The 72089-nt window shown below is 43.4% G+C and overlaps 1 protein-coding gene across 1 annotated transcript; it reads left to right on the top strand.

Moving 5' to 3' along the window:
- The first annotated feature begins 22630 nt into the window (after positions 1–22630).
- Positions 22631–67815, top strand: MPHOSPH8 (M-phase phosphoprotein 8). Its single transcript, XM_075592308.1, has 14 exons — positions 22631–22923; positions 34526–34681; positions 38286–39134; positions 42676–42772; positions 43195–43455; positions 46592–46720; positions 46800–46888; positions 47346–47486; positions 54878–54964; positions 56218–56372; positions 57376–57530; positions 59898–60025; positions 63622–63705; positions 65907–67815. The coding sequence occupies exons 1-14, from the start codon at positions 22711–22713 to the stop codon at positions 65946–65948; spliced, it is 2586 nt and encodes an 861-aa protein (XP_075448423.1). The 5' UTR covers positions 22631–22710; the 3' UTR covers positions 65949–67815.
- The last annotated feature ends 4274 nt before the right edge of the window (positions 67816–72089 follow it).

Here is a 72089-nt window from a genome sequence, read left to right as displayed (position 1 = left end):
GATATGGTTATCCTACAAGCAAGGAGCATCGCCTAGAAAACAGCAGCGAATTTGCCCTCAGAGTGATTACTTACCCGGTTTCCAAGGAGCTGCAGAAGGCTGCCATGTTCTCGGTTGGAAAATGATGTCACTTAAATGGTTAGTGGGGCAAAGTGGTTAATACAAATAATGTAATGGTGTTAAAGAAGTGTCCTGCTGGTGAATGTGGTCTAGTTTTAATGGTATGTAGACCTCAAACCCCCCCCCCCTGGTCGCAGATCGGACCCCTTTGGGTGTACTAAGGTCTGGCTACGTGTCCCTGCCACCACCCCAAGCTGCGGGTGCTCAGGGTGGGGCTAACTCTTCCCTACCCCCAGGCAGGGTGAGAGGCACTGGTCCACCTATTGCTAACTAGGCCCTACTCCTCAGGCACCTAGATAGCTCACACACTGTCTCTTAGCACTGCTCCCAGGACAGACAGAACTCAACTAAAAACTGTCACTGACAGGAACAGGCAGAACTAACTTTAGACAGCCCTGCCCCTCATGATGTCAGCAGACCCCTCCCCTGTGTCTCTTGCCTTACACACAGAGTCAGGTGGCCTACCTTCACCACTCAAAGCAGGGCTTGATGTGGGGGAAGCCCATGATAACTACTGGCAGCCTGCCCTTAGCAGGGCTTATACCAGTAGGAGGATAGCCCTATTTTCTTACCAGGGCTACATCATCCTGCAGGTGAACAATCTGGAAAACAAACACAATTATTAGTGCCCATACATCAGAATGTCCCACACAGATGGCGAATTAAAGACATGGTAACTCCCAACATGGAGAACCTAACTAGTAGTAATGGCGCGGATCAGGCTTTCTAACTTCCCGCTCATTGTGATCTGTAACTTTTACATAATAGGGATGTACTGACCCATACTCCGGCCGATACACCCTGCTATGCATGTAGATACTCCTCCCAACACTCCATGCCCGTATAACATCACAGACTTTGTCCTCATTATGATAGGCTGCCCTACCGAACTTAGTTCGAAGGTATTCCATAACAGCCTCCCGGAGCCAGGTATCTCTCTGCTCCTTTATTTCTAGCATAATGGGCTCGGGTACATAGGGGAACTCATAGCCATGGGACTGCCTATACCTGGCCACTATGGCCCTGTCTGCTCTGCTGAGCTTGGTCAGCTTTCGGTCACCTGTCCTGCTTGGCAGTACCCAAAACTGAGGCTCCTCTGGGGCAACATCATCATACAGTACAGCGGGACCCTTGGGAATGATCAACTTTTGCTCAATGTCCCGGTACTGTTATCCAGTTCGTCAGCAACCTCCTGGGGAGAAAAGGTGCCAATAGCCCACCAATGGTCAACTATATGGTTTTTAATGAGTAAGAATCGGGTACGGTCCATACCTGCATGGTACCCTGTAAACAGCGGTGCCCACCATCTGTCTTGGTGCTCATACCCTGATACCACTCTCATATCAGTATCTGACTGCCTGTGAGGACACACCTGACGTTGCCGCCTCAGTAGAGTGCGAGCCTTTGCGTCTACCTCTTGTCACACCGGTGTAAATCGTGGGGTTCATCCTATGCACTACCGTACTTCCAAAACCCGCTTCTGCAGTAGTATGGGACCCTCGGGCCCTACCTCTAGGTGCAGGAGAAAACTGAACAGGGATAGGCACACGAATAACATTTGCATATGGTATCTCCCCATCAGACCCTTCATCACTGAGGTCCCAATCCCTCCAATCCGTAGAATATTTGGGGTTCTTGCTCAGCTTATCCCCGCTAGGACCTGGTAACCTGACACGTGACGGGGCAGGGGCAGTGGCCGGGGCAATGGCGCTAGGGGCAGTGACTGGGGAATCGGCAATGTCCGGTACAGTGTCTATGAGTTGGGCAATGCCACGACCAGTGGGCATCTTACGACTTGCCCTCTCCGGCGCGCTTCGTGCTCCTCTTGTAATGCCTTGGGCCTTCAGTGCCACAAGCGCGGCTGCCATGGCCGCTCCTCTCTTTGAAATCAAAACTTCCGGGCCTCTGCGCCAGTCGGACCCGGAAGTGACGTCATCGCTGGTGGCCGCGGAATCTCCATCCGCTCCGTGGTCTCGCACCGGAAGTGCGTCGAGGACCAGAAGGGGCGGTGGTGGACCATCCGACTCGCGGACGGGCAGGTAGGCCGCAAGCCTTTCTCTCTCGCCCTCTGCAGGTGTCGTCTTCGCCTGGTGGGAGTAAGGGGGTGAAGGTGTCTCCTTAACGCTCCGCTGCTGGCTGGTGACCATTGGTTCCTCCGGAGACGTCTAAGATCCCATCTCCGCCGCACTGGGAGTCGCAACCGTCGGGGGACTTCTACGTGGCTCAGGCCATACCAGCGCTCGCCGTCGGGGGGTTTCCGGACTCGTTTGCTCCCTTTCTCCGGTAAGTGGACCGCCATCTTTGTTACAGCTTGGGTGGTTCGCCGGTAGGCGCATCGCCACCGATGATAGGCCATCTCCTTCCTCCGAAGACGCCTTGACCGGTTCCTCCACTTGGGAGTCACCTGGATCTCTTGCGGCACCGCCAGTGGGTAGTGGTACGAAACGGGCCCACTCCGGTACCTCCACTGCGGTCGCACTCCTCTCGGGTACATCTTTGATTGGCTGGGCCTCGGTTCCCACCTCTGCGGTGATATAGGGAACCAGGACAGTCTTCTCCTCCGTCTCCGCCACCTCCGTTAGGGTTCCCGGAGAGGCACTTCGCGGTGTCTTCAACATAGGCCATGGCTTGACAGGCCATAGATAGAACGTGCCACATTGAGGGCATCGTGCTGTCGTGCTCGGGGCCGGGCCGGGTGTCTTGCAGTGTACGCACAGGCACCGGAGATACTCTCGGCCGTCAACCTCCACAACCAGGAAGCCTCCTGGAAACTGAAATGGGGTCATGTTCAAATCAGCCATCTTTTGCTCGGGGTTTAAACAGTTCAGTTCTGCAGCTCCTTTCTCCTCAATAGTCAGGCAGAAATGAAGTTCCTCGCTCTCACTTCCTGTCCCTCCTTTCACTGGAGAGGACAACTCTGATTGGCTCTGGTCGTGCCCCCTCCCTCTGGTGGAAACAAGAGGAGGGGCACTCTCTTGCTCTGCGTGACGTGGTTTCTTCTGTCGGCCAGTCACTGCACAGGTGGGTGGGCTTTCGGCTTTCGCACCGCTCTTTTGGCTGGGGATCTGGGTTTGGCGCCAAACCCCTGCACATCTCTCGACACATTTCTCTTGCAGCCTGCTTGCACATGGCACACGTGCGATCAAGGCTTGGCGGGAGTCGCCATTTTGGATCGGCTGCTAACTGCCGTGAATGACGCTGCTATCGCCATTTTTAACTCCTTCATGCCCCACAGAGAACATGTATCTGCGGCTGCCATATTTAGTGACCCCACTGAGCCCACACTAGCGCTACTCTCAGTGTCTACTGCGTAACACGTTCCTAGACACTGACTGCTCTCTGACTGCTCTCTGACTGCTCTCTGCCTGCTTTTACCCACGAATATGATGTATGGCATACCCCAGGCTAGGCAGAACTCCTTCTTGTGCACCGCACTCGCTGACGGTTCCTACAAGTACTCTGTGGTGTGCTTTCTAGGTGCTGGCTAGGGTACTGGGCATCTCCTCAGTACTGGCCGTCTCCTACTGTTGGCCACTCATAGTGCGGGCCCTGGGCCATGGTCCCTGGACTAGTTAACAGCTAACCCCCCCAGTTGCCTCACACTATCTGCCTCAAGGGACTAGAACAGCAATAGCCATGCACCCAATTTACAACACCCTCTTAGGGCACCCAGGGCGTACTGTGCGAGAGCCCATGCTCCCCTGACTACCCCTGATGTGCATTTGCGCCCTACTTTCCGCAGTACTTGCATGGACGGTGCACTTAACGCTTCCAGCTCTGCGTCGCTGAAAACCTGTCCTGTTTATCTCAGCAATGCCTCCAACTGTAGCCCTCAGACCCCCCCCTCCCCCCCGGTCGCAGATCGGACCCCCTAGGGTGTACTAAAGTCTGGCTACATGTGTCTAGGTGGTGCATACCTGTGGGCAACAGGAGGTCCTGAGTCTCCCGCGATGGTGTGGGGGAGAACAGGACCAGGTTTCTAGGGTAATTGCCTTCATCTGATCTCAGTGGTGCAATGCCTCCATCTCTGTTAAGTCCCAGGGATATGGGGTGTAACCCTTACAGAGAACTCCCACACCGGGATGAGAGATTCCAGTCTCAGTCAGGTTTTTGTAAAAGTAGCAGCAGCTTTCTTTATTATCAGCAGCAAACAGCAGCAGCAGCAATCACAGCAACACGCTGGTATCAGGTACAGCGTCTTCTCTCCCCAGACTGCACACCCTCAGGATGGTCTGTGGGTGCTCACTGTGTCCCTGCCACCACCCCAAGCCGCGGGCGCTCAGGGTGGGGCTAGCTCTTCCCTCACCCCCTAGGCAGGGTGAGAGGCACTGGTCCACCTATTGCTAACTAGGCCCTACTCCTCGGGCACCTAGATAGCTCACACACTGTCTGCTTAGCACTGCTCCCAGGACAGACAGAACTCAACTAAAAACTGTCACTGACAGAAACAGGCAGAACTAACTTTAGACAGGCAGAACTAACTTTAGACAGCCCTGCCCCTCCCCTGTGTCGATTGCCTTAGACACAGAGTCAGGTGGCCTACCTTCACCACTCAAAGCAGGGCTTGATGTGGGGGAAGCCCATGATAACTACTGGCAGCCTGCCCTTAGCAGGGCTTATACCAGTAGGAGTATAGACATATAACCCTATTTTCTTACCAGGGCTACAGGTACAAAAGAGTTACAAAGCTACAATTACGCATCATTTCTTAACCCTTTCAGTGCCACGGGTGTTTGACAGCTGCCTGGCTAAACACAATTTTTTTTTTTACATTTACGTATGATTCCTGTGCGCTACTTTCTATATACCTATATGAGAACTGTATATTGTATTTTTTTTTTTAACATAAGTTGAGCTTTTCAGCAGGGCCTTTTTTTTTTATGTATTGCAGAACATATCACAACACTATGATGTCATAAATAAATAAACATATTTTATTCTTATTGGCCCAGGTATTTCTGTTGCCAGGTGCCCCCTGGGCTACTAAACTTCTCTGCCTAACACATAAGTCCTGGTACCAGCGCAGGCTGTGTTAGGGTTAATCCTTGCCCTTGCTGCAGTAAACAACTCCCTAGTAGTGATAGGGGGGTGGGCCCAAGGCCTAGGTACAGGTACAAGGCACAGGTAACATAGGAAAAGGAATGCCAGATGTTATATAGTCAGAAATAACAGGAGCAAGGTATAGAGCAAATAGTATTGAAGGAAGTAAGTGTTCAGCAACAATTAAAAGTTACCCATGGCATCCACCTGGAAGGGTTCCAAATTTATATGCCCATTGCCAACAAAATATAGGGTATAGAATGAAAATGATGAATCAAGATGGTCACCAGAAGTAGAAAATGTTGTCATAGTTTATACTGATCGGAATAATTGGTTAAAATGGAAAATAAAAGGGATGGTATTTGTTAATACAGTAAATGTATGGAAGTATTATCCGACAATACTATTATGATAGATTTGAATATACAAAATTATGTGGCAATTTTTAAGGTACAGAATTCCACTCAGGAATGTACAGTAAGATCAGGAGAAGGATCTCAGCTTCAAGTAGAATTAAAGGTAAATATTGAGATACAGTGTAGCTTTTTTTGGTGATAACACTGTTATTATAGACTAAGACAAAAATAGACAGCACTCACAAAAGCATACATGAAATTTTAATTGGTGCAGCGTGGAACAAGGAGGAACCCCTATTTCCTCCACAACAATAGGTACAAAAAAATGTTCCCTGCACTTACAAAAGACAAAAGAAAATGGGTATAGGACAAAATAGTTTAATGAAAAACAGAACATATACCACCAAGGGGTATGGAACAATATAGCAAAAATATTTAAGGGAAAAAAAAGGAGAAACCAGGGAGAAAGGGGAGTAAAAACCACAATTGGGAAGGAAGAATGAGAGGGAGAGGCGGATGCAAACAAAGGTAATGCAGGGGAAAAGGGCAACGTTTGGGGTTGGGACCCCTTCTTCAGGCCCATTCCCAAAGGGCAGTAAGTGTCCTATTGTCATGTTCTAAGTCTGCAATACCCATACTTGTCCACCAGGATTACTGCTGCTCTGCTAGCTCTCTCACGGAACATTCCAGACCCTGAAACCTGACACCTCTGCACCTCTCTACCTCTCAGCCTGCCTATATAACTTCCCCTTCCTGTCTGTCAGTGCCTGTTTATACTGGTTCCTCCAGCTTGTGCTAGGTACCTGTATTTGCTACTCCTACTGCTATTGATCTGTTCCTGTTTCCTCGTTGCTGACCTCTGCTTGTGACCCCGACTACGCTATCTGCCGCCTGCCTCTGACCTTTGCTTGAAAGATTTTGGGGGAAGAAACAAACATTCCGGGATTTCCTAAGCCAATGCAGATTTCTATTTCAGTTACAGCCCAAAATCTATGATACTGAGGTGGACTGACTCTAAAATAAATCGGCTTGGAAACAGCAATGACGACAGCAATACATTACATAAAACAACATGGCACATAAATATAACATAAACATGGAGTGAGACAGGGGGAATGAACAGTTAATGCGTGTGTGGATACTATGTGGTCCCTATTGGTATATAGGGATGGAATTACATAGAGTATTTGTATGTGTAAGAGACAGCTGTGTGGGCATACATAAAAGGCAGTATGTATAGACATGGCCTTTAGCACTCATGAGAAGAGAGTTCTCTTGTGTCAGTAGTGACTCATAAAACTTCAGTCTTGGTTTAGGCCACCGCTAAGTGTCCTGAACAGTTGTATAAATTTGTATTCATGCAACCGTCTCTCTCTCTCTCTCTCGATCCCGATCTCTCTCTCTCGATCGCTCTCTCTCTCGATCGCTCTCTCTCTCGATCGCTCTCTCTCTCGCTCTCTCTCGATCGCTCTCTCTCTCTCTCGATCGCTCTCTCTCTCGATCGCTCTCTCTCTCGATCGCTCTCTCTGTCGATCGCTCTCTCTCTCGATCTGTCTCTCTCTCGATCGCTCTCTCTCGATCTATCTATATATATATATATTGTGAGAGGAAATGGTGAAGTTGTGGATGGGAGATACATACGCCCTGCATTTGCAATTTATACCTATACCTACTAAGGGTTAAATGTCCAGGGAAGGTTTTGCAAACGAAGCCAGGTGCAGATCACCTGGCCTTAATTAACAGAGTATAAGAAAGAGCAGGCTAGATCAGTTCTTCCCTCTCTCCTTAGGGCCGTTCTATACAGCATGCGGCCGCGCGTGCCTATGCGAACGTGCGTGCATGTGCCGCATGCATTTTTTATGTATACTATAGAAGCTGTGAAGGTACTGTGTGTGTGTGTGTGTGTGTGTGTGTGTGTGTGTGTGTGTGTGTGTGTGTGTGTGTGTGTGTGTGTGTGTGTGTGTGTGTGTGTGTGTGTGTGTGTGTGTGTGTGTGTGTGTGTGATTTATTATTTCTTAAAAAAAACTGTTAAAAATAAAATATTTATTACATTTGTGCAGACACATAAATACACACACACACACACACACACACACATATACATACATACACATGCATACATATTTACACACACACACACACACATATACATACATACACATGCATACATAAATACACACACACACATATACATACATACACATGCATACATAAATACACACACACACATATACATACATACACATGCATACATAAATACACACACACACACATATACATACATACACATGCATACATAAATACACACACACACACATATACTGTACATACACATGCATACATATTTAAACACACACACACATATACATACATTCAGCGCCGGTAGCGGCGTGAAAAGATGCTTTTCCCGTCTTCGCCGCTGTCTGTTGGCTCCCCTCCCTGCCGTGCGCGCGCGCGGCCCTTCTGAAATTCTGCGCGCGCGCACGGCGTAGCGCACGCCTGGCACTATAGAAAGTGCCTTATTCCAGCTAAGGGCTGTTATATACAGGATGCGGCCGTGAGGCCGCGCGTTCCTATGCGAACACGCGTGCACGTGCCGCATGCTTTTCCTGTATATAGTGCCGGGAGCTGCAGGTAATGTATATATGTGTGTATGTGTGTGTATATGTTGTGTGAGTGTGAGTGTGAGTAAGATTTTTTTAAATTAAAAAAAAAGTTTACTAATTTTTTTTTTTACTTCTGCAGTTATTTACCCCCCCCCCCCCCCCACACACACATCCATACAAACACACATCCACGCATACATACATACACACATACACACCAATACATACATTTGAGCGCAGGCAGTGGCGCGAAAAGATGAATTTCTTCATCTTTGCCGCTGTCTGTCGGCTCCGCTCTCCCTGCCACGCGCGGCACTTCTATAGAAAGGCTGACTGACGTCAGGCAACTAAAAATCCGCACGCGAGCACGGCGTAGCGCGCGCCGCCACTATAAAACGGGCCTAAGAGAGTTGGATGCTACAGACAGGCACTGGTTTATGATATCTGTTGTATTATTTGGTAAGTGGGAAAGCCACCCAAAGATAGCCAGAGAATTGCTGTCTAGTTAATGCTCAGATAGAGCTAGGATTTATTTTGATTATTTTGTTTGTCTTGATTTTGTCTGCTGGAGTGACAAAGAAAACAAAGCCTTTAAACCAGAGCTGGGTGGTCCTGTGACTGTGCTTTACCCTAAAAGACAGTGGGTTTTAAAGTTCCCAGACAAGAACCCTTTAAACAAAAAGGGTATTTTGTCACATTTGGAGGCTATCACTGCACAACAAGAAACTAATGCTGCCCAACAGCAGGCTACCACTGTACAGCAAGAGACAAACAGGATACACGCTGAGGCACTCGGAGTGGCCAGTGAGGAACAGCAAGGTGCCATCCGTGAGCTGCGACAGGAGATCCAGGCTGTGTCTGAGAGGCTGAGCAGGGATCCTGATGGGAAATACCAAGGATCAAGGCAATTCGGGCCAGTCATTGCCTTCAAAAGATGACTGCAACAGATGATGTTGAGGAGTACCTTCTGGCGTTTGAGCGCACAGCAGAACGAGAGGGATGGCCAGCTGCTGAGTGGGCAAGCATACTGGCACCGTTCCTGAGCGGAGAACCTCAAAAGGCCTACTATGACCTAGAATCAGCGCAAGCCAGCGACTACAACAAGCTGAAGGACGAAATTCTGGCACGCCTGGGAGTGACCGCGGCAGTACGGGCTCAAAGGTTCCACTTATGGTCGTATTCTCCTGACAAGGCTGCAAGATTCCAAATGTTTGACCTCATACACCTTGCTCGAATGTAGCTTCAACCTGAGGTTAACTCGGCCAGCAACATTGTGGAGCTTTTAGTTATGGACCGCTTTCTGCTGGGTCTTCCTGCTACCCTGCGTTGGTGGGTCAGTCAACGCGGCCCCCATACAGTGGACAAGCTGATTCCTCTCTGCTCCAGCTGAACAAACCCGCAATTCCAAGGCCCAGGATCCTGCAAGACCTGGTAAGACTGTTCAGGGTTTAAGGGAAACTGGAGAGCAACAGGGATATTCCCAAGATCCCAGGGACACTACTCTAAGAACCAGGGGCACGTTCAGACATAACAGATCCGGAAAAGGAACTTATTGGGGGTCGGATTATGTTATAAAATGTTTTAAATGTAATGAGGTTGGTCATACAGCCAAGGACTGCCCACTTAAAGATGAACTCATGGAATGCAATGTGGGTGAAAAGATGGGACCATACTCCTTTTGTGGATGTATTGGATCTACTAATAATGATGGTGGTAATAGTTTTCATTTGTGCTATGTGAAGGTGAATGGGAAAGTGTCTAGAGCACTGCTTGATTCCGGAAGTATGGTCACTTTAACAGGGACTTATCCCTGTTCAGATCTTGCCTCTAATCCAGCAGTGTGCTGGTTAATTGCATATCAGCAATTGACCAACTCCACCTGGCTGATTAGAGCTCTCTCAGAAATAGCCTGTTCTGAGATAGGAAGAAGGATTCCTTAGTCTCACAATTGGGGCTGACCCAGGAATGGCAGATGTCTTGAGCTGCAAATAGACTGCATGCTGACAGCAAGATAAAGGGGAGCAGACCTCTGTACCTGGACAGACATTGCCTTAGCACACAAGGGTGCTGACCCAGGAGAGCAGAGGCATCCCCTACAGCTACAAGAAACAGATAAGACTGTCTTATGGGACTGTTGTATATCTGTATAAATGTATATATATTTGGGGCTGGTAATTAGCTTAGCTAACCACCCAGTTAGAGAGGGCTGGACTACATGTGTAGATATTCTCCAAAGTGAAGTAGGTTTTCTTTTGCTGTGTTAAAGGGACAGTCGCAATAAAGCCTAATTTAAGTTTCACTTTAAACCGTCTCCATTGCGTACCTCTGAACACGTCTCTTACAATCACCTTAGTAGCAAAGCCTGTAATACCGAACGTGAAAATAGATAATATACAGAAGATGGAAATTATTTGCATCCATGGTGATAAAAGGGAATATCCCACAGCTGAGGTAAATATTGGAATCCAGTGTGGTACCCTAAATTACCGGGTGGTAGTAGTACCCAGATTAGCCAATGATGTGGTACTCGGTAGAGATTTCCCCAACTTTCTAGAGTTGTGGTCATTAACAGAGAAGGCAGCCAAAGGCTCATCAGAAAACGGTCAAACTAGTGAGGAACATGTATTCCCGTTTTCTGAGGTTGATTTGGAGAGTGACCAGGGTTGTAATGGAGAAGAGAAACATCAAAATGACTGCCCTTTGCCTGTGTTAGTAGGGGACAACCCCATTGATAGCAGGGAAGAGCCTAGTATTAGCACAGAGAAGGAGGATGATTTGCTGGACTTGGGAGGTCAGTCCTATTAATTTTAAGAGTGCCCAATGGGAAGATCCTATGCTAGTCACTGCTAGAGATAATGTCCAGGTTGTGAGTGGGGTTGCTACGCAGCCAGAAAATGTGTTACCTAATCCCTACTTTGAAGTGATAAATTACCTAATTTATAGAGTAGGAAAAAAGGACTCAGCCATCACTAAGCAGTTGCTGGTTCCCCAGGCTTTCCATAACACTGTACTAAACCTTGTGTAACGCGCAGCTCCCCACAAACCAGACACGACCGCAGCCTGAGGTAGGGAATTGTATAAATGCCAACCCACAACCGCGAGGGTGCACCTAGAGTGTAGATTGGTCTTGCAAGCCGGGTCAGGAGTATAGAAGGTAGAGTAGTCGTTTATGCTTGCTGGGTCTGGATTGGAGAATAGCGGATCGTTGGGGTACTTTGCCAAGGTCAGGATTGGAGAGTGGAGAGTAGTCGTTGCGAGTGTAGCCGAGGTCAGGATTAGAGAGTCCAGGATGGTCGTACGTAAGCCAGGTCAGGAGAGGAGAGATACGGAGTCCCATAACGTAGCAGGGGTCAGGCAGCAGCAGGAAAAAGGCAGGATGCAGCAAGGCACAAGGCAGAATGTAGCAAGGCACAAGGCAGAATGCAGCAAGGCACAGTGTCCCACAAGGTTATGCTCAGCAATGAGTGAATGAGCAAGGCAGGTATATAAAGAACCACCCTCCAATGGGAAGTAAGGGCGGAACCAAACGGAAAGCGCAGATAGGCTGCAGGATCGAGCAGGTGTGCCCTATTGTACAGCCTGATTAGACCTGGGGGTGGCGATACGTCCCATGCGCGTCACCGACATCAGAGGGTGGCGCCTCGGTCGTACGCCACTCGCGCACCACACATGAACATCGCGCAAAAAGTTTGGCTTAAGAAAATATACAAATGTAGCCCCCTTTCCCTATGCCTAAGGGAAACTACGCGGCTTGGTAGGGAACGCTTGAGCGTATCGGGTGTAATGGTCTATTACTACCAGGACGTTCCCAATACCCTTCGAGTCTGCCTCGATGCAGAGGAAATCCATGCAGACTTGGTCCATGGGACCAGAGCTCTTTAAGTGGCCAGACAGGGGCTTTAGTGAGACTTTTCTTCAGCCCCATGAAGGCTTTCTTGCAGGAGAAGTCCATTTGTCCCCGAACGGTGTTCGCAGGGTTGTGGCTTTTTGCTGAGGTTCTTCTGGGTAGATCTTCAGCAGATTGTTGAGGACTTTGGCCTTGCTTGAGTACCCCTCTACGAATCTTTGGTAGTATCTGCAAAACCCCAGAAAGGATCGTAGCTCCATCACATTATCTTGTCTGGGCCAGTTCACTACGGCTTCGACCTTAGCGGAGTCAGTAGCCACTCCTTCTGCAGACACTATGTGGCCCAAATAGGTGACCGAAGTGCGGAAGTGTGGCAGAAGCGACATTTGTCCATGGACAACTTCAGGCCCTCTTTTCCCAGTCAATCCAGAACCTTCAGAAGGCGTTCCTCGTGCTCTTCTCACGTTCTTCCGAACACAATGATATCGTCCAGATAGACCAGACATTCCCGGGGATTCATATCACCAATGGTCTTTTCCATTAACCTCTGGAACGTTGCAGTGCACCACAAATGCCTTGGGGCATCCGGGTGAACTGGTAAAACCCAGGGGGGGGGGCAGTCAAATGCTGTCTTCTCCTGGTCTTCGGGGCTCGTGGGTACCTGGTAGTATCCAGACCTCAGGTCCAGCACACTGAACCACTCACTGCCTGGTAAGGCACTGAGGATCTCTTCAATCCTTGGCAAGGTATACTGGTCCGGGACCGTGCGGTGATTCAGAGTGCGTTAGTCCACGCATAGACGCACGGATTCATTCTTCTTCCGCACTACCACAATAGGAGAAGCATATGGGCTACAGGACTCCCTTATGATACCCACCGTCTCCATCTCCTTCAGGACGTCACTCACATCCTCCACATCTCTGGGAGCTATGCGTCTGGAACACCCCCGAAATAGTGGCGTCGTTCAATCGGATCATGTGTTGAGCACTCTTGCTACAGCCCACATCCATCTCACTGGTGGAGAACACCTCCTGCATTCTGCCAGCTTATCACTTAGCCTTTTCTTCCACTCCGCTGGCAAGGACGATTCCCAGAAGTCGAACGGCAATCCAGTAGGGGTTTCTTGCACGGCAGCCGCGTTTTCATGAGTCTGGGATTCTATTGGAGTAACCGGGTATATCCGATCCAATGCTTGACCGACGTCAAACCGTATAGGATAAGGCAAGATGCTCTGGATGGTCACCTTGAGCCGCAGGGTGAGTGAGTGAGTTAGTGACTGGGTGGGTGACTGGGTGAGTGGGTGAGTGAGTGACTGGGTGGGTGAGTGAGTGAGTTAGTGACTGGGTGGGTGGGTGAGTTAGTGACTGGGTGGGTGGGTGAGTGACTGGGTGAGTAACTGGGTGGGTGAGTGAGTTAGTGACTGGGTAAGTGAGTTAGTGACTGGGTGGGTGAGTGACTGGGTGGGTGGGTGAGTGACTGGGTGGGTGGGTGAGTTAGTGACTGGGTGGGTGAGTGACTGGGTGGGGGAGTGGCTAGGTGGGTGAGTGACTGGGTGGGTGAGTGAACGACTGGGTGAGGGAGTGATTGACTGGGTGGGTGAGTGACTTGGGTGGCTGGGTGGGGCATCCCCCACACCTCAGGCGGCATGAAGATAGCGGGTGGGCATCCCCCCCATCTCACACGGAGAGGAACCTTTGGGAGGCGGCAGGGTGTGTGGGAGGCACGTGTGGGGGGGGGGCACCGGCCGCCCCAGTGGACAGTCAGCCCCGCTGCGGCCACCACTGCTCTGCTCCCCCCGCCAGCATGTTAAGGGCGCGGCGACGGTGAAGTGCGCGCCGAGGTAATGGTGTTCGGCGTCGACCATGAGGAAGGCGGTAGGAGGGTGCAGTGGCGGCTAACAGGAGGGTAAGTGTGCTAATGTTTCAGGTGGGCCTGAGGGAGGGAAGGAGGCGGGAAAGGGTGGTGCGGCTGTGGCGCCCCTGAGGTCTGTGAGGTGAAGGGAGCAGTGGCGGCGCCCAGTGAGTGGGAATGTTGCAGGCTGTGAGGAGGGAGGGAAGAAGGCGGGAGAGGGTGGTGCGGCTGCGGCGTCGCCCCTGAGGGTTGTGAGGTGATGGGAGCAGCGGGAGCAGCAGCAGCTCAACCCCCCTCCCGGCCAAGCACAGGTAAGGTAGCGGGGAGGTGATGAAGTGGGGGTGGAGCCGCCGGGAGGTGAGCTTTGGGTGATGGCGGGGGGATCCAACGGGCCAGGCCGCGGGGTGAAGATGAGAAGAGGAGAGTGGCCGGGTGGTTGTGCGTGTGTCCCACCCCCCCAGCTAAGCAAGCAAGCCAGCCAATGAGAGGCGTGCGGGGACGGGGCCGGGCCACGGAGCAATCTGATTGGCCAGAGGCTGAGTGACGGGCCAAAGGTCCAATGTGATTGCCCCTAGACACAGGGACATACAATGCTTTCAAAAAAATATATATAGATATATATATATATATATATATATATATACAGTGTTCGACAATCCTATACATTTGCACGCCCGGGGCGAGTGGATTTAACCTCTGGGCGAGCACTTATTGGCCCAAGCAGCACACGTGTTTGTTTTTTTTTAATTTTCCCTGCTCGTGCTGGCTGGAAAAAAAAAAAACCTCCCCCTACCTGACTGCTGTTTGGCGCACGCTCCCAGGCTTTGTGGGCGCGCGGGCAGGCTCTATATGAGCCCGCCCCCAATGAGTGGCCATTCTTTTTCCAGATCGTTGGACATGGTAAGTATTCTCTGCCTCCGTCCTGCTGCCTCCCCATGCACTCACCCCCGTGGCCCCTCTGCCTCCGTCCTGCTGCCTCCCGAACTCAAACCCGCGGCCCCTCTGCCTCCATCCTGCAGCCTCCCGAACTCACACCCGCGGCCCCCTCTGCCTCCATCCTGCTGCCTCCCGAACTCACACCCGCGGCCCCCTCTGCCTCCATCCTGCAGCCTCTCGAACTCACACCCGCGGCCCCCTCTGCCTCCATCCTGCTGCCTCCAGCTGTTCTGGTGCTCCCCTGTCCCCTCAGGTCCCCGCTTCCCCCTGTGTCAGACTGCGGGGCGGGAGATGGGAGCGGGGATGTCCCCCAAGGTCCCCGCTTCCCCCCCGGTCCCGCGAGCGGGAGATGGGCGCGGGGGAGGGGGGGGGGTGGTGATGGTGCTGGTCGCGGCCTTTCCTCCCCCCCCCCCTCCCCGTGTGTGTAGAGAGAGAGAGAGTGTGTGTGTGTGTGTGTATGGGAGAATGTGTGGCTGTATATATGAGAGGGTGTGTGGGTGTGTGTGTGTATGTGTGTATGGGAGTATGTGTGTGACACCAGAGGTACCCCCCCAATCAGTCACCCCTGCCCCAGTCAGTCAGTCACCCCTGCCCCAGTCAGTCAGTCACGCCTGCCCCAGTCAGTCAGTCAGTCACCCCTGCCCCAGTCAGTCAGTCACCCCTGTCCCAATCAATCAGTCACCCCTGCCCCAGTCAGTCAGTCACTCCTGCCCCAGTCAGTCAGTCACCCCTGCCCCAGTCAGTCACCCCTGCCCCAGTCAGTCACCCCCCTCTCTGTCTCTCTCCCCCCTCTCTGTTTCTCTCCCCCACTCTCTGTCTCTCTCCCCCCTCTCTGTCTCCTCTCTCTCCCCCCTCTCTGTCTCCTCTCTCTCCCCCCTCTCTGTCTCCTCTCTCTCACCCCCTCTCTGTCTCTTTCCCCCCCTCTGTCTCTCTCCCCCTCTCTGTCTCTTCCCCCCTTCTCTCTGTCTCTCCCCCCTCTCTCCCTCTCTCTCCCTCTCTCCCGCCCTGTCTCTCCCCCTCTGTCTCTATCCCCCCTCTGTCTCTCCCCTGTCTCTCCCCCCTCTCTGTCTCTCCCCCCTCTCTGTTTCTCCCCCCCTCTCTGTCTTCCCCCCCCCCTCTCTGTCTCTCCCCTCCTCTCTGTCTCTCCCCCACACTCTCCCCTCTCTGTATCTGGATATCTTATTTACCCTATATATCTTAACTGCCCTATACTACAATGAAATAACCTATACTGCTTTCTTCCAGATCTGACTCAAGCTTCACACGGAAGACATCGGAACCCCCCCTAACCCAGAAGACAGGTAGGGAACACATCCCCTCCAATGTATAACATTGCGGGAATGAGGGTACCTGGACATTGAGGGACAGCGGATCAGGTAAGATCCCAGGCGGGATTGCTGCTTTAGATATTGTGAAGCGGGGACGTCCAGACACTGGTTAAAGGGTTCAGGAAACTAGTCATTCACACCTGGCTTTTATTTCTAGATCCGACATTTACACACACACACACACACACACACACACACACACACACACACACACACACACACACACACACACACACACACACACACACACACACACACACACACACACACACACACACACACACACACACACACACATAACAAGGACTAATTGTAGTATAATGTAATACAATTAATACATTTATGTCAAAAACGAATGTTGTTCTGACTAGGAATTTATTACATGTATTTTATTTATATATTTTATTTTAATAGCGGGGTTGGGGGCGGGACTAGGGTTGGGGGCGGGACTAGGGCAGGGTTGGGGGCGGGACTAGGTGGCGAGTAGATTTTTGGGTGATTTGTCGAACACTGTATATATATATACATACATACACACACACACGCACACGCACACACACGTCCGGAAATAATTGGACACTTACACAATTTTCATAATTTTGACTCTGTACGCCACCACAATGGATTTTAAATGAAACAACTAAGATGAAATAGAAGTGCAGACTTTCAGCTTTAATTCAAGGGGTTGAACAAAAATATTGTATGAAACGTTTAGGAATTGCAACCATTGTCATATACAGTCCCCTTATTTCAGGGGCTCAAATTTAATTGGACAAATTAACACAATCATAAATAAAATGTTAATTTTTAATACTTTGTCGAGAATCCTTTGCAGGCAATGACTGATTGAAATCTGAAACGCATGGACATCACCAAACGCTGGGTTTCCTCCTTTGTTATGCTTTGCCAGGCCTTTACTGCAGCTGTCTTCAGTTATTTGTCCATGGGTCTTTCTGCCTTAAGTTTTGTCTTCAGCAAGTGACATCCATGCTTGATCGGGTTGAGATCAGGTGATTGACTCGGCCACTGCAGAATATTCCACTGCTTTGCCTTAAAAAACTCATGGGTTGCTTTCGCAGTATGTTTTGGGTCATTGTCCATCTGTAAAGTGAAGCGCCGTCCAATCAACTTCGCTGAATCTGAGCAGACAATATATCCCTATACACTTCAGAATTCATCCGGCTGCTTCTGTCTTCTGTCACATCATCAATAAACACTAGTGACCCAGTGCCATTGGAAGCCATGCATGCCCATGCCATCACACTGCCTCCACCGTGTTTTACATATGATATGGTATGCTTCAGATCATAAGCTTTTACAAGCCTTCTCCATACTTTTTTCTTCCCATCATTCTGGTACAGGTTGATCTTAGTTTCATCTGTCCAAAGAATGCTGTTCCAGAACTGGGCTGGCTTTTTTTAGATATTGTTTGGCAAAGTCTAATCTGGCCTTTCTATTCTTGAGGTTAATAAATGGTTTGCACCTTGTTGTGAACCCTCAGTATTTGCTCTTGTGAAGTTTTCTCCTTATGGTAGACTTGGATAAGGATATGCCTACCTCCTGGAGAGTGTTCTTCACTTGGCTGGATGTTGTGAAGGGGTTTTTCTTTACCATGCAAAGGATCCTACGATCATCCACATCACTGTTGTCTTCCGTGGATAACCTGGCTTTTTTGTGTTGCAGAGATCACCAGTGCGTTCTTTTTTTTCTCAGAATGTACCAAACTGTTGATTTGGCCACTCCTAATGCTCCTGCTATCTCTCTGATGGAGCCTAAGGATGCCCTGTTTCACTTGCATTGAGCGCTCCTTTGACCGCATGTTGTGGGCTCACAGCAACAGCTTCCAAATGCGAATTCCACACCTGGAATCAACTCCAGACCTTTTACCTGTTTAATTGATGATGAAATAATGAAGGAATATCCCACACCTGTCCATGAAACAGCTTTTGCGTCAATTGTCCAATTACTTTTGGTCCCTTGAAAAAGAGGGGGCTACATATTAAAGAGATGTCATTCCTAAACCCTTCCTCAAATTTGGATGTGAAAACCCTCAAATTAAAGCTGATAGACTGCACTTTAAGCCCATATTCATTATTTAGCTGTAACTTGAATTTATTTTGGTACACAGCTGAAATAACAAAACTTGTATCAGTGTCCAATTATTTCCGGACCTAACTGTATATATATAATTTTTTTTACATTTATGTAGAATAACTACTGCAAAGTACAATAAACTATTGGACAGTATCACCAGGCAGAAGAGTGGTGATTTGTCTACCTTTGCTCTCATTGGTAAAAAAAAAAAAAAATGTAATGCTTCGGCCACCGCCACGTGAAAAGACAAATTTCTTGTCTTTTGAAAATTTGGTGCGAGACTTTATTGGGGGGGCGCGGGCTGTGCAGCGGTTACAGAGGCCCCGCGCTAAGAGCGCGAGGCCTCTGTAAATTTACTTACCGGCTTCTTGTCCACGTGTCTCCATGGCAACACGGCATCAAATGACACCCGTTACCATGTAGACATGACGTCACATGACCCCGCAGCGTCATTTGATGGATCATTAGAGGCGAGGGGGGCACAACCGAAGAGGCAGCAGAGAAAGACAATTCCAGGATTGAAGCGGAGCACGGCTGTGACAAAAAGGGGGCTAACACCAGCAAAAATACAGTTAAAAACTATACTTTAATAAACATGGCATACAGAGAACAAAAAATTACACTCTGACGCGTTTCAGGCGGAATGCCCTTTATCAAAGAGTGTTTGATAGCACTCTTTGATAAAGGGCATTCCGCCTGAAACGCGTCAGAGTGTCATTTTTTGTTCTCTGTATGCCATGTTTATTAAAGTATAGTTTTTAACTCTATTTTTGCTGGTGTTAGCCCCCTTTTTGGCACAGCCATGCTCCGCTTCAATCCTGGAATTGTCTTTCTTTGCCACTTACCAGCGTGATGCGCGCACAAGATAAGCTGCCTTTATGTGAGTACTATTATGTCTACTCTTATTGATTGTGGAGAGCTGACCGCTATCAGTGCTGTTCTAGAGGATAGTGTCCAGTGGAGTATTTTTTCTGGTTGTTTATCTACTTATACAGTTAATTGTCTCCACTATTTGGACGGTTATTGCTTTAACCCCTGATATGACACATATATGCACTAGGTCTACTAGTCTCACGAGGCTGGATTATAGCTTATCAATACTCAATCATTACTCTTATTCAGGACTATATGTGCATTATATGTTTCCTTTACCTACTGAGCACCGTTACATGGAACTTGCTTCTATCTCTTGTACCCGAGGAGGCAGCAGGTAAGGGGGGCGCAGGGAGTTTCCGCACCGCTGCCTTAAGTCAATGATTGCAGCCATAGACGCGAGAGAGGGGGGCCCGTGGTGCGCGAGGAATCAGTTAATTTTGATTCCACTACATGAGGGCGAACCAGCTCCGTGACGTTATGGCCATGCCCCCCAACACGCCTCCCCGTCCACAGATTGCTAGAGCTAAAAAGCGGTCAACGTCATCGCACGGCCACGAGTGCGCAGTCACCATGGACCCAGCGTAGTGGTAAGTGGGGAGAACTTTACAGGGACAGAAAGAAGGCATTATGGTAAGTGCGTCTGCTAGGGGGCCAAGGTCAGTCCATAAGACATATAGTATCAGCCAGCGGAGCTACATGTCAGAAATAATTTGGAGAACAGATCTGACTGAGCTCTGGAAGAGAACATTGGTCTCAAAAGATATATTAAATATGTTGCCCTGGACCCCTCTGGTGGTCCTCCTGCTTGCCCCCCCAGTGACCTCCGCTGCCACGGGGGATGTTGCGGGGGGATGCCGGTGGCGACAGGCTCGTCGGCGGCTCCTGGCAAGGGGCGCTGCCATCTTGGAGGTTCACGCATGTGCAGATGAGTAGCGGCGGCCATTACAGACTCGCGCATGCGCAGTATGCTAGGCGCACGCGGGGGCTGATAGGGATAGGCTCCGCGGGGACTACAATTCCCAAGATGCTTAGGGAGATTGCACCACATGCAGCCAGACAGCCAATAGGGCTTTAGGATTCCCCTGTAGGGATTAGTTACATTTCGCGCGCTGGCACAGGTGAGTCAGTCGGAGCGGGGACATGGATAGGGAAGGGTGTATAGGTGAAGGGCGTCTGTGGCCGTTGCACTAGGCCAGATTCCCCTAGGCCCCAGCTAGTTCCCAACTCACTTGGGAAGCTTGTGGCTGCTACAGGGAAAGGCCCTTAGGTAGGGACCCTGCCCCTTTAGCTGTTTGATGTCAGGGACACTGCTGAAATGCTGCGCAGCCCTGATTATTGTGGTCTGGGACCAGACCACCCTCCAAGATACAGAGACAATCTTCATGGTGGGACAATCCAGCAGGATACCCCCCCACGTGGAGGCGGACTCATCGCTGAGGACATCGCTGGATCGGCGGATCCCCTCTATCTTCCAATCGGCGCACCCGGGTGCTGGAGCACCCGGCAGGTACCTATACACCAAGTGCACCAACAAGTACACCTCACCTAGTGGGCAGCGCTGTCACACACATTGGGGTTGGGTGTGGGACTCTTGGGACACGGTGGATCCTATCCACACTGAGGGAGGATCAGGGTGCAGCGAACAACACCCTCAGTTACCTGGAGCATGGTGAGCGAGAGGAGTGAGTTACCCATTTCTTTTGTGCCCGTGTCTGCATAAAGTGAGGACAGGCGATATGGACTTTTCCCACTACTCATTGCCAAATGGTTTCCTGGATGTACCCACTGATGGGATCACCAGCTTGCTGTGGTTGGGCCCTGATTGTGCATCCCCGGAAAAAGACCTTGTTTGGGGGGCTATTTTCTTTGTGAATGGAGCAAGCCATCTTGTGTCTAGCCCTCTATAGTCTACGATTGGGGAGTACCACGCCCCAGTAGGTGACTGCCATGGGCAAGTTGGGAGCACTTCCACTAGTGGCGCAGAAACGGGACTGCTTCATGCCAATAGCCACCGGTGAATGCGGGGTGCGCCGATGTCGTTCCCCTGTGGAGGTTTCCCTACCCTCATCATCTTCTACCGGCAACCGTAGCCGACCACCTGTGGTGATGCGCCAACCGACGGACCACCATCGTGCTGCTGAGGACAAAGAGCCAACTACCTTCAAAGTGGAGCGGCAGAGTCCAGAGAGATTTCCCCACATGCAGCCAGACAGCCAATAGGGCTTTAGGGTTCCCCTGTAGGGGTTAGTTACATATCGCGCGCTGGCACCAGTGAGTCAGTCGGAGCGGGGACACGGGGATGGTGCAGGGCGTCTGTGGCCCCTGCACTAGGCCAGATTTTCCCTAGGCCCCAAATCACTTAGGAAGCTTGTGGCTACTACAGGGACAGGCCCTTCGGTAGGGACCCTGCCCAATTAGCTGTTTGATAAGTCAGGGAAACAGCTGCAACGCTGCGCAGCCGATTATTGTGGTCTGGGACCAGACCACCCTACAAGATACAGAGACTATCTTCACGGTGGGACACTCTAGCGGGATACCCCCCCACTTGGAGGCGGACTCGTCGCGGAGGACATCGCTGGATTGGCGGATCCCCTCTTTCTTACAATCGGCGCGCCCGGGTGCTGGAGCACCCGGCAGGTACTTACACACCAAGTGCACCAACAAGTACACCTCACCTAGTGGACAGCGCTGTCTCACACATTGGGGTTGGGTGTGGGACTCTTGGGACACAGTGTGGGCTACACGGTGGTGGGTTACGGCTGTGCCAGGCTAAGGTGATCTTTAGAGTGTTAAGAGTTATCCCTGTGCCACTAAATATTATTGTTTTATACACAGCGCGTTTAATTTTATTGGGTCCTGTGAGGGGCTCCTTCCACTACACTGGGATCCCTCACAGGTGGAGGCGCTGCACCGAGAGTATTGTATTATATCACCCCGTGGTGGAGGCTTGGGCCCGTGAGCCAACAGGTAAAGGCAGCACCAGCAGCATCTTTACAGTATACCCCCAATCTCATTTTTTTTTGGGGGGGGGGGGGGCCATACATTGGCTACATATATTATATAACATATTAAATATATCAAATATGTCACCTGCTATAGAAATACTCATTCATTTCGTACATAGCATTGGCAGAAACAGGATAATAATGTTACAGCTGTTTCCAAAAAAGACATGTGCCATTTATTTGGATATGTAATGTTCTACTGAAATTACAATATTGCCGCTCCCATTAGTAAGTGGCAGCTTCATAACATTGAATGGTGCAGCAATAAAGTGTATAGAACCTCCCCTACAAACATGGCGGCGAGTGTTTCCCACTTGCGCATGCGCACATCTCGCCAATCGGTCACGCATTGCCTGAATTTACCTTGTTGCATTAAAAAAAAATACACGTTTTATGTCCCGCCTAGCACGCACTGATTGGATTGTCGCCTCTTGCCAGTGATACTATCTACCCAATCACAATGCCGCATATTTTATCTCTCGCGCACGATTGGCTGCTTCGGCAAGCTGATTGGTGAAGAGTTTATTTCCGCCCTTACTCCCTTACTCCTGTGCTCGATGATTGGCCCAGAGCTCAGTCGCTCCGACCCGTGTCGGGAGGTGTGTGGCGCAGGAGGATTTTCCCGTTGTCGTCTCTCCAGCTCTAGCCATCATGGCGGAGGTTGCGGGTGGTGGCGATGCCAGCGCGAGTGGCCACGGAGGAGGGGAGTCGGTCTCGGGGGCGGTCTCTGGACCGACGGCTGCGGCTGAAGACCTGGGTGACGGTGCCGCAAAGACGGAGACCGGGGAGACCGGGGAGAGTGAGCAGGATGAAACGGAGGACGTGTTCGAGGTGGAGAGGATCATTGACTCAAAGACTGAAGGGGTAAGTAAGGTACTCGTGTGCACACACACTCATACTCGTGTGCACACACACTCATACTCGTGTGCACACACACTCGTGTGCACACACACTCGGCTACTCAACACACTCGCCTACTCAACACACTCGCCTACTCAACACACTCGCCTACTCAACACACTCGCCTACTCAACACACTCGCCTACTCAACACACTCGCCTACTCAACACACTCGCCTACTCAACACACTCACACTCAACACACTCACACTCAACACACTCACACTCAACACACACTCATATATATATATATATATATATATATATATATATACACACACACACACATTCATACACGTGCACACTCATACGCACACACATGCACGCGCACACTCATACACGCGCGCGCTCAGACGCACGCACGCATACGCACGCACACATGCATATGCACGCATACGCGCATACACGCGCACACACACTCGTGCTTTCTCTCCGCACATATTTCTCCACCCCTCCCAACCCACGCGCGCACGTGTGTGTGTGTGTGTGTGTGTGTGTGTGTGCGTGTATACATACACACACGCTCGTGTGCATGTGTGCATACATACACACACGCTCGTGTGAATGCACAGTAAGATTAGATGAGCATGGCTGTCGTCATCCGGGGTTCAGTGAAGGGCTTTGAGAGTAATGTAGCCTTAATGATATATGGTGGCTGATTAGCACTAGTTTTATGCATCCACAACGACAACCATCATATTTAGGATTTTTATTTATTTTTTAAATATAAGTTTTGAGGGAAGTACAAATATGATGTACACGTTTGCAGCATGCGGGTGATAACCCAGGCAGGGTAGAGATGCTATAGCCCTGAATAAACAAACGGTCTTTATCACAACTTCGAGGCTTTCCCACACAGCTTGCAAAAATAGTTATTTTCTTTATTAGACAATCAATGTATTTTGCTTCTGTAGAAAGGTTGTCGCCTTTAAAATAAAATGTTCACGTACTTGCTTTCTGCATAAAACAATCCCAGTTTCTTTTGGTCTCTTTCATTACCTTTTAAGCTTAGAATGATGTATGCCCCTAATCTCTTTGGCCAATTATCGCAGCTTTCATTTTTATTTTATTTGTAAAATGTTTTACCAGGAAGTAATACATTGAGAGTTACCTCTCGTTTTCAAGTATGTCCTGGGCATAGTTAAGATGACAAATAATACATGGTAACAAATAGTTACATAAGTGAACAGGGTTATACATTATATACAAGACATTGCATGCGCAGTAAAAGATAATATATATTATAGGCGTATGTAACAGTTACAGACCAGATTAAAATGTGAGACAGCTTTAGTTTTGAAAGCACTTAGACTGGTGGCGGCTGTGAGAGTCTCCGATAGATTGTTCAAGTTTTGGGGTGCACGGTAAGAGGAGGAGCCGCTAGATACTTTGCTGAACCTTGGGATCATGAATAGTCTTTTGGAGTCTGATCTCAGATAAGTGCTGCATGTGGTAATGAAACTAAACAAAAAAGGGGAAAGTCTGGGTCAACGATTTCTGTATATTGAACAGTTTACATTCAAGAGATTTGTTAAATACATTCCTAAGTATTTGGCTATTATGGAAACATTAAACGAGGACAAATATTTCAAACTTGTACTTGTCTGGTTTATAGAAAGTGTTAATCACCAGTGTTAAACCTCTTGCTGTTGGTCGTGGGAGGGGAGGGTGGGCAGAAGGGTGAACTTATGCTTCTGCCATTAGTTCACTTTCTTCCTAGGAGCCCCTTCAAGGCTTGTTTAGTATTGTTAAATCTTGGCTTATTGTGATTTCCCTAGAAAGTGCAGAATAAATGTAATTGTTTTGAGCTACATTTGGAGCATGGTTCTGAAACGTGTGTTTACGCAACAATTAGAGAGGCAAATATTTCTCCAGAATTTTCATTGTCGTGAGGAGACGTGGAGATTGACCAGTGTCTTCTTAGGCTGCGGCCATAGTGCGCGCGGCGCAAACAAAATACAGTAACTATCAGGCCGGCCATAGTGCGTGATGGCGTGGCAGGAATTTGAAGACAAACATTTTAGATTTTTTGCGTAATGGCTGAATCACGTGAACGTATGTGCCAATCTGCGTGAACCAGCTTGGTGACGTCACTGCGGCGCCTCCTTGCGCTTCGTAGCTTGCGTGTCTGCACTATGTCCAATGCCTTATACTGTGTGACACAGCTGTGAATAATTTGTAAACTGGGTGGCTTCTATAAGATTATAAGGCTACGGCCCTGCTGCCTGCGCTGCACGCGCACCTGCGAGGCTGGCGACACGTGCAGCCGAGTCCCACGGTCTGCAGGGGGCGTGACGGGGGCGCGGCTGTGACTAGACCCGGCTGGTTCGCCCTCATAGGCTGAACTGCCAGGGGGTGTTGCCTAGCGCTCCGTCGCGAGTCCTGCTCTCAATTTCCATTGTGGGGCGGTTCTTGTCCCTGCAGTGTCCGCCACAGCGGGCGCTGCAGTAGCTAGCGGGGACCTGGCCTAAATGCCATGTTAAAATGCCCACAAAGCAAAAGGTACCACTGCATGTAGTTCCCCAGAACCTTTGGCTGCAGTGGAAGCACTGTATGCTAAGGCCTCGCGCGCACTTTCGTTGTGTTCTGTGGGAGTTTTCAAACAGAAAACGACCTCCGGCGGCGAAATGCAGCGTTGTCGTGGCTCAAATCTAGCTTTCAACCGAAGTTGAAATTTCAAGCAACAGTCGCATCGAGTGTACTTCGCCAGCCAATCACAAACACACTTTTTTTTTTGTTACGCCCCCAATCGCGTCATTCTGTCTGCTGGGGATGTTCACACATTGCTCAGCAGAAGAGGCTCGCGGACACGCATCCGTTTAGCAGCCTGTTTGAGGCCTTAGAGATAATGAGAAAAACGGGGTTGCAGACCTGTCTGAGACATGTGACAGTGTTCACAAATGGTATTTTTATTTGCGGCACATAACATATTATTTTCACCAGTTTTCCTTAAATTGCAACATAAAAAAACTAAACGGTCTAGCATAAGCCTGTTCAACTCCAGTCCTCGAGGGCTGCAAACAGGCCAGGTTTTCAGGATATCTCTACTTCAGCACAGCTGGCTCAATTAGTGGCTCAGTCATACTGATTGAGCCAGCTGTGCTGAAGTAGGGATATCCTGAAAACCTGGCCTGTTTGCGGCCCTCGAGGTCTGGAGTTGGACAGGCCTGGTCTAGCATGAAGTCTTTGGCACACTTTTGTGTGTGTGTGTAAAAAAAAAAAAAAATCCTGGCCCGTTACAGGCTGCTGCTTGTCATGTGATCTCCTTTCTCTGCAGGGGCTTGTAGGAGTTGTAGTACAGCACTTTACAGATGGATGAACTAAAAGTTCCAGAATCCCTTGTGTAAAATGCCATGACATCACCCAGGGATCAGCCAATCGGTTGGTCTGCAGTAACCCCACAACTTCTCCTCTCCCTCCCCCCCCCCCCCCCCCACAGCTGCAGCAAGTTACGATCTTATCTGCTTTATTACAATTGACGCTGAATATAGTTATATAGTAGATGAGGTTGAAAAAATACATATCCATCAAGTTTAGCCTATATAAATTTAGTAAAATAACAAAGGAGGGAGTGGGTGGTATTGGACCAATAAGTAGTTGATGAACCTCTATGGGTTCGTCAGCAGTTATAAATACATTGTAAGACTGAAATACAGCAGCTATGGTAAGTTTGCAGTTCTCCCCAACAATAGGGTAGCGCAGGGAATCCCAGAAATGATTAGAAAATAAAGAAACACACAATTGAGTAATGTCTCTGTGGAATGAGTAATATTGAAGTGGGTAGGTATCTTACTTAAACGTTCCCAATTTTAAACAGACAACATTCCCAATCTGTGGCAGTCTTGAAAACAGTTTTCACAGTCGCAGGCAATCTCAGGAGAGCCAGAAATAGATACATGATAGTGCAGAATATCTGACACAGGTTTTTATGTATCAGTTAAAACTTAAGTGTGCACTCGCATATTGAATGCGCTTTAAAACATTTTGCTATAAAATATCTGAGTTTTCGTGCTGGGATCACACAGCTCCATCTCGCAACAGCGTCTCACGTGACCGAGACTTCTACATTGCTCATGAGTGATCTCTTCATATTACCAAGTCCTCAAGCTAAAATTTGGTTCTGAATTGACAAATGTCGATGTTCCATAATTATTCCAATATCCTTTCAAAGTTTCCCTTTAAATCTGTTTAATTCATCGCCTAGTTACCAGGAAGAGCAAGTTCTTGGCTGTATTCAGCCTCAGACATTTTAAATCCGCACTGTCACTAATATTTACTCCACGTCTATGGTGCCATATTGCGTGCTGCAGATTGCAGATGTTTGTGCTGCTGAGCCTTTTCAAATGTGTTTTATGAATACAATTCTTCAATTCATATTGAATTTTTTTTTGCTCCAGTTTAAATTGCTTGAATTCTGTAATAATTAATTACAGAACCTCCTGATATAACATTGCAGGGGAAAAGAGAACATAATACTTGTTTTTTTTTTATGCAGCAATATTTCCTTTGGTCGTAGCTGCTTTTGTGAATCTTTAAAAAATAATCAATTTAAAAAGGTGTTTTCCAAAGCCAAATTAGGCGTTTTCTGGTAACCTGAAAATACATTGACATTTTTCCTTCCTGTAAACAAATACAATAATTTATAAGCAAAGATTCCTGATTTAGTACTTGGCCTGAAATCACAAAATGTATTTATTCCCAAATAGAAGTAAATAATATGCCTGAAATGGCAACAAAAACGAGTGTAGATATTGCAGGTTATTAAACTTTTCAGAGTCCTTTTGACATGTAAGGTACGTAGTGGGGGAGGGAGGCTCATTTTTTAGGGAGAGAAGGAAACAGAAGTGGAGTTCCCTCAACTTCCTGTCGGACCCCCAGCAGTGAAAAGGTTAATTACTCTAATAAATCAGTCTTTGTTTGCAATCATTTTTAAAGTCCGTTGTCTCGTTGTCTCAGTAACTTCCACGAAAAATGGTCTGCAATGTGTTTCGGAGCATAAGAGTTTTCTCTCTCCCCTGCAACACAGAATGAGGGGCGGTGAATCATTGACTCACAATGTAATAGACCAGGGGTGCTCAACTCCAGTCCTCAAGCTTACCCCCCCCCCATGTCAGGTTGTCAGGATATCCCAGCTTCAGCACAGGTGGCTTAACCAGAGGCTCAGATTGAGCCACATGTGGTGAAGCAGGGACTAATTGGGCAACATGTGCTGAAGCAGCGATATCCTGAAAACCTGATCTGTTTGGGGTGCTTTAGGACTGGAGTTGCGCACCCCTGTAATAGACAACACTGACAGTTTTCTTTAGCAGTAAAGTAGAATTGCAGGTTTGCAAATAAACCAATGGTACAATACAATTGTAACATTACTCTACGTTTTAAACAGTCACGCAATGTATTTATAAACTTGCAAGTCAACTTATGGTTGAAATATTTTCTTTTCTTGATCTCTCAATGTATATTCCTCGGGTTAAAAGTGGTCCTTAACATAGCAGCATATTACTGGATTTTGATGAGAAAAGATTACCATATTATCATCTCTTTTCTGTGTCATCAACAAAACTGCATACCAGGTCCGCCCACAAACTGCTCTATCCTTGTCAAGACAAAATTACGATAGGATGTTTTCCACTTAAATTGTCAATTATATACACACACTTTTACTCAACCCACCTTTTGTATTTGCTATAACTTTCTGGTATTCTTTATTTGTTGTTCTGTGTCTCTCCGTACCCGCCTCAGGCTAAGGGCCATTTGATCTCATCACAAATGCACATTCTTCATCCCGAGAGCCCCTTATCTCTTAGGGCCTAGTACAGGGCTGCTCTTTTTAGCAGCTTTGCTAGGTATTCCAGCAGGTAACCATATTATCACCAGCAGGTAGATTTCAGCATTGCAGCTTGTTGAGAGGCTGTACTATAGTGCAGAAGGTTCTGTAATTCCACACTGCATGGGGATTTAACACTTGAGGACTATCCTATCCCATCTATCTATCTATTTCAAGCGTCTAGCTCTCACACTTGATTTCTTTGGTACCTGGTTATGTACATCACTGGAAAGCTCTTTGCGAGTACTTTCAAGGAATAGTTTTGATTTTTTTTAATTTCCAAAAGGTTGACCCCAAAATGAAAGTTTGTCTCCACTCTTCCATCACCGCCCTGTTTATTTCATTGTCCATCTTGGGAAATATTATAAATTACATCCTTTTTTCAAGAATAAAACAGTTAATCACTACTAAATTATACAAACTGCAGACATTCATAAAATATTTGTATCAATGGTGGTTTACTTGCATCATATCCCCTTCAAGAATATCTATCAGAACGAAATCACCTTGTGCCGAGAGGGAAGATGAGTCAGCGGGCACTACGATGCAGGAAAAAATCGAAGAGGCTGGACTGTGCTACAAAAAAATCCTTTATTAAGACATGGTTAAAAATTGAGAGGAGGGAAGAGAACCCCTGCACCTCTAACGCCCGATTGCGGGTGAAACGCGTTAGAGGTGCAGGGGTTCTCTTCCCTCTCAATTTTTAACCATGTCTTAATAAAGGATTTTTTTGTAGCACAGTCCAGCCTCTTCGATTTTTTCCTGCATCGTAGTGCCCGCTGACTCATCTTCCCTCTCGGCACAAGGTGATTTCGTTCTGCTTCCATTCAGCTGGAGCACACAGACCCGGTTACACACAAGGACATATGTGAGTACTATCATGCTTTAAAGTGAGCTGCCCCATTACCATTGGTTTATTGTGTTCTTGGTGTACATTAGAGGTTTGGGGGGGTCCTAGGATATCCCCCATACAACTCTCTTTACCCTTGCTTAACCGTGGTTCATCTAGGGGTTAATGCCTAAGCTCCAAGCATGCACCAAGGATATCATGTGTTCCGGTTTGCAGTGAATTTAACAATATATATTTTCTTTGAACTAATGGGTATATGCTCTGTAGCACTAGTTACATTTGGGGTCCCAACCTCAATATCCTCTACTAAGAATATCTATCATACAGAGCTGTAACATGCTTCATTGTTCCCTTTTTATTGGGATATTTTGTGATATACTGGTCACCACTGCCATTGAATCCTATACAAATTCTGTGAAATTCTACATTATAATGGGATATGTTGTGTTATTAGTGGTAACGCTGAGGCTGGCTACATCTGGGTGTATGTATGTCACATCTATCTTCAACTTCTAGTCGATGGAAACTCACAGGGGTGTGGTGTTTGTGTGGTCAAATATATCTAAATGTCCGTCAATGTCCGTCAATGTCCGTCAATGTCCGTCAATGTCCATCAATGTCCATCAATATATTGCAAGAATAGAGCATATCTGGTAGCACAATGAAAAAGCAGGAATAAGGAAACTCATTAAAACAAGGTTTCTATGTCTAGGCTGTTTTATTGAAGAGGGACGTCATACTATACACATTAAACATTCAACAGCATTGCAGTGTACTGTACATCAGCGGTGCGCAAACTGTGGGGCGCGCGACACTGCCGACGAGGGGCGCGGGGTTTACAGAGGCCCCGCGCGCTTCCCGAAGGCACTTAAATTAAGTGCCGGGGGAGCTGCAGGGCCTCTGTAAACCTAACTTAACGTGGCTTCGGCGGCTTCCTCCCTGCGGCGCCATAGCAATGCGGCGTCAAAATGACGCTGCGAGGTCATGTGACGGCACGTTGCTATGGCAACGTGACGTCATTACGCCGGAGCGCGGGTAAGTTGGGGTTGGGGGGGGGGGCGCGGGAGCGAGGGGACAGCCGTCAGGGGGGCGCAGGGAAAAAAGTTTGCGCCCCCCTGGTGTACATGATCTGAAACCTTATTTTAATGCCATTAACATACATTTAAAACATGTGGAGTTCTACAACATAAGAGGGTAAAAATCAGTGTTTCTATTGTACAGAAATAATAATGTAAAATAATCCTTGGGAATCTGCCACTGCTAAATACTGGGAAGTAACTGTCAGGACCTTTCCTGGTATGTATCTCTGGAACTATGGGGTTCCTGCAGCTGAAATTAACCCTGTTCCGCTCCGGGAACACCCTGCTTCCCACCTATATAAAAAAGTGTGGAGCAAGGCGGGGATTGCGCCTTTAACTCAGTGAGGTAAATGCATGCTCCCTCGCAGTCAGATCAACTAGGAAAGGGGGAAAGCAGGAGAAACACTTTAATATCCAATAAAACAGAAAGGGAGAGAGGAGTATTAAATAAATGAGAAATACCATCCAAACTAACAAAGCACATTGAGTGGGAAAGGTGTTGGGGCAGCTGAGACCTCATGTCTTTGTTAGCGTGTGGGGAATTTATTTATTTATAAAAAGTTTTACCAGAAAGTAATATATTGAGTTACCTCTCGTTTTCAAGTATGCCCTGGGCACAGAGTTATGACAAATACATAGTTACATTAAGTGAAAAGGATAATACAGTATATTATATACAATGGCGCAGGTCGCTTTGTACATTGTTTGGAAGACTTATCGCTGGATTGTATTACCTCAAAACCAATGCTCTTCAACTGATTCGTAAGTTTGGATGTTTTTATTTAATGCATTCTGATATGCTCATCTTCAAGCCCCTCTACATATGGTTAAGCCATCTGTGAATCCAGTTTTGAATTGGTGTACTTTTAATATGCAATAAATCCAACAAAAAGCAAATCAGACTCGGGTTTACTTTACATTTTTTACACATTTCCAAGCCAACTTTCAAAAAAAATATTTATCCACAATCCATGTATATCATGTACCTTCCGTGCTATGGTTCATTCTTAACCCCTTTGCTGCCACTAGGATAAAGCAAAGCAACAAAGCAGCAAAGGCATTCAACACCGCTACTATTACAAGCATGGATTAGAATTTCAGATGGAGCGTAAACCATCATTCATCAAGATACAAAGTTCAGGCAGTTGCTCTTCAAAGCCCCAGTCTCACTTAGCACAGCGCTCGTATCTCTAATATGTTATGTATCACCTTGTTTCATAATTTAGGACATTTCTAAATGCTTTGTAAATTTGAGCCCCAAATCTGAACTGTGAAAAACTACAAATACCACAGAATCTACAATATGTAGTGCTCTGCGAGGGGCTTATAGAGAGGGTTTGGAGGTGTTTAAGTGGGACACAGACTTTGGTAAACTAGCCAGTAAAACTCGTCACACATTTTAGTTTTAAGTAGCTGAACGTAATGGAATTTTGTTAAAACACATACCCACATCAAAGTGCTTTTCTTGTTTAAATAGAGTAATCTGGACGTTGGCCGTAACACGATCCCAGTGTATGTTTCAGGTCAGCTGGCTCTACCTTGTGACCATTCACATCACATGCTCATGTCAGATATAGTTTGGCCCTGTGAGCAGGCAGAGTTCCCATTAACACCTCAGCTGCTGTGCAATGCTTGTTCAAGTTTAAACACTCTAGCTTCTGACTTGATTTTCCATCTTCACAATACTTAAACCGCTCAATAGAAATTTTTGTTGAAAGTTGAAAAAGCCTCGTCAAAGTGTTAAGGTTTTTTGCACTAACTTTTTTTTTTTTTAATAAAATATATTAAAATGTAATCTCTTTATTTGTAATAGTTGAACCACTGCAGTATTAACAACATTTCCATTTTAGTCGAGCATGTTTGTAAGTGCCGTTCCACTTCATCTATTTTAACTGATTAGGTGAAAATACTGGTCCATGTTTAATTGATTTACAATTATACAGTACATATTGCTGGCAGGCTCGCATCCCCAAAGCCCAGAAAAGCATTTTTTAAAAACTTATTTCACATAAAAATAAAATGAATGGGCATTTTACCCTAATTGGGTTTACACATTTTAAGGATGCTGCCATGTTTGTTTTTCTGTCATTTTACCTGATACTTTCCAGCATTGCTGCTAAACTTGATTAACCTTTTTGTAAAGGGATAATTCCTTTTAGTACCAAAGTAAACTAATAAAAAGTGTGTGTGTGTGTGTGTGTTCAGTACTTCCGTGTGTGTGTGTGTTCAGTACTTCCGTGTGTGTGTGTGTGTTCAGTACTTCCGTGTGTGTGTGTGTTCAGTACTTCCGTGTGTGTGTGTGTGTGTGTTCAGTACTTCCGTGTGTGTGTGTGTGTGTGTTCAGTACTTCCGTGTGTGTGTTCAGTACTTCCGTGTGTGTGTTCAGTACTTCCGTGTGTGTGTGTGTGTTCAGTACTTCCGTGTGTGTGTGTGTGTGTGTGTGTTCAGTACTTCCGTGTGTGTGTGTGTGTGTGTGTTCAGTACTTCCGTGTGTGTGTGTGTTCAGTACTTCCGTGTGTGTGTGTGTTCAGTACTTCCGTGTGTGTGTGTGTTCAGTACTTCCGTGTGTGTGTGTGTGTGTTCAGTACTTCCGTGTGTGTGTGTGTGTGTGTTCAGTACTTCCGTGTGTGTGTGTGTGTGTGTGTTCAGTACTTCCGTGTGTGTGTGTGTGTGTTCAGTACTTCCGTGTGTGTGTGTTCAGTACTTCCGTGTGTGTGTGTTCAGTACTTCCGTGTGTGTGTTCAGTACTTCCGTGTGTGTGTGTTCAGTACTTCCGTGTGTGTGTGTGTGTGTGTTCAGTACTTCCGTGTGTGTGTTCAGTACTTCCGTGTGTGTGTGTTCAGTACTTCCGTGTGTGTGTGTGTTCAGTACTTCCGTGTGTGTGTGTGTTCAGTACTTCCGTGTGTGTGTGTGTTCAGTACTTCCGTGTGTGTGTGTGTGTTCAGTACTTCCGTGTGTGTGTGTGTGTGTTCAGTACTTCCGTGTGTGTGTGTTCAGTACTTCCGTGTGTGTGTGTGTGTGTGTTCAGTACTTCCGTGTGTGTGTGTTCAGTACTTCCATGGTAACTAAAGCTTTAGAGAACTTCTTTTTATCTTCACCTTTTTATCTTATTGGTGATTAAAACTGTTTGAGTGTTGAATGTCTTTAAATATAATGTATAGCCTCTGGAGATTTAATGTAGCCTTGTATTGTTACCATAACTGTGAAAACGAGAGGTAACAATGTATTAATCCTGGCAAACATTTATATATAAATATCTATATATATCAGGAAGTAATACATTGAGGTAAGATTTGAAATATGCAGAAGCGTGAAAATATATATATATATATATATCTATCAAAGACAGTAAGTCTAACTTTTATTGGAAGTTACATTTTTTCCCACTAACTGTTTTATTTTAATTTTTTCTGCTCCTGAAGTAGGTGCTCAAGCAGAATTACAGCACCGGAGTTACCTAAAGAGATGTTTTGGTTTCCTTTTTAGGGTTCACTTTTAAAATGTTACGTACAATTTATAGATGTTGATGTTGGTAAAAGTGTTGTCAAGAACGTCAGTTTTGAACTTTGGACCAAATTACTTGGAAGCCTTGAAATGTATTCCTTACTCTTAAAAGCAAGGGCCCGTATAAAATGGGGCTTTGGAAAATGTGAATCTTCATGTTCAACACAGGGCTAAGATGCAGCATATCGGGCATGAAGGGGGGGGGGGGCCTTAGAGAGGTTACAATATAACATTTTTGTAGCTTGCTAGTGTGTACTCCTGATTCTGCAAGAATGCATGTCTGTTTCTTTAAAGGTGTCTGTCTTGGCAGGGAGAAGTGTTGTATCGTGTTCGATGGAAGGGGTACTCTTCGGAGGAAGATACCTGGGAGCCAGAGGCGCACCTTGATGAATGTAGTGAAGTTCTCCTTGCATTTAGGAGACAACACGCAGAATGTAAACCGAAACCAGTCAAGAAAGAAATACCGGTAATTATGTTTTACTTTCAATGGAATGAGCAATATAATTATTTTAGCTTCTATGTGGACACTAGAGATATTTTTTATCTCTGCTTTGATAGTATTTGAGTAAAATTCGGGAGGTGAGTATATGCTAGTATTCTTAAACTACTTGCGTCTTTTCTGGTAAAATATTTTCACTAAATTCATTATTTGTGTGAAAGAATCTTATGTGGAGCAAAGTGTTTTTAGGATTCTTGGACTGTTCAATAGCAATTCTGATTAAATACTGCCAGTATTTAAAAAATGAAAATTGTATGTATTTCATGGAGTTTGAATTGGCAACATTAGTGTCATAAGGAAATAAAAGTTCAAGCTTAATACTGTAGGATTTTCATCTTTTAGATTTCTCGGTATGCATCACTGAAGTGACACATTTATTTGATTGAAATACATCTTAAAGCTGCAATTCAAGATGTCGTTTAAAAATATATATATATTTTCCCATTTAATATGTGCATCAATCAATACAATCTGCACACTGACAAGTGATTAGCTAAGCTGCAGATCGATCCATTCTCTTGTAAATTGATCGCTTGCTCCGGGTTATTTAATTCCGTTCTTGCACAGCATTGTGGGTAATGTAGTCCTGGAATATGATTGACTGGGCAGTTACGAGATTCAATTTGTTCACTGCTAGAGAGAGGGTGGCGCTCGAGCCAGAGCCTATCAGAAGGGGAAGGGGCTGTCACTTTAGAAATGCTTCCTACATTAGAAACATGTCTTTAAAACATTTTTTTTTAATGCTTCCAGTATTTTCTCATCGTACAAAGCTGATTTTATTTAAAAAAAAAAAAAAAAAACAACATAGGATATTGCTAGAACTGCTGCTTTAACGAAAATAAAGCGATGGAAACAGCACTCGCAGGATAAGGGAGTTAGAGAGTTTTTGGGTATACTGTGGCTGCTTGACACCCTGCTGTCTAGATAATCTGGTATAGAAAGTCACAGTATACAACTTCTTTTCAAGCATACTGTATCTTCTTTATTCATACAACAAAAGACGGGAGCCCAATGCTACATCCAATTGACAAAACATATATGGTAATAAGTATAAAGTTAAATACTTCCATAATAATATTTTCTTGGTCTTTATTCATAGTATAAAAAAATCGTTGCAATAAATTACATAATCTTAAAAGCATGACATCTTGATGGTTATACTGTTGCACTATCCAATGTGATTGCCGTGATTTCATGTTTTTAGTATTATGGCATTTATTGCTATAATTGTATTGTTTTTGTTTAACTTTTTTCTCTAATAATAATAATGATAATAAAAATGAGTGATGGGTTACATAAAGGAGGGCCAATGGGTAGGGTACAATGGTACATTTAATACATCTGGTTAAACACTTTACTAGAAAATACTTAATTCAGTACGAGAAATAGGTTGAATGGATGTCCCAAAAGGTCCAAAACGGAGCACAGCAGTAGCAAGGAGTGGAGCCACAAACCAGAAAAAGGGGTTCAAAAATAGTTTATTCCAGGGACAAGCTGCAGCATTGTGAGTACTTACCTGTTCACTCCATATGGTCATGTTAGTTTTGCAGGCTGTTTTATGGGGAGGGTAGGCATGTCCATTATGGTATATATATAGGTCTGTCACCACCCCATAGACACCTATGCATTGTTTTTTCTGACTGGAGTTTAGACAAACAGGTTTCAAGAAAGTCTCACATAGCTCTGATTTATAGCTGATTCACAAGTGAACATTATTACACTGATGTTATGGTGTAATTGAGCCCTGATTCTGGGACTGGTTCCCTCAAACCTTAAGTACGAGCAATAGGATCCACCTAGTAAACTTTATACATTTTGCAAGTCAAGGGGTAAAGTACATGATTGTTTACTTTTGTAGATAATTAGGAGTATGTGGAGTTAATCCAAGGGCCCCATGTTTCACAGAAATTATTGTAATTTCCTGAGAACTGGAGAGACTCTCCATTAACTTAACATTGATTGTTTTTTTTTTTTTTAATACTATGAGTAAAGATAACATCATGCTTTAATAGAAGCTGTAAAAGCAAGGGAGCACTGTGACCTATTTCTACATCAGAAATACATCTTAATGTCAGTTTTCCTATTGGTATATAAAAGGTTTGTGTTTTTCCTATTGTATTCGTTATAGGAAATTGTGTGTGACGGTCAATACTGTACATGTTTAGAGACCCATCTGTTTAATATAGGTAACATCTTAACAGGTGATTTTTGGATAATAATCTTGTATAAATCCAGTTTATTTTGACTTTAAGCAGATCACATTCTTTCCCTTTTTACCTGTGACTTGGAAAAGTTTATGAAGCAGGGCTTTTATAGTACCTGGTTCTGCACTAATTGTCAGCGCTGTATAAAAGTGTACTATGCTCTGACTTCTGTCCATTCCCTAAATACACTTTTGCTCCATGTAATGCAATTTCATTTGTCCTCTTCGAGAAATGTTACTCTTTCTCGCCAAATAAATGAAAATGGGAGATGAGCGTCTAACAAGCTCGATTTTGGAAAGCTCAGTCTTTGCTTGTATGAAGTCTGCTCTTTCAAGTTATTTATTCGGTTTGAGTACTTGTTAGACTGCGTCCAGCGTCAGCGCTTAGGCTCTTCATAGCCCCAATTTTTTTTTTTTTTTTATATAAATTCCCTTGTACCGCTGCTTCCTTTTTCAGTGGGAGCCACCAGGTTTACAGGGTATTCACCACTGAGACATCCTCTACAAAAAATGTGATCATGCCAGTCTGGGGAATGCCATGCACCATTGACGTTCCCTTTCATTGGCTTGCTAAAAGAGGGACTGTGAGGGGTTATTTTGATATTCCAGCTCCATTTCTCCTGAACTGGGGGTTTGAATACCCATGTCTGGCCCCAATCATTAATATTTTAGTTAACTAAATTGTATGTGTTTGTGTATATATAGATACTTTTTAAAACTGATATTAAATGAGTAAAATATAAAACGCAATATGCCTTGCTGTAATGAGTTTAGCTTGCACTTGCAATGTAAACTCTACTCCATTATGGAAGAAACAACCTCTTGTCCAAGAGTGGAGAGGAATATGCTTGATTGGACCAACATTTTCTGTATGTATGCTGTGAACAAGCCTTTGAAACCCTCCAAGAACAAACTAACCTGCATGTATACTCCTGCATTACTTAATTATAATCATATATTCCAGGTATGGAGTAACAACTGCAAATGGCATATTTTTGTCCGTTACCTTTCAGGAGGTTCTCGGCACTGAATAGCTGTCACTTATGTTCCTGTTTCACATTTGCATTTCATTTTTCTGTGTATATTCAGAAATGTAAAAATGTGTTTTTTAAATAATTTTTGTAAATCAGATAAAAACAAATGATCTAAAAGTTAAGTTGCAGGAAAATGAATACTTTGGCTCCAAACCAATTGATTCTAGAAATCGAGATATTCTTGATAAAGAAAATGTATCTTAAAAAATAAAACACGTGGAAGAGAACTGAAGTAAACTGCTGTTTCTACAAAACACAGGTTTCTGAGTATTGAAAAACTGGAGGGTTTTTTCAAATGTTTTATTGATAAAACAACTTTCTCTCCTCATTCCAGAAGTTATCTTTATCTTTAAGTGATGTTTTTGAGGCACAATCTGACAGTGAAACCCAGCATGAGCCAAATGAATCGTCACCCCAGAAAAAGAAGAAAAAATCAAGAGAGGAAGAAGAAAAAGCTCAAGAAGAATTGAGAAAGAAAAAATCAAAGTCTGGAAAATCAAAGGAAAGATCCAAGCTGGATACAGAACAATCTGAGAACCAGATCTTTGACCCCAAACCAAAGAAAAGAACATCAGAAAGCAAGGATGACTTAAACAACAAAAAGAACAAAAAGCATAAGAAGGAAGAATTCAAGGAGTCCAAGAAAATAAAGAAAGTAGAATCAAAGGTAAAGGAGAAAGAGGAGTTTAAAGAGCGAGATAAAGAGAGAAAACAGAAAAAGGAAAAAACAGCTGATCCAGAGCAACCAAGTCCCACCAGCCAGGGTTCTCGAGAGACTTCGGCAGAAAACCTTAATGTTAGCACTGACATTTCATCAGAAGATAGGGGAAAATACAGTCGGGACAATGATAGCAATGACCAAGAAATGGTGCCTGACCTGCCAGAAGAACCGCCCACTGCAACAATGTGTGTGGAGGAGGATTCAGATGAAGTGAAGATGAAGAGAAAGAAAAAGAAGAAACTCAAAAAGCTAAAAGGTGACAAAGAGGAGGAAAGTAAGTGGATGGTTTCTGAAGAACATCAGGGGGAGAAGAAGAGTTCCCATAAAAAGCAGAAACATGTAGAAAAGGTGAAAGAGTTACCTGCGCTGGAAAAACTGCTACCTACCCCAGTCCTTGTTCAGAAGAGCTCAAGACCAAGCATCGATGAGAAGGCCCGCAGGTCCATAGACTCTTTACCAGAGGTAAGAGATCAAACAAAAACTTGCAATGCTATTTCTTCCAGGCAAAATGTCCCGAGTGCTCTGCATCTGTTCAAACTACCGTAATTAGATAGGAGGCAAACAAAACACTACAGACGTGCAAATCGTAGAGAAGCAAAAATTCACAATAACAAATGTATATTAGTAAATAAAGTATACATATAAAAAAAATATATACACACATACACACGCACACACACACACCAATTTTTCCAAAGGGAGAATAACTTGTTTATGTTAAATATGATCTTATAACCAAGGTATCCAAGAAACGGGGATACTAAATAACCCATATTACCTGAAGTAATGTTCTGCAAATGTTTTTGTTTTTTTAATTTGATAAAATATTGTTACCTATGTTTTCCTGCCTTGTTAATGCATATTCTAATCCAGTCATTTACAACCAGGGTTTTGTGGCCGTCAGGGGGGGTGGGGGCTGGGGAACTGGGACAACTCTCCCAACTGTCCTAGGCCTGGCGGCACGGTGATACACCACACAGCAGTGACCCGGCTGCTCCCTAGCCAAGAGTGTGTGGGGGGATGGGGGGAGGAGGAGGGAGTGTAAGGGGGGGAACAGAGAGAGAAGAGCGGGGTGTGGGGGAAGAGATGGATGGGGTTCCTCAGAATTTCACAATCTAATTCTAGGGTTCCTTAACCAAGAAAAAAAGTTGAAAAAACTGTTCTTATCACTACAGATAACGGTCTCAAAGAGGAAGGGGAATGCTCGAGGAGAAAACAAAAATGAACAGTTCATTGAGTGTTACTTTTTACACATTAGATAGATAAGAAAAAGATTAATTCAAAGTCCTTGTTTTCTACCCTTTTTGCATAATTGTACTTTTTCAGCAAGAAATATATTCAGACAAAATATGATCAAAATTTCAACTTGCTGGTTTAAAATGATTTTGCTGGAATAAAAAAAAAATATATCACCCATGTGTTGTGTGAACGTTCGGCATTGCTTAATAACCAGAGCAGAGTCAGGAGCGTACACATCCAAGGAGAGAGAGAGAGAGATAGATATTGCAACAGAGTATGATGACAAAAAATAAATAAATTAAAAATATATATTTCACTCACATTTGCTGTGAAGAATATGGACCTTGTGGTTATTAGGAGTGACCACCTCAGATGTTTAGAAGTCTGTCAGGAACGTGGGGAGGAGAATCCCATATCATGAAAAATAGAGGACACAGAAAAAAGTGCAGATAGCTTTATGACAAAATATATTTTAAAAATTAATAAACTCAAAAACATAAGTTGGGGTGCAGGCATTGGGACCACCGGGGTCAGATTGTGGTGAAAGTCCAGCACTGCCTCCTTCTCTGGGGGTCCACCCGTGGTGGCCGTCCACAATGGAGTTTGCAGGGAAGGAAGGACTCAGTCCTTTGCAGATGCTTCCTCACAGTGCACCAACAGCTCAGCAGTCCTTCTCTGGTCTGTAGAATTAACTCCATTTTCCTTTTTCACCATAACCAATGTGTTCACTTGGTTTTAAATTATTTTAAACAGTATTTGCGCTTGAACCGGTTGTCCTCATTGCTTAATAACCACACATTCTAGGAGACACTGATCAACTATCTCATGCAAATTGCATCCACAGCACATTTTTGCCATAACGAACTTCTATTAAGTTCTTAGAAACGTGGCTGTGTATAAATCAATATTTAACCCACTTACATGCTGTTTTTATATTTGTGTTTCATATTTGCTGCCTAAATTCAGAAAAATGTATCGGTTATTTTCCCCCCATTATGCAGGGTTTATATTTTGTCCAGCAATATAGAAAAGAGAGAATTTCTATGTGCATTCAGTAAATTATCTAATTATAAATGCATTCAATGAAAGTACTGAATTGACCCCAATCAGTGTTTTTATTTTATTAACACCGTTTCCGCTTTGGCGTTTTGAAACATTTGTCTCAATAAAAAAAGTATATCTTTAAGAAACACTGCGTGTTCAAACTGAACTAGTGTAATTGAAAAAAAAATGTAAAGAGTGATCTTACATGTTCCAAGGGATTCTGTTCACGTGAAATCATGGAGATTTCTAATTACTAGTTGAGCTCTATCCTTGTTTCCAAACAAAATAATAAATAATTCAGCACCCCCCACCCGGCCTGCTGGGCTGACTCTTATATCCTGTCATGTATTGCCCATATCAAACATTATTGCATGTTATTTTGACTCTTTAGAGATCTAATATTCAGGGCATTTTAAGGTACAGTCATAAAAACAGAGCAGGCAAGATCTTGCCCCAAATTTCCTGTTCATTACATATTTGTTGGAATACACGACTTTTCTAAAGCTGCAATCACATAGACTCAGTTTCCCTACAGTGAGAGAGCTTTGTTCGTTAATACCACCGTTATCATTTTTTCCCCCCATAGTTTGATCTGTTTAGTAAATCTAGAAATTTAGGACAGAACCCCTATTGGTTATAAAGCTTATGAACAAATCTTACACACAGGATTATATTTGCTGCTTTCATGTGGGCTTCACATAGGGCTAATAAGGAAATAACACCGCAACCGTTTGAAAGTTACAGTGATTTATTGTCATGTTTGAGAGTCTCCACAAAAAGTTTCCATACGTACAAAATAGTTTTATTTTCTATTGTTTATAATTTTATTGAAAGTAGAGAAATTGTATTTATTTCATTGAGAATCCACTTGGCAGTTTAATATATATATTTGTAATTGGCTAAAAAGCTCACCAGACTTCACAAAACATTGCGTCTCTTACAATACCTAGATGGTGAGAGAAGTGATCTCTAAATGATGAAGGATAGAATGGTAGGGTTATTATTTCCCCAGTGAGCAGAAGCTTTCACAGGCAAAGCCTCCCTCTCTGCTTCCTCTTTGTTACTGGCACTCTAATAGGTACAGGGTGAGCAGGGTTTCGGTAAAAGCCAGATTGACAAACATGAGGCCCAGATAAAAAAGTACATTCTTATTTTCCTATACGCTTCAAGTGAAAAAAGTGTGGTTTTGGAAGCTCGGGACTTTGGATTATTTTATTATTGTTTGCTGTAAGTATGGTTACATTTGTTCTCGGAAGAGCAATGCATTAGGTTGTTTAAAGATGTATTATTTGTTTTCTTGCAGACCGAATCTGCACTTTTAATGTTTTTTTTATTTTATAGTTCTTAAACGTTCAGCCACCCCAGAAGTCTGCTTTTACCTCATATGTTAGTTTCTTGTCCCCTGAGCATGTCCTGCTCTTTTTATTTAGAAACAAAACAACAAAAACAGGTTTTCTAGAGTTAAAAAACATGATTTTCTTAATCTCTAGCTTCTGAGGTTTAGACTGCAATGGACGCTGGGGAGAGCTTAATTTTAACCTCCCCGGTATATTAATATTTCAAACACTTATCTCCTGAACGAAGCCGCACATTTTAGAAATAAAAGCCGCAGTGGGGCGAGAAGAAAATGAAAAAGTAAAATGGTTGATCAGCGTGGGCTACTGCTTTTAGATGCCTTGCTGCACTTGGGCACTTGTTGATTCCTTTGTTTCTCTGTTAGGAAAAAGAAACCAGAAAAACGGACATATTGAAAGAGCGACCCAGAAAAAAGCACGAGTCAGAGAAAGAAGGGAGAAAAGAGCAGAAGGTGATCAAGAGTGAGTCTGCATTCTAGATCTTCCTTTTTCTAAGCGTCCCTTAATGAAACTTTCCAGTGCTCTTTTGACGTCCTGGGCATGTGCTCGTTTTCTAGGGGGTGAACTTACTGACAGCTCTGACCGAAATGGGGACCCCCCCCCCCTTCCGTTTCCTGTATTTGGGGACATTAGAAGGGCCTTATGCTGCAGAATTTACTGAGGGCAAACAAAATAATGTTTATCATAATACAGGTATATTATTGGCTGTCTCATGGTGTTTTGGAAAATCTCATGGTGCATTGAATAATGCTAGGCTTCTCTACATATATATCTAGTCTTTTAGTTCTTTGGGGGATTCTGTCTGGTAGATTAAAGTGGTAATGTACCTTTTTAATATGGAAAATCGGAGTTGTGCAAGTTTCTTAAATAATAATCCATTGCAGATTCCAAGGAACCCAAAAATACATATGATGCATTTAGGATATCTCCGGAAGATATAAATGAATGCACAGATAATTCTAGGAGGCGGGAAGAGACTTCTTCCTTTGACGTAAGATCTATGGACGACTACAAAGCTAAAGATATCAAACAAGTATACAAGGAAAGAAGGAATACCAGGGATGAGTCGGATACATGGGGTTTTGCGGCTTCTGAAGGAGATCAGGAAGTCATGGATACAATGTGTCATGTACAGGAGAACTCTGGTATGTACATGTCCACACTAGCTATACAGCTGCATGTTGTGTGTTTTGTAGTGTTAAATGATTATCTCAATTTGTCCCTGGTGACCCTACAAAGGTTAAAATAACAGCATTTTATTTTTTAGTAGAAACTTTCTGATGTTTCTGGACACTTCTGCTCTACAATACACCTGGTTCGAAGGCACAATCCCACTTTGTGTTAAAAAAAAAAAAAGCTACATACACACATACACACATACACACATACACACATACACACATACACACATACACACATACACACATACACACATACACACATACACACATACACACATACACACATACACACATACATCTGGTAGTAATGCGATGCAACCAGATATCACTTTTACAAACACTATCTAATCCATTTTATTTCTGCCATACCTCCTTGAAGGGCCCTGATAGGTTTGAAAGCTTGTAACATTTGAACTACTTGTTGGTCCAATTAAAGGTATACCACCTACTCCCTCCTTGTTACTACACCATAAGGAGGAAAGACTTACCAATGCAGAGTTGTAATGCAGTTTTAAAAATGTCAATCTCTTAATTTTAAGTCTCTAATTTTGACCATAACTCAACGTGCTGTGAAGCATTAAACGCCATTCAAACCCCATTCACAAACGAGTCTATAACTGCAGCAAATTATACAGGACGCCTTATTTCTGCAAAAATCGAAGACTGTTAAATGGTTTAATTCTGAAATAATGATCATAGTAATGTAATGGTACATTGTGTTTTTTTTTTTTATTTGTAACAATGATTCTCTTAAAATAGGACTGCCACCTTTCCAATTTGATATACTAATTAGGCCCATCTTGGCCATTATAATGCAAACTACTGTACAGTTCAGTGCTTTTAATGACGGACACAACATACACGCATCCTGCTCTTTTCCTTTGTGCAGAAAGCTTTCTGTTGCTAGCTGAGATGAACTGACTTCTCCGCCTGCAGTTTGAGGCATTTTACAAAAGAAATCTAGTAGTTGGTGGGATTTCCGTTACTGCAGTTCACATGGCTCACATCCTCTGCTCATCAGCTTCGTTGTTGTGTAAAGGGACTGTTACTGTAATCCAAGTGACAACTATGACTGATTATTTTATGAGAAGAATTTAAAGCAATATAAAACGCAACATTTTCACATTCTCTGACTTAAAGCAGCCCTATATGCTGCATTGTGTTTTTTTTCCCCCTCTTAATTACAGATTTGAAGCAGGGGGTCCCCAGGGCTAAACTTAATTTTAGTACTGGGGACCGCCTGTTTCCTGAGATACTTGCCTCCGTAGGGGGTTCCGATATTTCTGCAGCGAGTGAACTGTGTGCCTGACGAAATGGCAGCTTTAAATGTCCCGCAGGCCAATAGGAAGCAGTGATGTCATCCTTTGCAGATTCCTATTGGTCGGCGTGACCGGGACATTTAAACTGCTCAGATACCAGCACCTACTACAGAAATATGTATCTCTGGAAGCAGGGGCTCTGGAGACCCCCTGCTTCAAACCTGTAATAAAAAAATATGCAATGCAGCATGCAGTGCTACATTAAAGGAGCAATCCAAGCAATATTCTAAATGTGTTTTTTTAATTTATTTTTTGTTTTTAAATCCGTTCTGTAGTATCGGATCATACTTTCTACTTTTTTTTAATGTTAAAATTCAACTCTTAATGCCATTTTTAATGTGTTTTAATATACTCAGCATCTTTTGATGTGTATAGCAGGTTTTAAAAGACACCTCATCAGTGCAAGATGTTTGTAACTCGTTCCTGTTTGTGATCATTTGTTGCCAATATTCTCAGAAGTTTGAGCTTCAAACTAACAGTAGATAATGTTACCTTTGTAATATAAGAATACATTGTAGCTGCTGAGTTACCCTGACTGAAGGATTGATTTGAAACTGAAAGGCAGCTATTTAGGGAACCCTGGTAAGCAGTATTTTGCTGATCGATCAAGGAAGAACTAATCGATCGTCAGCTTAGGTAATTAGTTTTCAATAAAGGTAAAGGCTGTATATATTAAAACCAAGTGTGTGTATATACATATAGAAATCTATATCTCCGGTAACACGTGTATTAATATAATATATTTTTTAAGATGCTTGGATTGCCTTTTAACATCTCAAACGTGTAAATGGTCATCTTTGCATTAAGGTTTCATTTTGTTTTTACATTGTATGGGGAGTCAAATGAAGCTGTTGAAAACATTTTTTTATTTTTTTTAAATCTTCGTTTTGTTGGAGTAAACGATGTATGGGGAATCACTAAAACTATTGCACCGTTCTCCGTCAACATAATTTAATAACAAGTATGCGACACTCAATCGACGTAGTCTTTACTATGAACCATTACAGGACGTTTGCAATAGTCACTACAAAAATATGTGATGCCTGGGAAGTAGGAGTTTTTGAGGCTCAAAGGTTTCTAGTTGGACTTAAGACATCAACATTTAGAGTACTGTAGAGGTGACTAGCATCTTACGTTCTGCAAGTAAAGACATACACAGATTATATACCACAGGTAAAAGGATCTTTGTAAAGTGGTAAATATTACAAAATAACAGACACATTGGGGGTTATTTATTTAACTGTGAAAGTGCAGATCATGCCACTATCGCTAAGTAACTCCAATTAAAGGAAATAAACACTATTGCAGTTAATAAGTAACCACCATTACGTACGTCTGCATAGTTAACATGAAGTTATTGCTATGAAGAGCTGCAACTTCACCAAATGTTCACTTCTTATAAACCCTTGGCTTAAGCATCAACACAGCCAATTGAGTTCCTGGTATTTCCATGCAATCCTTACTGCCCTCTGCATACATGTATAGGCACAAAGGCATGACCTTATTCTGGATGGGGTACTTCTGTTTTTGTAGCTAAAATACTGATATCCAAATGTGGGTTTGTTTGTTTGTTTATTTTTTATAAAGCTCTCTGTGAACTTTTTTTTTTTTTTTTTTTTTGTCTGTTTATGGAGAGTTATTCTAAGTCCCTGAGTTACTACACTTACTATATTTTGACAGTTGAACTGCCACAACTATTTTAGCATGTTTCAAATTTTTAAAAAAAATCCTTAAATTATAGAATGCACCTATCATTTTGAATGTTCTTCTCTGTGTTTTAGCGCCTTTGGAGAGCAAAACACAAGTGAGTTTGGGAATGGATTTACAGCTTGAGTGGATGACTCTGGAGGACTTTCAGAAGCATCTTGATGGATCAGATGAGATACTCCCCACAGAAGCCATATCCAGTAGTATGTAGTGTCATAAAGTGTTAACATCTTAAAATGTCTGTCTTAGAATCACCATGTTAAAATATTTTCTTTTTGTTAGCTGCGTTGAAAGAAGCAGTCAAGAATGGAGATTACCTAACTGTGAAGTTTGCTCTTAATTCAGTGGAGGAATATAATTTGGATCAAGAGGTAATGCAAATACTGTTGTAACATGTCTATTTTTTTTTTTTTTTGTATTCCATTATCAAACATTTGGACCGCTTGCAACTCCTTGTCAAGCCTTCCATATTTAACTGCTAGACTTCAACCTATGTTTCCTCACTGAAGACATTCAATCGGTTGGCAGGCTCTTGATCTAAATGATAGATGTATCTATCTTATCTCTATCTAGCTTATCTCTATCTCTCTACAATTACGGTTCATTCTAACTATAATGAACATGAAAGACTAGCTCTTCTCCTTTTCATGCATCACAAATTACCTTGCCAATTAAGTTCCGTAACTTAATTTGTATTATTGGAGTATAACAGGTTAAGTATAAAAACAAACTAATATAAAAAATGGTAGGACCTTCTTTTATCGCTGTTTTTGATTTATTTTTCTGGATGCAGTCTGAAAGCAAGTTTTCCTTGTGTGTTTGCTGCAGGACTCTAGTGGAATGACCCTTGTGATGATGGCTGCAGCTGCAGGGCAGGATGACCTTCTTAGACTTCTTGTTAAGAAAGGAGCAAAGATCAATGCTAGGCAGAAAAATGGGACCACTGCTCTAATCCATGCTGCTGAGAAAGTGAGTATCATTATGTAATACAAACTACCCTTGCTCAGCCTATGTGCTAAATGTTTGGAGAGAGCTGCACACCGAGGGATAATAATTGTTTACTAGAAAAGAAAAGAAACTTATATGGGGCACAGTCTTGCCTAAATAGTTCCAATAACATTAATAATTTGTTTATTTACATATTACTAAAATACTAATAGTATTATTTTAGCCTTGTGTACATGAAGGTTAATTATTGACGTTCTTGTGATTTTTTTCCCCTATGAAGTGTACCAGACTCAAGACAGTTGTATAAATTATAGCAACTGCATGTTATGTATACTGGTAGTTTTAAAGGTTTAATCACCCACGCTGAGCCTATTTGAAAAACTCAGTTGTAGACCAGGGGAGCGCAAACTTTTCCAGCTGTGCCCCCCTGTCTTCCCTGCCTCGGTGATGGCGCCCCCCCCCCCCACCCCTCCCCTCCCTTCCCTACCTTTGTGCTGGGTCGAATGATGCTCAGGGTTGCGTGACTCGTGGAGTTATTTGACGCGTGTCACGTCACATGGCCCCGCGGCGTCATTTGCCGCTGCGTTGCCATGGCGTCACGTCACAGAGCTTCTGAATCCCGGTAAGTACAGCGTTACAGAGGCCTCACACGATCCCCGGCATTAAATTAAATGCCTGGGGAAGAGCGCAGGGCCTCTGCAGTGGCCCGCGCCCCCCCAGCAAAATCTCCCGCCCCCCAGTTTGTGCGCCGCTGTTGTAGACAATGGTGGTGGCTACATGTCTCTTAATATAGGCTCAGTGGAAACAAATATACTGATCGTATCAGTGTTGATACAGATGTATCATTTGTTAGGCCGAGTCCATAGGACAGGCCGCGCTGAGCCGTGCGGACGCTCCACGCTGAGCCCCTGCATCCTCAATGAGGGTGCCTTGAGAGGGGCTCACGCGAGCGTCCACAGGCGTGCTGAGGCGCTGGATTTTTCAGCCGACAGCCAAGCTGTTTTTCAGAGCGCTGTCGGCTGAAAACATCCAATCAGCGCGGAGCAGCGTCAACGTCACGGCGCCGTGACGTTGACATCGGTGCGTCGCGGGCGATTGGCCCAGCGACGTCACTGCCCCGCCTCCCTCAGTCTTCCCTGCCTCCGATCGCGCAGATTTCAGCAGGCGAGCCTCAGCGTCAGCGCGGTCCAGCCCTGCTTCCCCTTCTATGGCCCCAGCCTTAGGTGTGGTGTATAAGTTTGCTTGTGAAGCGGCCTAGTTAGTGGAGTAGGTGAAAGATCCCTCATTAAATGAAGTAAACAGATTGATTATTTGTTCAGATATATTTTATGATATGGGGCTTTGCATCAACTTGCACCCTTACTACTAGCCGTAGATTGGGCTGCTGATTTAGGTATGCTGCAGGGTTTACTAGGTATAGTTTATCTCCCCTGCATTTACAGTGACCTGCTTCCTGAGAGTTCAGCAATTGTGTATGCTGCAGGCCTGTGAGTATGGTGTATCCCATCCACCAACACAAATACACTGACCTGCCTAATAGGAGAGTGCTGCATTAGGGTAATGTGGAGCAGATATTCATGCGTTTAGCCCTCTGTACTGCCTCTGCGTGAGTAGGAGGTTCCCTGTGCGAAGGAACCAATCAGTGGTTAGGGTGAGTATTGGCAGCAGGGGAGGTGGTGTCCCTTACCTGGTGGTGTTCATTCTTACAGGTCTCACTTGTTTGCCTATCCTCCCACGGAAGCCCCTTAGGTTAACTAGCATCAGTCTCAGTCCCTCATACCATATCCGGTTCTTATCCGGGAATAGTTTGAGCTGCAGGTCTATTAGTTTTGTTATCTATTAATACTTCATCACTTGTGTGTGTCTTTATTTTATATAGCACCATCAATGTACATAGCGCTTCACAGCAGTAATACACATGACACGATATAAATAACACATAATGGGAATAAGTGCTTCAGACATGAAAGTAACATTATTAAAAGGAGGCCCTCCCCCGAAGAGCTTACAATCTAATTGGTAAGTAGGAAGGTGTTCTGGGGGCCTATGTCGATGTTTGAAGTATAGCATCGGCCACGGAGCTACCCATATGCTTCGTTAAGGAGGTGGGTTTTAAGATAGGTCTTAAAGGTGGATAGAGTAGAGCAGCGGTGCGCAAACTGGGGGGCGCGAGACTTCCGACGGGGGGGCGCGGGGTTTACAGAGGCCCCGCGCGCTTCCAGAAGGCACTTAAATTAAGTGCCGGGGGAGCTGCAGGGCCTCTGTAAACCTAACTTACCGTGGCTCCGGCGGCTTCCTCCCTGCGTCGCCATGGCAACGCGGCGTCAAAATGACGCTGCGAGGTCATGTGACGTCACTTTGCTATTTATTTATTTATAAAATATTTTACCAGGAAGTAATACATTGAGAGTTACCTCTCGTTTTCAAGTATGTCCTGGGCACAGAGTAAAACAAATAATACATGGTTACAAGTACAGTTGCATAAATGAACAGGGTATACATTATATACAAGACATTGCGTGCACAGTTAAAGAAAATATATATTATGAGCGTATGAAACAGTTACAGACCAGGTTAAAATGTGAGACAGCCTTAGATTTGAAAGAACTTAAACTGGTGGTGGATGTGAGTCTCTGGTAGGTTGTTCCAGTTTTGGGGTGCACGGAAGGAGGAGGAACGTCCGGATACTTTGTTGAGCCGTGGGACCATGAATAGTCTTTTGGAGTCTGATCTCAGGTGATAAGTGCTGCAAGTGGTAGGGGTGAGAAGCTTGTTCAGGTAGCTGGGTAGCTTGCCCATGAAGAATTTAAAGGCAAGACAGGAAAGGTGAACTTTGCGCCTAGACTCTAGTGTTGACCAATCTAGTTCTTTGAGCATTTCGCAGTGATGTGTGTTGTAGTTGCATTGGAGAACAAAACGACAAATTGAATTGTAGAGGGTGACAAGTTTGCTAAGGTGGGTTTGAGGAGCCGAGCCATATACTATGTCTCCATAGTCAATAATTGGCATTGGCATCTGCTGTGCGATACGCTTTCTGACCAGGAGACTTAGGGAGGATTTGTTCCTCTAAAGTACCCCTAGTTTGGCATAGGTCTTGGTTGTCAGGGTATCAATGTGCATCCCGAATGTTAAGTGGGAGTCAAACCATAAGCCCAGGTATTTAAAACTAGTGACAGGTGTTAGGGTGGTGTTAGCGTTGGTTCTAATCAGGAGCTCAGTCACTGGAAGCTTTACAAATTTAGTCTTGGTCCCAAATACCATTGTTACAGTCTTGTCAGTGTTTAAAAACAGTTTGTTTTGGGAAATCCAGTTTTTGAGTCTCAAAAAGTCAGACTGAAGTATGTGTTGAAGGTCAGAGAGGCTATGGCTGTGTGCATATAGGATTGTGACATCTGCATACACGTGTATTGAGGCTATGGCAACGTGACGTCATTACGCCGGAGCGTGGGTAAGTTGGGGGGGGAGGGGCGCGGGAGTGAGGGGACAGCCAGCAGGGGGGAGCAGGGAAAAAATGTTGCGCCCCCCTGGAGTAGAGCACCATTAAGGGATCACTTTTCTCTATGCACTGTGTACACACTCGTACATTTTTTGTTATTCTTGTAAAATCTCAGGTAGCATACAGCACCCCTAGAATTCGAGCACAATTTTTCTCTGTCTTTTGTGGTGTATGTTTGGGCTTAATCCATCTTAGACCTAGTGATTAGTTAAGACATAATTGATAAAGTGATTTTATGCAGAATGAGCTCTTCAGGTATGATGTATCATGGGAAATGTTACATAGTTACATAATAGATGAGGTTGAAAAAAGACATGCATCCATCAAGTTCAAACTATGCTAAATTTAGACGACAGATACTTTATCCTATGTTTGTACTTAAAGTATATTGATCCAGAGGAAGGCAAACAAAAAACTCCAGTGTCATATCATCCAATGATCTCTCATAAGGGCAAAAGTAAATTCCTTCCTGACTCCAAGAATTGGCCGTCAGATTACTCCCTGGATCAACATCCTTCCCATGTTTACTTATTTGGTATATCCCTGTATACCTTCCCTTTCTAAAAAGACGTCCAACCTGTTTTTGAAGATATTCTAAGGTATCTGCCATCAGTCTCCATGGGTAATGAATTCCACATTTTAACTGCCCTTACTGTAAAGAAGCCTTTCCTTTGTTGCTGGTGAAATTTCCTTTCCTCCAACCTTAAGGGATGACCCAGTGTCCTTTGTACTGCCCATGGGATGAATAGTTATTTTGAAAGCTCCTTGTATTGTCCCCGAATATATTTGTATATAGTTATCATATCCCCTCATAGACACCTCTTTTCTAATGTAAATAAATCTAATTTAGCTAGCGCCTCCTCATAAGTTATATTGTCCATCCCTTTTATTAATTTGGTGGCTCTTCTCTGTACTCTCTAGTTCCATAATGTCTTTTCTAAGGAGTGGTGCCCCAAATTGTTCTCCATATTCAAGGTGTGGTGCTTTATAAAGGGGCATAATTATGTTTACTTCCCTTCCATCCATTACCTGTTTAATGCGAGGTAAGATCTTTTTTGCCTTTGCATCTACACAGAAGGGAGTAAGGGAGTGATCAACTAAACCAGCTTTGCGCAAACTGTGGGGCGCGACCCCCAGGGGGGCGCGACACTGCCAACGGGGGGCGCGGGGTTTACAGAGGCCCCGCGCGCTTCCCGAAGGCACTTAAATTAAGTGCCGGGGGAGCTGCAGGGCCTCTGTAAACCTAACTTACCGTGGCTCCGGCGGCTTCCGCCCTGCGTCGCCATGGCAACGCGGCGTCAAAATGACGCTGCGAGGTCATGTGACGTCACGTTGCTATGGCAACGTGACGTCATTACGCCGGAGCGCGGGTAAGTTGGGGTTGGGGGGGGGTGCGGGAGTGAGGGGACTGCCGGCAGGGGGGCGCAGGGAAAAAAGTTTGCGCCCCCCTGAACTAAACCATACTAAATGTGTTGAGAAATTATAATAGTAATAAATTCAACTGATAATGAAAAGTAGGTGCAACTGTGAACTGAAGTGAATCAGGAAAGGTGAGGGGTACAATGGTTTGTACACCAAAAGAAATTCACTCAAATGCACACTACCCAAACTTTAAAATGTAACCTTTAATAGTTAATACTTAAAACATATATTACCAATTTGAAAATGTGATAACGTTAAAAAATAAATTAAAGTAACTAGTGCAAATAAGCAGTCTCTAATGTTTGAATGTTCCAGTATATTATTAAAACTGGAAAATAGGAGACTGCTAGGGTGCACACAGCCGGAGTGAGCAAACAAGCCCACTACTTCATTGATGAGCCTAGTAGATAATACGCACCATGAGGGCTATTAATATGGCCTCCTGATCAGGACTTAAACTAATGCAGCAAGTCCTGCCTGGCCACTGCCCTAATATTTATATATGGCTAATCTAATGAACGGCTGACAGATACTGTATTAAAACAACCCCATGAAGGGGACTGACATCAGCACGCGTCCAACGCGCGTTTCCCTCCTACTACGGAGCTTCCTCAGGGACAAAACATTAGAGACTGCTTATTTGCACTAGTTACTTTATTTAATTTATTTTTTAACGTTATCACATTTTCAAATTGGTAATATATGTTTTAAGTATTAACTATTAAAGGTTACATTTTAAAGTTTGGGTAGTGTGCATTTGAGTGAATTTCTTTTGGTGTACAAACCATTGTACCCCTCACCTTTCGTTTGCAGCTACTGCATGACTTTGGACACTATTGCTAAGCCTGCTGTCTACAAGCACTCCTAAATCCTTCTCCAAGGATTCCCTTAATATATTCCCTTTTTAAATTGTAAATCGCCTGTTTATTCTTGCTTCCCAAATGCATAACTCTACGTTTATCTGTATTAAACCTCATCTGCCAAATGTGAGGCAGTACTTCACAGAAAGATGTGGTGGATTCAGAGTAATTTCCCAAAAAAGGTGGTACAGTCCAATACCGTAAAGGGAATGAAATAATGCTTGAGATAGACACAATATTATTCTAAATATGAAAAAAACACAATATGTAATGGGATCTGAGGTTTCACAGCGTATAGGAGGGTGGCAGTGTAGGTTGTCCACACAGTTCTGATTTGCAGTCACTTTCTGTGTTCCCAAGTAGGTGTTAAGCAGTGATCTGAGTGGATTCATGGAAAAACCTCCTAACAGAGGTGGTTCATACTAAAGTAAGGCAATTAAAATATGCTTTAGATTAGGCCTGCACAACATACAGCTCGCCAGGACTCGCTGTGCAGCCCGCCATGGCTTTGGTTCGCTCCCACCCTCTATATGATAATGAAGGTGGGGGGAGGAGATATGATGTTGAGGAGGACGGTGCTGGGGGAGGTATGATGATGAAAAGAGGTGTAATACCTCTCATTTAGGTACTGAGATGATTAGGAAATTAGTTCATTTGAATTAAAGTATTCTAAATGTAATTTTGTTTCAAGTAAACGTGGTAAATAAATGTATAATAAATGCTGTTTTACCCGTGCGACCCGGATCTGTTTTCCTTGAAGCAGTTTGGCTCGTCTCACTTTACAAGTGAAACCTTTTTTTTTTGGGGGGGGGGGGTTCTTTTTCTGTTTTTACAGCTGTATGAAAAGGGGGGAAGTGAGGGGGGGGGGCTGAGGAGATCGTTAACCACCATTAAAAGCAAAGTACGGGGTGGGGGCTGGAGATGTAATCGCATGCAGTGACAACCTTTCTCACTTACATTTTGCTTCCTTTGATTTTATTTTGTGAACCTATATTTCTATAGCCTCTCGAGCATAAGCTTCAGTACAATTGCTATTCTTTTTTTGTTTCATCTTTTTGTGTGCAGGTGTTATTTTGTAAAACAGCAATTTAAGCCTGACAAATTGCTGTACCATATATGGTTATCATCTTTGAGTGTTTTGCATTAGATTGTGTTTTTATTTTATATTATATATATATATATATATATATATATATATATATATATATATATATATATATATATATATATATATATATATATTCAACAGTTTAGAACAGGGGTGCGCAAACTTTTCTGTTTGTGCCCCCTCCCCCACCCCCCCGTCAGCTCTCCCCCCTGCTCCTGCCCCCCTTCCCGGCTCTGAGCTCGCGGCATCATATGATGTTGTGACGTCGCGTTGTCATGGCGACGTGTCGCCTAAGTGGTAGCTCAGACCAGGTATGAGAAATTTACAGAGGCCTCGGGCTTCCCTGGCATTTAATTTAAATGCCTTGGGGAAGAGCGTGGGGCCTCTGTAACCACAGTGCGCCCCCCACTTTGCGCAACGCTGGTTTAGAACATCTATGCTCATATATTGCTAAAGTTAAACCAGACTCATACCCTTATATTTATCTGTAGCTAAAAGCATTCGTAATTATTTTTTTCCCCCTTAGAATTATTTAGCAACAGTAGCCATTCTTTTGGAAGCTGGTGCTTATGTGAATGTGCAGCAGACCACTGGTGAAACTGCATTGATGAAGGTAAAACGTTTGTTTCCTGTTCAGTCATTTTTAGAAGTTGCCGTTGGTGCGGCAAAAGATCAGAGTACAGCTGAACCCCATTATAACGCAGTGCTCGGGGTCCACATAATGAGACCGCGTTATAACCGGGATCGCGAAATGGCTAACGCGCGAGGACTTACCCGGAATATGCAGCTCTCTCGTCTCCCTGCTTCATCAGGCTGCGTCCACGTGTGCGGCGCACATCTCCAAGGTTTTTTATTGTTTTATTATAATATACAATGCTTTATTGCTAACGGACATGCATGCATACATACATGCATGCATACACACATACACCTCCCCCCATCACTAATAATTTTACCATACCATGCAGGTATCAAACCCATGACCCTTCTTCATACACTTGTAGCAATTATGTAGCTGCTACACCATAGGATTGGTGTGATGTCATTGACTCTATGAACAAACTTAACTTCTACTGCACAGTACTGTCTCTGTGTCTCTGTGTCTCTGTGTCTCTGTGTCTCTGTGTCTCTGTGTCTCTGTGTCTCTGTGTCTCTGTGTCTCTGTGTCTCTGTGTCTCTGTGTCTCTGTGTCTCTGTTGGCAATAAAGCATTGAATGTTGTAATTAAAAAAAATTAAATTTAAAAAAAAAAGAACCTTGGAGGTGTTTTTTTAAAGCAGGAGCCATGCTCAGACTACGTTCTAAGCGGATCTGCGTTGTAGCGGATCGCGCTATACTGGGTTAAGCTGTACTTTGATTTTATGGGCCGCTGGCATGTACATTGTTTAATTATGCACTTACCAGTGTTTGTGTGTTTCATGATGGTGGAAACGATCATTAACAGGTCTGTTTTTCCTAAGACACCTTCCAGAAACTATGTAGTAGCCTTTGTTAGAAAAGCTTGATCTTTCTGTGTTGGAGACTTACAATAAAAAAAACACAACTTTATGACAGGCTTTCCCATCATGAAGTTTATGTATGACTGTTTGCTCCCCTTTGCATCATCTCACACTTTGTCGACTTTCTCACCCATTCTTAACCCTCCACTTACAATTCTACAGCCTCAGGAAACAGTAGAATTGATTCACTTACACATATGACTTCAAGTTCTCTTTCCTTAAACGTTGAATTGTTGACTTAATTGTTCGACATTCTAAAAGTCCCAATTGTATTGATTTTATAACAGTATACAAACTGGGATTTTATGACTCAGTTGGGTAGAAGTGAACATCTATATATAACAAAATAATTATTCTTTCTTCTCTAGGCTTGTAAAAGAGGAAATTCTGATATTGTGCGTCTCTTGATAGAACATGGCGCTGACTGTAATGTACTGTCAAAGCACATGGGCAGTGCCATACAATTTGCTAAGCAGAGCAATAATGTGCAGCTATTTGAGCTGCTTAAAAACCATTTGGAAACGTAAGTATTTCATTTCCACAACTTTTGTATTTATCAGGGATTTGGTATGACTTTAAAGCAGCAGTCCATGCTTCTTCTCCCCCCCCCCCCCTTTGATATGTGCACCAATACAATCCACACAATAAGTAATTAGCTAAGTTGCTGATTGATCGGTGAAGATTCGACTCGTGGGTTAACTAAATGGCAGTCAGCAAAAGAGGACCAAAGATGCAAAGTTCTGTGGAAAGATCATGTGACCAGGCAGTCGTTAGATACAATTGGTGCGCTGCTAGAGAGGGCAGGGTTCAAAAAGGGGTGTGCCAGAGCCTGTTTTAGAAGAGGATGGGGGTGTGACTTTGTAAATAGTTGCTATAGAAACAAAAATGCTTGTTACATTAAAATACATAAATGTCATTGAGTTGTGTTTTATTTATTTTTATTTTTGTTAATGCTACGAGTATTTTCTCATAGTACAGAACTGATTGATTAAAAAAACACATGTAGAATATTGCTTGGTCTGCAGCTTTAAGCTTAAGATATTTGTAAGTCCTGCCACGCTTAGAGTTTTAGGGGGTGTACCAACTAATTAGAAAGTGTCTTGATTATCCTCTTTGTATGGTGCGTTCTTTGTTTACGTGTGGGTATTAGTACATTTATCTGATTCTTAGTGTACAAAGCTTCAACAGTTGCAGCATCATGGCTTTATCTGACACATGTGGATCTTTAACCAGACCCCACTGAGGTTTCCTGGAGGAATTGGGCAACATATTTTGTCCTCTTAATTGCAATTCATGAAATAAATGTTAACTTCCTTCGGAGCTGAAGTGGCTGTTTACCCTGAATAAGCATCTTTCACTTTATTAGTTAAATATGAACACACAAGTGAGCAGGGTATAGAGCCATTTACAGGTTTAGCAGATTTTCAGAGTCCCATAAGCACATTTGGGATTCATTTATTTTTTTGGCTGATTGCCAGTTTATATCTATACAAATTGTGTTTCATATTTATTTTGTTTTGCTTTAGGCTTTCCAGAGTGGTTGGAGATGCAATAAGGGATTACTTTGAGACTCGCCTTGTGCTACTGGAACCTATTTTTCCAATTGCTTGTCACAGACTCTGTGAGGGACCAGATTTTTCTTTGGATTTTACCTACAAACCTCCATATAATATACCTGAAGGTAAACCAACTAGTCCATGTATATATTACATGTAATATTTAGTGCAAGAATGTGTTTATCCTCCAAGTGGCGCTTGGATCTAATCCGTGATTCTTAAAATAAGATATGCAGTAAGGGAAAAAAATATATAGTGCCTAAATCGTTATCAACGTGCATCAAAATATTAGTGGTGACATAAGTGAAAAAAATATATATATATCAGGTATACGACTTCAACCCAGAAGTGGATTACGTTCTCAATCCTTGTAATTTCTCAGATGTCCAAGTAGAAATGGGGAGCGCAGGTATATGTGGAAACATACATACATACATACAATAGTGCAATATGTCTGGTGATTTTAAGGTAGTTAAAACGTCTGGAAACTGGAGCGTCGATCTATTGATCAAAATGCCTTATTTGATCTGGCACCATGTCCCACCCGGTAACCTGCGTTCCCTGCTTACATTTACCTGTGGAAAACGCATGGTACATCAGTATAAAGATACCTTTATGCACACTTAAAGAAATAGACATTTGTGAGGACAAATTTCATTGGATTTGGGAGGAATTGACTACCTTAAAATCACCAGACATATTGCACTATTGTATGTTTGTTTATTTCCACATATACCAGCGCTCCCCATTTCCACTTGGACATCTGAGAAATTACATGTAATATAACTGCAGGAAAACATGTTTACATTACAGATTGCAAAATATCTTCAGAATTTTTTTTACAAAATAGATCAATAACATTGCCATGTTCAGAAAACAAATATTGTATATAATAGTGCATTCCTCTAGTTGGGATTTTTCTTGCGTTTTACATTATAGGCTAAAGCTGGTAAATTCCAGGCATTATTGAAATCCCTGCTTTCTGGTTAAAATTCCGGGCATTATCCAATCAGTAATGGCCCAGAATTTTTGGCACCCTGCCAAGTTTTTCAGCCAATCGGCTTTCAGTTCTCATTCACAAAGAGTGAGATTAGCTCTTAGACAGGGGAGGTGTTTGGACTGGAGGCAGAAGCAAGGCACTGACTCCTCCCCCACCCTGCCTGCAGAGAGCTCCGCACAGGAGAGTGAGGGGAAAGGTTTGTGTCTGTGGTGTGTTTTGTGGGTATAAAGGGGGCCAGCAGAGTGTTTTTATTAGTGTGTGTTGTGGGGGCAGCAGTCTTTTTTTGTTGGTATATCTGCTGTGTGTGTTGTGGGTGTAGAGGGGGGCTGCAGTGTGTGTTTTGTGGTTGGAGAAGGGGTGCAGAGTGTGTTGCGTGTGGGTCTGCAGTGTGTGGGTTTAGAGGTGGGCTGCAGTGGGTGTAGAGGGGGGCTGCTGGGGTGTGTGTGTGTGTGTGTTTTGGGGGTGTTGGTGAGGGGGGCTGCAGTGTGTGTTGGGGGGGTGTGTTGTGGAGGGGGGCTGCAGTGTGTGTGTCACAGCTGTGTTTGTGTGTTTGTGTGCTTTTGTGTGTAAATAGAGGGGGCTGTATGTACAATTTCCTTTTAATAAACTTGCAGTAAAAGCATAAGAATGTAGTCAATGCTGATAAAAATCAATGACTACAAAAGTATATTTTTTTGAAAAAAGTAATAAAAAAAAAGTCTACATTTAGCCTATAATAGTAATAATCCCTAAAGAACAGGGCGTTTCTCGCCAATAATGCCCTGGCTGGGTTAAAGTCCCTCGGCTTCGCCTCGGGCCTTCAATTCTTCCTGCCAGGGCATTATTGGCCAGTAATACCCTGTTCAGGGATTATTACTTAAGTATTCTGTTTTTCTGTCTTTAAACATTTTTAAATGTAGTTCTCATAGCCATATTAGTTCTGGAGAAGTATATTTTTTGGTTTCCAGGCTATAACAACTTTTAATAGACAACAAGGATAGGTCTTCATCGATTTTTTAAATTATATTGTACAGATTTGTTTTCCATTTGTGCACAAAGCGGCCTGTGAAGTTTCAAAAGCGCTGCACAAAGAGGGTTGGGGGGGGGGGGTCAGTTGGGTGGGACTGCTTCATTAAATTAGTAAAATTGGAGCAGGATGTAATTTCTCTACAGAAGGACTTTGATAAACTGAAAGCTCGGGCAAGTAAATGCAGATAAAGTTAAGATCAAGAGCTTTGCATAACATATGCTACCTGAAAATCCAATGGGACGAAATTAGGTCAGTCCTTGATGGAGACGGATTTGGGCGTGCTTGTCCAAACGGCAAACTTTGCAATAGTGCTCAATGTCAAGCAGTTTCATTTCGTGTATGAAGAATTGTTTGGTTGGTTCAAGTATCATAACTTATGGAAGACCTTTTTAAATCTTTTTAAATGGGGTGGCGGGTGCGGTGGTGGTCCTAGATTTCTGAATCTGACTGAAGTTAACTATTTTGCTTACTTCTATTTAACAGGATCAGGAATCCTTCTGTTTGTGTTTCATGCAAACTTCTTTGGTAAAGAAGTGGTTGTTCGGCTATGTGGACCATGTAGTGTGCAGGCTGTAGTGTTAAATGACAAATTCCAGCTCCCAGTATTTTTGGTAAGTGTTTACATTCATCTTTAACCTGGTATTTGTATTAATGTGTTCAGTTAGTTGCTCAACAAAGAAAATGTTTAATTTATACTAATGGCAAAAAAATGTTTTCCTCCAAGAAAATAATATACAGTAAAATTCCTTCAGTAAATGCCATACAACTTTTTATTTTATTTTTAAAATAGCCCTTTGAGTGCCAAAAAAGCCTTGGGGCAGAGTGCTGTGGCCCATCCGGCACTCTATCACATATATATTTTTGCACAGGAAAAACCAGGGGAGCGGTTGTACCTTAAAATAAAAACAAGATCTACATAGTGTAAAACTGTTAAGCACAATGAAGTGGTTTCTAAGAAAATTAGAAATCTGGATAGGAAGGCTATAACACATATAACCAACCAAGATGGTTTAAACCACAAGAGGAGTTGAGATTTTAAGCAGAGACAAACACAGGGATAAAACAAAACACTTTTATCCACAAACGAATGAATTAAAGGCTTATAGGATCCAAAAGGATTAACAGCATAGGGAGTAGGTAATCATTCGATCATCCGATCACTGCTACTGCTGCACGCCACCCGACTGTGTCTCGAACAGCCGTCACGTCACTTCCGGAATTCCGGCCGGTTGGAGATGACGTCACAGGCTCAATGTTCTCTCTCCGTCTCAGGGTCACACTCAACGCGTTTCGACGCACTAAAATGACGTCTTCATCATATATTTGTGCCTTAGGAAAGAAGAATGAGAAGATTTACAAGTGACCCTGGAAAAGACATATAGAATGGCTTTCAGGGATATGAGATCCTACAGACCAGGAAGATCTTATTCAAGATCGTTGGCTTGGAGAGGCAGGCAGAGCAATGTCTTTCTGTCCCCAAGCGGTTATGGTACCTCCATATAGGAACAGAGGGAGATATTCGGGAGATGAGGGAGCACAACCATCAATTGTGGGGGGGGAGACACGAGTATTTTCAGAAGATTTGGCCTCAATCCACCAGACTCCTGGGTTCTCCGTATAATTTCCAAGGGTTACTTTCTGAAAATTCCCAGGAAATGCTGGTTTTATATGTGAAGTATTCCAAGAATCCAAGGCAACTCGGGTCCACCAAAGTTAAATAATTATTGCACAACGGGGCTACAGGGCCAGTACCATTGAATCAGCGAGGACAAGGAATGTATTAATCCTTCCTTGTACAGAAGAAAAATGCTGCCTTCGTGGCAGTGCTGGATCTGAAAGAGTCAACACATTCCTCAGGAAACAGATATTCAGAATGGAATCTCTGAATTTGCTGATTGCTGCTGTGGACCCGGAAACTAAACGGTGTCTGACCTGAAAACTTACTGCCCCATACCTATTGCCAGGACACACCAGAAATTCCTACGGTTCACATTGGATCAAGGCCACTTTCAGTTCACATTACCTTTTAGTCTCTCAACCTGTCAAGGTTTTTATTTTACAAATATTCTGAAAACCTTATAGCAAAGATCTTGGATATCTTCTTGCCGCACTATTCTAATAAAGCGGGGGGGCGCAAACTATTAGAGTTGCGCCCCCCTTGCCTTCTCCCCCCCGTGCTCACTCCACCTCACCTCTTGTCACTGTCAAATGACACCATGGGGTCACATGACGTCACGCCACCCGCGTTGCCATGGCGATGCGTCGTAGCAGCCTTCAGAATCAAGGTAAGATTAGTTGCAAAGGCCTCACGCGATCCCCCGGCATTTAATTTAAATGCCTTGGCGAAGAGCGCAGGACCTCTGCAACTAACCGCACCCTCTCCAGAAAACCCCCAGTTTGCTCACCGCTGTAATAGTCTTACACCAGACATTATAGCATAATAAATAGTTTTATTTGCAGGTTGCAAAGGCACAACGTTTCGGGAATCTCCCTTCCTCAGGTGCAATATTTAAATTTTTAACATATTTAGTTTGTAAATATTGCACCTGACAATTGTTACATTGTCACGTGTATTACTGCTGTGAAGTGCTATGTACAATAATGCGCTATATAAATAAAGATCTACATACTTACAGTTATGTGTATCAAGAATTAAGGCGGAACAAGAAGTCTAAGCCTGCGGCACACTTTCCATTTTCAGCTGAGCAGAGAAACACTTGGAGGACTTAACGACATATTCCAGGGAAAAGCAATTGGAGAGCATTTTTCCTGAGTTGGAAAACTATAAACCCAGGAGAATGGGTGCTTGCAGATTATATCTTCGCGCCACTCGTGCAGAAGTGGGGTCTTCCGCAAATAGACCTCATGGCCTCCACCTTAAAACAACGAAGTAACAAAATTCTGCTCAAGCATTTAATCCAGAAGCACTTCGACGCCCTCTCTTTCACATGATCTTTCCAATTGGTTTATATAATCCTTCCAATACCCTTCATTCCAAGGGTTCTAAGGAAAATAAGGGACAAAGTGGATGTCGTAGCAATACCATTCTGGCCTCGCAAAACTTTGTTCCTGTAGCTATGGCGGTTATAAGTGCAGCTATGGCGGTTACAGGTATCAGCAGACCTATCTCAAGGCTTGGTTCAGCACCCAAATATGGAGAAATGGTTCTTTGACAACTTGATGGGTGAGAGGAGCCAGCTGCTGAAAGAGTAATATCTCGGCGGGTCATACAAACTAATGGCAGCAAGAAAAGCAACCACATCTAGGGTATATTACAGTATTTGGAATATATTTTGCCTATGGTGCAAGGCACTTTCTGTGCTATTACTGTGCTATTATAGACATAAATCATAGTTCCAAAATCCTGTTCCCTCCTGGGATTTGCTGATGGTGCTAGAGGCTTTCACAGTTCCCCCCCTTCCCCCCTCCTGAACCTCTTTTGTAGTCCTAAAATATGGATCTTACTCTAAAGACTGTTCTTGGTGGCCGTAATATCAGCGTGCAGAACCACCGAGTTGCGTGCATCCGTTAAAGATCCCTTCTTAACCTTTCATCAGGATAAGGCGGTCCTTAGGCCAGTACGGCAGTTTCTGTCAAAGGTAATCTGTTTTTCATCTGAACCAGGAAATGATCCTACCATTGTTTTTGTCCAAATCCAGTAAATGACAAACAGATGTCAGATGTTGGACGTTATGAGATGTCTAAAACATTACCACCTCTAAGGCAACAATAAGTCATTGGATAGTGAAGGAGCATACGGAGGCTTATACCGTACAGCAAGCATGTCAAAACTCCAGTCCCCGAGGGCCGCAAACAGGCCAGGTTTTCAGGATATCCCTACTTTAACACAGCTGGCTCAATTAGTGGCTCAGTCACTAATGTACGATCACATAGACATTTAGGCCTCCAGCAGATGCACGCTTTGGCCATAAAGTTCTTCAGACTTAACACGCCGCGTTAAGCATGGACCCGGCCTAATCATTGTTTTAAGCAAGGTATTCTTAAATGTCAATAAAGAATGGTCATTCTTAAGGGCTAAATGTGATGATTACATTGTTTTTCCATATCTAGTATATAGTGTACGGTGAAACAGTTGTGGCCCCCAGTAATCACTCTTCCCTATAAATATATTTAAAGTAGCAGCAGTGATGTGCAGTTTAATATTTTAATGTATTGAGTAACACTGTCTTTTTCTGTTTTCTTATAGGATGCTCACTTTATTTATTCCTTCAGCCCTGTGGTTGGCCTTAATAAACTTTTTATTAGACTGTCAGAAGTACCAGCTGCAAAGGTGAGTCTTTGTTCTCTAGAAAGGAAACAAAAACAGTGAATTAAAAAAAAAGTTCTGATTTCGTTTTAATTTACTCGGATGGATTTGCAACAGAAAGCATCCCTAAAAGTATTTATAATGTACGCTGTATCCAATGCATGATGAGCGGTTCTGTATTCTTACATCTGAATAACTCTAATCTTCAAACCTAAATTATACATTGCACACTTTCTACCGCACCTTTTTATAGCCATTTGAGGTTTATGGATAAGGGGCAAAACTGGCATGGAATAGAGTATAATAAAATGATTAGTTAATTTAGATTGACTGATCAGAAACTTCGAAACGCTAGTTATAGCTTATTAGGTCCCCTTCCTATCTTACATAATGTTCTTGTTGCACCATATGTTAGAGTTCTCTCTCGTTATTTCTGTGCAGATAATTAACAAATAAATGTTAATGTATTCTTTCCTTCACTAGTAAAATGTCCAAAGTTTCACATTGTTCTTTTAATAAGAGTGGCTGAATATTGTTCAAATCAGAGGGTAAAGATATATATCCTTTTGAAGTAGAACAAAAATATGTTGACCTGAAAGGTGGAGATGAAGCATACCGCTTTATTTTCCTTTTTTTACACAACACATTTTCAGACTCCGTGGAGGTCCTTGGCCATTTGGGAATTTCCTGGGGGATAGGGTTGTGGGGAGGGGAGGAGACTATCTTGGCTCCTTCATTTAGGAGATTTGAACTTCTGTTTTACTGCATCTCCTAACAAGCTCAAGATATTCTTCACACGTCAGATTTATTGGTGGGATCAGGTCAATTCTCCAAGCTGCTGGAGCAGAGTATACACATGTTCATTGTTACAGAAATAAAAAGAAACCTCAAATGATGCACATGATTTGTGCAGCCTGAGCCCAATAATAAAAAACAAAAATATTGCATTCTCTGAAAATTTCAGGTTTATTTAGTTTTCAGTTTCACATTCCTTTAGAGAGGACAGTTTTTCTGCGATAAATATAAATGTCTAATGGTCTCAAAGACTTGCACACGCGCGCGGACCAACAGTACTAACATACAAAGCAGAAATGTTAAGTAATTTCCCAAAGGAGTGCTAACTACGGCTCGCTTGTGCAAAGGAACACATTTCCACAATGTCAAAATTGAGTAATATTTCAACCTAAACTATGATTGTGTTTTTTTTATTCTATGGTTGATGTTGTTTTGTCAGAAAAGTCCTGCATGTTGTTCATTACATTCTATGTTTTGTTAACCAACACTTGTTGCATGGAGGTTGGACTTCACCACAACATTGATTATGGACACAGCAATATCTGCACAATGTGGATGATGCATACTGTACATGTACTTTCATGTAATAACGTAGACTAAAGGGACATTTTGTTTACTGAAATGTTTTCTTATCCTTCAAGGCAGTACAACATTTGTATCTAATTGTTAAAGGATAAGCTGGGAAAGTTATCAACTAATTATATGTGGGTACTACAAGGAACAATGCTTATTCAAAGAAAGCTGGAGCTATACAATAACACCTGGTATATTCTGCTTTGAAGGACTAGAAGAATCTTTGTAAATAGTAAAAGATCCTACAACTCACCACTATATTATATTTCTCAACCCCAAGAGCATGTTAGTTTGTACACATTGACTAACTTTTATAGAAGAAAATACACACATCTGTGCCCTGAACGAACTTAACTGTCTTCTCTCAGATAAATTACAGTAATGGCCAGTGTGGTTTTCCATCTTCCATTACTTATCAAGCTTATATTACAAGAATGTCCTATCATAATAGTTTCATTTCACACTTTTAACCAGTTTGTATACTGCTGTTCATCACCCTTGTATCACAATATACCTCTTGTTCGTAGATCAAATCACTATAAAAATTTTTCTTTTATAGTTTTGTGACAGTTAGAAAGATATGCAACAAATTCATATTTTGTCGTTTGGTTTTATTACACTTTAAAATTTTTTTAATCTTTTTTACATAATTGTGCTTGGTGAATCAGTTCATTTTTATTTAATTACACATTGCTTTGGGGGAAAAAACTAAATTCATATACAAAAATGATTCTGCACAATTAATACTGTACTAAATATTAGAAAAACAAAAAAAAATGTATGCTCTATCTTTAATTGTTTTTCTTTCCTTATCCAGATACTTAACTAACTTGTTTCCCCCCCTCCTCTTTCTGCAGGTGAAACTGCTAATATGTGCGTATAGAGTTCAGCTACAATAAGTGTGTGAAGACTTTCAGAAGCCTCCCATTATTTCATATTTAAACCATTGCCAGTGGGAGCCTTGTTCCTATTTTGTGTACATAAAATGTTAAACTCGTGGCTGGATCAGGCATTGAAGGGGCAATACATTTAATTTGTTTGTGTTTTTATTTTCTTGTACAGTGGATTTGTATTTTATCTCGATGACTCATTACTGTAATTCTTTCCTTGTATGGTGGGTGGGATCAGACGTTTGTTGTGGAAGGCAAATGTAGTGGTCGTGACAGTTTCGTGTGGTGTGGGACTTTTCCCCCATTAAATATGAGACCGTTTTTCCATGACTGGTGTGGCCCAAAAGTAAGGATGCTTGCTATACAGTAGTGTGTGTGTATGATCCGCCTTTTACTCTTCTCTTTCTTCTCACCCATAATGATTGCTTTTAACCATCTCCTTCCACCTTTTCCTCCCCCCCCCCCCCACATCAAGCACCTTTCACTCCATCCCAGTACTACTTTTGTTCTATTACTGTTGGGAGCTTTATTCCTCTCAGCAGTCTAGTTGCTGTGACAAAAAATGGAATTCTACAGCATTGAAACGGGGGTCTGAATCTTGGCTATGTTGTTGTCAAGGAAGGAAGAAGTCGATGGAAAAGGAACCCATATAATAGAAAGTGGGTATATAACTTCCCTATTCTGCACATAGGTATGAATGTGTATCTCACAGAATTGTCACTTAAGGGCCTATAGTAGTTATACTAACTATCCTGAGAAAATGCCAAGTAAGTTAGCTGTTATTACTCCAGAGCACTGGACCTATATACAAATACATATCTCTGTATAAATGATGTGCGAGTCTGAAAAACACATGGGAAGAAAGAGAAACATTGTTTAATCTGCTTTTACCATCTTCGCATAGTATCCACAAAATGCTAGCATCTCGGAAGACTTGTCAGAAAAATGAGTTACTGACTGAGAAATATTTCCACAATGTGGAATAATGCATATGGAGTATTCTATATTTTGCAGCTTGTGAGCTAATTTTATTACGCAGCTTATACTTAATGCAATCAACTATGGGATGACTAGTGAAAATATTTTCTTTACATTAAATATGTGAAGGCAGTCAAGATGGACGGTGATTGAATAATCTAATTCTACCCACTTTGAACCCACAACAAAATGGGATTCATTCCTTTAATAGCCCATTGCTTGTTGGCAAGGCTAAATTATCCATTATGGTTTTCACTTTGCAATAAGTAAATGCCGCTTCCGAGGCTGATACTACAACATACAAGTGATCAAGTCAGAACACACTTGCTTTTTGGATTAAGTTGCTTTGTACACATTGTATAGAAAAACATACCGGTTTTCACTCTATAACAATGCAGATAAGTGTACAGTTGGTCTATTATGTTTTACTTGGAACTCCCTGGAAAAAGTCCCTATTTTGGCAGTGAAGCAATGTTGCCAGTTAATCAATATACTATACACTATTTACCACAGGGACATCCAGAACATTGCTTGCATACAGGCTTTTAAAAAAGTTTTTTGGTTTTTGTTCAGATTGCACTATTGTCTATATTCTTGGTAAAATATAAATCACTCTTTATTTGAAAAATAAAATATACTGAAAAGGTCTATTTCAAGATTCAGACATTTGAACTTGCTATACGGTTCAGCTTTTACCCAATAGAGTAACCCAGGTCACCTATGTGAATATCCATAGTTTATATTTTTGTATATTAGTATCCAAGTATATCAGTTCTGTTTTGGTACATTGCTTTAAAGGACATGTAAAAAAAAAAAAAAAAAAAAAAAAAAAATGCATGAACATAACAAACTTACATTGTACATTAAATGTTACTGCAAAAGGTAACACATTTCTCAATGTGCCTTCTTTTTTTTATTCTGTCTGGTTTTATTATGCGTTTCTCTAAAGTTTGTGAATATCCGCACAAATTCTGATTTTGAACGTGATACTCTGTTAATGGCTTCTATTTGTTAGATAACCATTTTAACTCTCCAGGATGAGATTGTGGTTACCTAGAAAAAAAAATAGAAGCAATGAAGTTTAAAATTCAATATTTCATTCATGTTCTGGTTGGTCATTAAAAGGGGATTCCTATTTCATCCCTATTTGAGTTACTTTTCTTCACAAACATGGACATTGTGGTCTGGGTGTCCAGGGAAATTCTAAATAAAAATTGATACAAATGGTGTTTCACATCCATCTAATACCATTAAGAAAGAAAATGAAACATACATTTATACACTTTGCTCCATCTTGCAAATGAATGAACTTCAGGGGCGTTACATGGAATGTTAGGTATGGAAACAATGATGCATCTAGGAGCAGAATGTATTACATTTACCAGCAACAATGAAAAGAGAGCTCAAGGCTCATATTGAAGACTGTTTAATAATTGCACTCAGACGTTCGTGGTAATTGGGCACAAGAGTGTAAGAATTCATGCTTTAACGTTCCACTGGATCCTCCGTGGCAGTCTGCAGAGTTTCTCTCCCGTCATCTTGTTTACCAGCCCACAGCTTGCGCCGTCGTCCTTCCAGGTCATGTGACGCCGGAGTGGTACACAGTCCTTGCATCGTCCAGGGGGTGGGTTCTAGGTAGGTAGCGATTAGACACCCAAGCATCCATGTGAGCCGTAGACAGTCCAGGAATTACTCACAGCTAATAGGCATACAGAGACACAGCTGCTAGTGAGAGTCTAAATGCTGCTGCATAAAACCCACACCCTGGACGACGCAAGGATTGCGTACCTGACGTCACGACCTGGAAGGAGGATGACCGCGCGTACTGTGGGCTGGTAAACAAGGAGACAGGAGAGACTGCCGTGGATGCCGTCTGTGAGTGATTTGTAACCGTTTTTCTTGTGCAATTATTAAAGTGTCTTCACTATGAGCTCCGCGCTCTTTTCATTTCTTCTAGTTTGTTGTTCGACCTTCTGGGTTGGATCCTTGGAAGAGAGCTGCATCCTCATCTATTGACTTAGAACTTTTTGAGATATGTAAATGTTATTTGTAGATTACCAAATTCCAATTTTTGTAATACAATCAAAGCTTTATACTCTAGATTGTTATATTATACCCACACTGGCTAGAGCGCTGAGCTGATCCTTACACATACCCTAATGGGGGAATTATACTCCTGTGGAGGAGTACATACGTGTACCCAGTGTTCGACAAGCATAGACATTTGCTCGCCCCGGGTGAGTGGATTTAACCCCCGGGCGAGTAAATATTGGCCCAAGCAGCACACGTTTGGTACTAGGTGGCGAGTAGATTTTTTTTGTGTGGCGCGTAGATTTTTTGGTGATTTGTCAACCACTGCATATACCACTATAAATCATTTATTGGTTAAGAATTTATCAGCACACAAACTGATCTATTTACCAGCAGCAAACTGCATAAACCTTGGCTAACCATCTGCATCAAGTGCAAAAAGCTTCAACAAGCGTCTTATATTTATTTATAAAAATGTTTTACCCGGAAGTAATACATTATCTATTCGTTTTCAAGTATGTCCTAGGCACAGAGTTATGATGACCGATACATGGTTGTTAGGTGAACAGGGTTATACAATATATAAAGGCATTGCATGAACAGTTAAAAATAATATATCTTGTAGGCATATGTAACAGATACAGACCAGATTAAAATGTGAGACAGCTTTAGTCTTGAAAGAACTTAGGGCTGGGACCCGGTGCGGGCGGCTGCACGGGCTTTCCCCACCAGCAGGGGAATCCTCCCGAGCCGGTCCCTGTCCCCCTGGCTGCACAGCTCACTACACGCTGTGTCGCGTCAGCCGCTAGGGGATACAAGAGAATTGTAATCCCTAGCTTCGACGCGTCACGTGGTGTGGCTGTGAGCCAATGAGGAGGGGAGGCTTCGGGAGGAGGAGAGGCTTCGGGGAGCGGGGAGGAGTGTGGTGTGCGTGTGTGTGTGTGCGTGTGTGTGTGTGTGTGTGCGTGTGTGTTGCTTGTGATTCAATCAGCAGCTCGAGCCCGTGGAGGGAGGGGGGGAGAGTAGCGGGTCCCTCTGCTCAAGCCACGCCCCCACTCCCGCCCACCTCCCGCTCCCTACAGACCGCATATCGCGGTCTGTGTATGTCAGCGCCCCGCCTGTCTGCAGTGCGGGAGCGCTGACGAAGGGAGCGGGGCCTTAGCCTTAGATTGGTGGCAACTTTGAGAGTCTCGGGTAGATTATTCCAGTTGTGGGGTGCCCAGTAAGAGAAGGTGTAGCAGCCAGATACTTTGTTGAAACTTGGCTGCTCCGTTCCAAGAACCTAGTACAGTGTTCTCTAGCAAAATCTATTTTTAAATCAGTTCTGTAGTATTAGATAATACTGTCTGCATTTGTTTTTTGTTTTTTTAACTCCATGCTATATATATATACTGATCATCCTTTGGTGGCTACAGCAACCATTTAGAAAGCTATTGTATGTCTTTATTTATATAGCGCCATTAATGTACATAGCGCTTCACAGTAGTAATACATGTGGTAATCAAATAAATAACAGATAATATAAATAACAGATCATGGGAATAAGTGCTTTAGACATAAAAGTAACATTAAGGAAGAGGAGTCCCTGCCCCGAGGAACTTAGTCTAATTGGTAGGTAGGAAGAACGTACAGAGACTGTAGGAGGGAGTTCTAGTAAGTGCATCTGCAGGGGGCCAAGCTTTATGTAGCCTGTGTTCCAAATATCCACAGTGCTATTCATATGCTTCTTTAAGCAAGTAAGAAAGCTGTACCAACTTCCAAAGGGCAGATATTGAAAAGATGTGTTTCAGAGCCTGTATGAAAAGAGGAACAGAGCAACAGATGTTTGTGATACTTTGTTGCCAAACAGCAGGCTGTCTATTACTCTGAAAGCTGTAACAATAATGTGTAATATAATGTTACATATTGGCTGCAGCATTTCACAGACTGCAGCACAAAAGTTGAAAGGCGGACATTTTGTTAGGCACACAATCAGAATTTTTAGATTTATACCAAGCACCAAACAATTGCAGCTTAGTTAAGACTGTAGAATTATACATTCACAAGCTTTTTATATATGTATATATATATATATTAATATATATATATATAATTTTTTTTTTTTTTTAAAGAACTATTGGCAAGAAAAAGTTACTGAAATTCCATAGTTCTTCCATGATAACCTTCTTGAATCAAAAGTCTTTTTTTAAATATCCAATAGGGTTTATATTAACTAATTCTATGTTTCTTGAAACAAAATGATGTATGAATTAGACAAACAATGAGTAATTAAGAGTCTGGGTATGTGCAAAAGTAAGCGAAACCCTGGTTTTAAATAATTAGGTAGATCTTCAAGGGTGAGTTTAGGAGGTCCCACACTATATAAATATCAGAAACTTTGAGTTTGGTTTCACCATACAGGTGTGGGGAAACAAGTAATGCCACGATCAAAAGAAATCTCTGAGGACCTCAGAAAAGCAGTTATTGGTGCTCATCAGTCTAGAAAAGGTTAGAAAACCATTTCTAAGGATTTGGGGTGCCACCCAGCCACTGTCAGACAGATAGTATACAAATGGAGAACGTTCAAGACCACAGTCACTACCCGGTACCAGTCGTCCCACCAAAATCTCTCGGAGAACAAACCGGCAAAGTCATCCAGGAAGTCAGGGAATCCCAGAGTAACATCCAAGCCACTCTCGTCTTTGCTAATGTGAGTTCATGACTCAACTATCAGAACAATAATAATAGCATGTTCTTGTATAGCGCTGCTAGTTTAATGTAGCGCTTTACAGAGACATCTTTTTTTTTTTTGCAGGCACAGGTCCCTGCCCTATGGAGCTTACAGTCTATGTTTATGGTGCCTGGGGCACAGGGAGATAAGGTGACTTGCCCAAGGTCACAAGGAGCTGACACTGGGAATTGAACGAGGTTCCCCTGCTTCAATCTCAGTGCCAATCAGTGTCTTTACTCACTGAGCCACTCCTGACAAGATTGAACACGTATAGTGTTCATGGTAGAATAGCCAGGAGGAAACCACTGGTCTCTAAAAAGAACATTGCTGCCCATCTGAAGTTTGCCAAAGGGCACATAAATGATCCACAAGACTTCTGGAACAATGTAATGTTCGGAGAAAACGAAACACTGCCTTCGAACAGAAGAACC

This window comes from Ascaphus truei, chromosome 3 (genome assembly GCF_040206685.1).
Source record: "Ascaphus truei isolate aAscTru1 chromosome 3, aAscTru1.hap1, whole genome shotgun sequence".
Taxonomy (NCBI): domain Eukaryota; kingdom Metazoa; phylum Chordata; class Amphibia; order Anura; family Ascaphidae; genus Ascaphus; species Ascaphus truei.
Note: the sequence above shows the minus strand (reverse complement) of the source record. Positions and strands in the feature narration are given on the sequence as shown.

Excerpts from the sequence above, each read along its gene's own strand:
- MPHOSPH8 (XM_075592308.1), top strand. The coding sequence starts at position 22,711 with ATGGCGGAGGTTGCGGGTGGTGGCGATGCCAGCGCGAGTGGCCACGGA. Across the intron at positions 47,487-54,877 it reads TAATCCATGCTGCTGAGAAA|AATTATTTAGCAACAGTAGC; the intron begins GTGAGTATCATT and ends TTTCCCCCTTAG. Across the intron at positions 54,965-56,217 it reads GTGAAACTGCATTGATGAAG|GCTTGTAAAAGAGGAAATTC; the intron begins GTAAAACGTTTG and ends TTTCTTCTCTAG.